General features: G+C 45.4%; 5 protein-coding genes across 5 annotated transcripts; 1 reads left to right on the top strand and 4 right to left on the bottom strand.

Moving 5' to 3' along the window:
• Positions 1-577: 577 nt before the first annotated feature.
• AKIP1 (A-kinase interacting protein 1) lies at positions 578-5,255 on the top strand. Its single transcript, XM_058829543.1, has 5 exons — positions 578-677; positions 874-951; positions 3,673-3,783; positions 4,095-4,145; positions 4,814-5,255. The coding sequence occupies exons 1-5, from the start codon at positions 618-620 to the stop codon at positions 4,955-4,957; spliced, it is 444 nt and encodes a 147-aa protein (XP_058685526.1). The 5' UTR covers positions 578-617; the 3' UTR covers positions 4,958-5,255.
• Positions 958-12,436, bottom strand: C1H11orf16 (chromosome 1 C11orf16 homolog). The gene is given in 8 exon segments (XM_058829542.1): positions 958-2,208; positions 6,328-6,531; positions 8,189-8,376; positions 8,803-8,850; positions 8,852-9,468; positions 10,217-10,445; positions 11,324-11,474; positions 12,270-12,436. Coding segments are annotated over 6 exon segments (1,359 nt in total). The 3' UTR covers positions 958-2,208; positions 6,328-6,531; positions 8,189-8,229.
• Positions 12,437-15,138: 2,702 nt separating this feature from the next.
• ASCL3 (achaete-scute family bHLH transcription factor 3) lies at positions 15,139-19,881 on the bottom strand. The gene is made up of 4 exons (XM_058853437.1): positions 19,166-19,881; positions 18,280-18,475; positions 18,010-18,082; positions 15,139-16,021 (listed from the first exon to the last, which is right to left on the bottom strand). Exon 4 carries the CDS (start codon positions 16,014-16,016, stop codon positions 15,477-15,479), a length of 540 nt encoding a protein of 179 aa, XP_058709420.1. The 5' UTR covers positions 16,017-16,021; positions 18,010-18,082; positions 18,280-18,475; positions 19,166-19,881; the 3' UTR covers positions 15,139-15,476.
• A 134-nt stretch (positions 19,882-20,015) lies between these two features.
• On the bottom strand, positions 20,016-28,541 carry TMEM9B (TMEM9 domain family member B). The gene is made up of 5 exons (XM_058853423.1): positions 28,352-28,541; positions 26,676-26,767; positions 24,851-24,959; positions 23,825-23,959; positions 20,016-21,176 (listed from the first exon to the last, which is right to left on the bottom strand). Exons 1-5 carry the CDS (start codon positions 28,424-28,426, stop codon positions 21,021-21,023), a joined length of 567 nt encoding a protein of 188 aa, XP_058709406.1. The 5' UTR covers positions 28,427-28,541; the 3' UTR covers positions 20,016-21,020.
• A 14,040-nt stretch (positions 28,542-42,581) lies between these two features.
• NRIP3 (nuclear receptor interacting protein 3) lies at positions 42,582-56,444 on the bottom strand. The gene is made up of 7 exons (XM_058851206.1): positions 56,240-56,444; positions 49,754-49,933; positions 49,049-49,131; positions 46,399-46,538; positions 45,975-46,027; positions 45,772-45,869; positions 42,582-44,434 (listed from the first exon to the last, which is right to left on the bottom strand). Exons 1-7 carry the CDS (start codon positions 56,411-56,413, stop codon positions 44,419-44,421), a joined length of 744 nt encoding a protein of 247 aa, XP_058707189.1. The 5' UTR covers positions 56,414-56,444; the 3' UTR covers positions 42,582-44,418.
• Positions 56,445-60,948: the final 4,504 nt, after the last annotated feature.

Below are 60,948 nucleotides of genomic sequence, written 5' to 3'. Positions count from 1 at the left end.
CCCGGGACAGTCCCAGCTCCCACGGACAGAACCGGTTTGTTTGGCGAACGCTGCTGGCAGGGGCCCGAGCGCTGCGTGGTTCTGCCACCGCCCCAGGGCTTTCCCTGGCGGAGCGGGTGCCGCAGCAGCTCTGCCCCCTGACCCGCACCCTCGCCGCTCGGCCGGACATCGCCACCTGCTGTCGCTGCCAGCTCGTACCGCAAAACTTTAACGAAAAGGGAGCGGGGAGCAGCTTCCCACTAGGGACCAAGGGGCACGGCGGGGCTCGGCACCTCCGGCTTCTATGGGTTCATCCCCGCTGTAGCGCAGAGGCGACATCCGGGGAGCAGCATCCGGGGGCACCTCACTGACCCTGTCAGGGAAGGCCTCTCCGGACGCGTGTTTCCCGCGCTATGACAGGGCAGGGCGAGGGTGTAAGGGACGAACAAAGCCCCCGGAGCCCTCGGCGGGGCCGCATCCCGGCGGGAGCTGCACCGGTGCCCCGGGCCGGGCCGGGCCGGGGCGGGCGGGGCCGGGGCGGGCTGAGGGTGGGGCGGGGCCGGGGCGGGCGGGAGCGGCCCCCGGCGGGGCGGGGCAGGGCGCATGCGCAGTGCGGCGGCAGCGGTGGCAAAGGCGGGATGGAGGCGGCTCGCGACGTGCTGGAGCGGGCGCGGCGGCGCGCGGCGGGCGCGGCCCCGGTCAGTGGCGCGCACGCAGCCGCGGGCACACGCACAGACAGAGATACAGACACACGGAGATACACATCCATGGATACACAGAGATACGAACGGCCCGAGCTCGGCTGCCCGCCCCGCCCCGGTGCCCCCGGGACAGCCCCGAGGGCTCTGAGCGACGGGTGGCACGCTCCGTGACCAGGAACGTCTCTCGTTGCAGGACGAAGAGCGGGAGCGCCTGAATGCAGCGTTCGCTTCGACTGTGAAGCTGATGAGAGGAGTCTCAAAGGAATGCCAGGTGAGGGGCTACCCCCGGGCCCGTCCAGAGGGGAATGGTCGTGATGTGCCCAGTACAGATTTTAGCAGGAGGTTTCTCCATTTCTCGGTGGAAGGGCAGTATGGTTAGAGGGACAGAAATGTCGGGTGATATCACAAAATACATTGTGTCACGAGGTATGGAACGTTTCCAGTGCACCAAAGTATCTCTGCTGGGAGGCGGCCTGAACACATGGTAACCTTTTGTTGTCCTCAGGGGAACGTGAGCCACTCATGCCGGCTGCTGTCCTGTTCCAGGTGGTGGAAGTAAGGGAGAGTTTGAATCTTGACTGAAGAGATGCTTTGTGTCCTGAGTTTGTTTTGAATTTAAACCCTCCTCCCCCCAGCAGTGTTGCTGTTGTGATTTAATCCCACCAGCAACTAAGTACCATACAGCTCACTGCCTCCGTGCCCACCTCCCCTGGCAGGATGGGGAGGAGAGTCTGGAGAAAATAAAACTCGTGGGTTGAGACAAGAGCAGTTTATTAATTGAAACAAAGTAAAATAAGACAATACCAATGATAATAACAGTAATAATTGTGGTGGAAAAGGGAGAGAGAAATAAAACCCAAGAAGAATAAGTAATGCACGCTACAGTTGCTCAGCACCCACTGACCAGTGCCCAGCCAGTCCCCAAACAGCACTCAGCCCCTCAGACAACTCTCCCTGTTTATATCCATGACATTCTATGGTATGGAATTTCCTTCTGGCTAGTTTGGGTCAGTTGTCACAGCCCTGCTCACTCACAGCTTTTTGTGCACCTCCCCACTGGCAGAGCATGAGAAAAGTCCTTGACTTAGAGTGAGCACTACTCCACAATAACCAAAACATCAGTTTGTTATCAACACTATACTCGTACTAAATCCAAAACACAGCACTGTGCCAGTTACTAGGAGGAAAACTTCCTTGATCCCAGACAAAACCAGGTCAAACTGGATTTGGGAAGTTGCTACTGGGTAGGGAGCATGGGTTCAGTTCTTTGTTTGGGATGAGCAGAAATGGAGAGGTTCGGTGCCCAGATGCACAGGTCAGTGTTCTCGTGCTGGCTCTGGCAGGTGTCACTGCTCTGCTGCTCAGACTGGGAGCCAGCCTCTGCCAGCCCATCCTTGTGAGCACAGCCCTGCAGCTCAGCTACTGAACTGATGTCTGAGAATTCCATAGCACTTTGTGCCCCTCTGGGATCTGTTATCCTAACACAGCAGGGAGCTCACTGCCTGCAGGGCCAATACAGAGCCTAAGTCTGCAATTAAATTAGAGAAAACAGTACTTCAGCACACCAAGCGATTAGCTCCTAAGCAACTCCTTTGTAATTTCAAAGTAACCAGTTAATCCTAAAACAACTGGGGCAGAATAGAGTTTTACACAAAATGAAACAAAGGAGACTCATCCTTATCAGTGACTTGGCAGTGCTAAGTTTACAGTTGGACTCTGATCTAAGGGTATTTTCCAACCTAAATTATTCTTTGGGTCTATCTTGTGCCCTGTTAAGAGTATTAAAGTTGGAACAAGCAGTGGATGACTTCCACATTTATGCATCGGCCAAGACAGTACTGCTTCAGTCATTTCTGTAGAGAAGAGTCATAAAAGGGGGGAACTGTCAGACCCATAAGTTCATGGGTAAAGTTTACAAAGTGCAAATAAAAATCCACAGCTGGACACAACAATTTAGGCACTTGAATGCAAATAATTAATCTTGTTGTTTAAGATGAGATGTTTGGGGCTACTAAGGCACCAAGATTTACCCATTACTCACCAAAAGTTGTATTTCATATCTTTGCTCTGTGCCATCATGTAAAAGAGATGCTCTGTGAAGCATTATGCACCAGGTCAGAGCATTTGATATATTTTGTAGCTTCACAAAAACTGCAATATGAGCAACCAGATCTGTTGATTTGTGCATAAGCTCAAGAAATAAAGCACAGCAGCAGATTTGGAAATAATAATTGCTATTTGCCTTATTTTTGTTACATTTAGTCTCGACAGTCAGGGACAAGAAAAACATCAGTAAAATAAGAGATATTTTGGATGTTTTTGGTCCCTGTGATTAAAAAGGTAACCTTTTGAGGAGTTCTGTGGTGACAACAGATGGCAGCAGAACTGTACTCAAGAGCTGAATTTGCGGTGAGGAAGATGCCAGTATGTCTGCAGCAGGACCAGAAGGGGGCTGCTGTGTGCTTAAATACACTTCCCAAATCTGCTGTGAAAACCAGCCTTGAAGACACTTCAGCTTCTTTACTGACTCATTTTCAGTATTAACATATTCTGCTTTTAGAGCACTGCTGCTGTACATGCCCTGCAGAACCCATCTTCACTGCACCTGCCTTGCATACATATCCTCCTAAGGACTCATACACAATGCCTTCTTCCACCAGGGCTTCTCTTGACCTGCCTGGTCAGGCAGGCATTTCCAGAGTATTCCTTCTGACATTTTCACTAATTCAGTTCTAAGGTGTTGGAGTCCCTGCCCTACATATTGTGTCAGGAAACAGGCAGCTCAAATCAGGCCTGTCTGATAGAGTCCTGTATCAGAAGGCAGGTGGCCTCTGGAGATACAGGCACTGTTTTCACCCTCACAGAGAACAAACCAGCCAACTCATACACAGCATCAGTATCTGTGTAGTTCTAATTTCAATGGTCAATCTGCAGCAGCTGCAAGTGTGGTTTGATACCTCCCACATGATATTTTCTGTTTCTTTCTGTCCAGAAGTACTATGGTGCTGTGGCAGCCAACAAGTGCAAAGAGCATGAAATCAAACACTTCTGCAAATACCATGGCAAGTCAGCAGAAAGAAAGACAGACTCTACAGAAGAAGAGGTAAGTAGGAACTTCTGGTTTTGATGAAAGGTTATTCCTCTCCCTTGCTGTGGGGCACGGGTTATCCCCCTGATGTCTATGACACTCACACTCATGTACGTAGGTTGACCTTATGGACATAAAAACACCTGGATGGATCCAAGCCTGTGCTGGGCTGGGGGAAGGCAGAGTCACTTCTTGTGGCACCAATCAGTGTCCTATCCATCCTTTTGTGGAGGGGGAAATTTCATGCACCTAAAGCATCCCCTCTCTTGGCCTGGATTTGCCTTGTGTGCTGGATCATTAGAAAATAATTATATTTTTCTTTCCAGAGGACTGAAGGTTCCGTAGAACCCCGCCAAGCTCAAACTTGCTGTCAAAGAGTAAGTGTTCAGAATACTTTGGTTTTAAGTGGAAGTATTTACTAGCATTTCTTTTATCATTTTGAATCCAGCTGGTTAAAAATTGTGACAGATCTGGAGACCTTGATGGCACAGAATATTAATCAACGGTGCATTCACAATCATAATATGTGTATAGGCAGTCAAATGGGCATACAGAGACTTGCACAGTTAGTTAGGAACCAGATTGTGGTATTCTTGCACTTGGCCCTCCCACAGGCTCTCTGAAGACTCCTGTTCCTCAAGGAGAAGAAAACTGTTTATTTTTCAAAGCCTAACACCTCAGCAAATCAATTTCAGGAACTTCTAAGCCACAAAAGATGAGAAACACTGAATCTGTACCACAGTATAAATTAGTGAGAGCACCCTTGATATAGGGAACGGGAATTCCCAGGTTTATGTTCAGAACTGTCTAGGTTGGCAAATTTCAGTTTTATAAGACATAAATTACAGTACAGTGATTACTTCCACTGATCAAAACATTAACTGAAATACTTTGAGTATGGCATTTGCTAATTTTTGTACTGACAAAAACATTTTGAAGTTTTGTTTGCACTGCCTTCTATATATTTAGAAAAATCTTAGTACATTTATACAGCAGCTGAAATATAAATTTTTTACCCAAACACAATATTTTTTTTATCTTAAAGCCCAGAAGACCTTCCAAAGACTTCTACATTGAAGTTTCTCCTGGTGTCTATTCTGTCACAGCAATCTCAGAAGACATGGTGGAACAAACCCACGTAGTAGATGTCAATGCAGGACAAAGTATTGATTTAACTTTTGTTCTGTGATATTTGTTGTCTCCTGGCAATAGCAGGAATAAAACACGAGACTCATTTTAATGCATGAAATGAACTGTAAATATCTTTTTCTTGTTAGCACTTTAATAGTAGCTTCCTCTTTGGGACTCCATTTTTATGGCCTGTATATTTGTTTTCTACTTAATGCAATTATATGCAGCCCACTTTGTACATTGATTTTTATAAATATTTGTACATTGTGTGCCTTTTAAATCTAATTATGTGACTGTAATTCCAGATTCTTCTGCTCTAAACAATTAAAGATGCAATCAGTGGAATAAAAAATGGATCAAGCATTTGTGATGACAGCTTCTTTTGTATTATCCTCAGAGAGAACCCCCATGTCACAGTGTTGACCAGAGAAAGAATGACCCATGTGGTATGAATATGGGTGCACATTAGCTTCTGCAGGCTAGCGCTGATTTACGAGAAGCTGGCTCACCAGCCACTCTCCTATCTGTACTTTTGCTAGTCTGCTAAAGTGAAATACAAATGAAATTCACTACCCTAGAACCCCAGCTCAGAAATGTGCTGAAATGTGTCAGGTGTTCAGTCTAGGCATGTGAGTTATTGATCCAAGTTCTGTCTCTGCAGGCTTTGCAGACCATGCTAAACCCCTTTTCTGATGGCTCTGGGGTACCCTAAATTTTCCAATTTAGTGCTGAGCAACTGCACACTGCAGCTTGGGGCCGAGTTCATATGCTTTAAACATGAGCTAACACTATCAGAACTTCCTGGATGCTTAACTTTCCCAAAGGACCAGATTCCATGTTTAGAATTAATGACGTGATCTACATAGATCTGTCATGTTTTTGTGGCTGATAGTACTAAGGTTTCAGTTCATTTTCATCAGAAATAAAAATCAGTGGCTTGAATGCTAATCATTTTGTTGTTTGTATCTACAGTAGCAGGTCCTTTAGCCTCTGGCTACTTTTGCTTGTGCTTTAATCCTGAAAAAAATTCTTTCAGCTGCCAGCTTGTATTGTTTCTCCGTTCTTCCTGGCTTTCTACAAACAGAAACTGCTTTGCTGAATTTTTGTGCCTCACTCCAGAGAGCTGTAGACAAGTGGGGGGGTCTCTTGCTTTATTGGCCTCTTGCTGTGCATCTGTTCAGGTTTTAGTGCTCATACTAGTTCATCTGATCTCTCCAGAATTGTAAAGCCAATTCCAAATAATTAGGAATTTATAGTAGCACTTTGGAATAAAGAATGAGGATGCTTAAGTTTGATGTGAGTGAAAGAAGAGTTTCTCACTTATTAAAATTATATAGTCATCCATTAATATATTCTACTGAAACAGTACCTAAATCAGAACTCGGTTAATTTAAAAGATATAACACTGATATAGTAGAAGCAGTTTACCTGAAATTTCAGCCCCTGAACTTGATCAGTTGTACATGTACTGAATTCTGGCTGACCAGACAAAACTGACTCTCAATTTTGTTGCAAGTGAGGTCTGACAGGGTCTGTAACATCAGGTTTGTCATCTCCAACACAAGTCACTTTACATTTATCATCTGATGCTGCTTTATATCTTTGTTTTTCTGATGCTGCAAAGCCTTCTTCCTGGAGGACAGAAAACAAATCCCTCAGAAGTCTGGTCTAAAAAAAGCATCAGTGTCTTTGTTAACTGCTGCTTTGCTGGCTGTACCTCTACCTCACATAGCTTTTTTAGTCTATTTTCTGTGCTAGTACAGAAAACAAGACTTTAAAACTTTACTGTTGAAACACACAATTTCACAAAACAAAAGGATTTTCAGAAGCTGTCAGGGCTTGATTAAAAATTTTCCTACTTCAGAAGTCAGGAGGATTTTGTTGACTGCAGTGAGGGGACATCAGCCCCCCAGAGAGTACCTCTGGGAAGCCTGTCCTCTAACTCCACTTGTTTGCTGCAAGCCAATTCTGATGCAGCCTGTATCATGTGATAAAACTGCTTCAGCTATCTCAGAGTAGCAATGGATCTTCTGGGTTTAAAATCACCAAGGGCTATTTTACAGGAATGAAATTCTGTCATTATGCCCTGTATTACCACGTTGCATCCACTTCTGTGATTCATGCTGCTGCTTTGGGGCTCCAATGAAACAATTTTGTTTTCTTATTAGTTTTACCGAAAGGCAACTCATGTCACTTCAGTGCACAGCTCTGACACTGCTGACACAGAGCATGCCTGCCTGGAGCTCCATACTGGCCTGAAAAATCCTAAGAAATCAATTACAAAGGTGTGTAGTTATGTAACTATGATTATTTTAGCAATAAAGTAGAATAGAAATAGAAAGCAGGAACCATACAGTTGAAAAGCTGGCATCTGCTTAAAATGAATGAGTACAATTGTGAGAATACAAGATGTATTCCTATATTCTCCATTCACTGAGACATGTTATTAATGGATTCATCTCTAAACATGCAAGTTTAGAACATTTCAAGTTTTACTTTGAAGTCAGCTCACAGTAGCAAGAGCATGAAGGTACAGAGAAGCTAATATTTGATTTCACGTATATAATTTACTAATTGTACCCTGATGCTCTTGTGCAGAGCACTGTTTCTGTTGATCCTGACATTCTCTTTCATCTTCCCCTTCTTCCTGTAAGTTGTTTTCCTCCTCATTTCTGTGTTTGCTTCTTTTAGCATTCATGTTCTGATTTTATTTTTTTTTTTCAAGTATGAGAGAAACCAGGCCTACAAACCAGGGTAGCGGTGGTTTTCCTAGCTGTGACACAGTTTATTTACTCTGTATCCCCCAGCTTCACAGTAGGAATCTGCTGTTTAAACTGGCTGTCTCTAGTGGAGAAGAAACTCAGCAAAGACTCTTTACTAAAGAATCTGCTTTTATCTCTCAGAGGCAGAGATTGTGGCTATCACAGTTTGATTGGCAGAGCACAGCACTTTTCCATGGATTTAACATAGGGCTTCATTGGGTAGATGTCAATGGGCATTTGGCAGGTTTCTGAACTGAAATCTGAATTATTGAATGCTCACATGGCTACTGACAATTGCTTCCAATTTACCAAGTAGCTTCAGCCCTTCCTTAAGGCTTAGGGATTTTTGGTTTCATTAGTGGAGAACTTTCCTACCTGTCACAAAACTGGTGGATGGCCTTAGGAAGCAGTTAATTTACAAAAAATGTTGTTTTCTTGCCAGGTTCCAAACAGTTTACAGGAATATTTTTTTCACTCATACAAGCCTTCTGCTTACATAACTGCAGTATTAATACAGATTACCTTACCCTCAATGATGGCTTGAAATCTTGGTCTCTTAGGATTTCTTTCAGTGTGAGTTGCCCTCTGGGGGTCTGCTCAATGCTTTCAAACATTGCACTCTGCTGAGCTGGGGCCACACTGGATGTGCCCCCAGGGGATGTGGCTTTGGATTCCAGCTGGCCCTTTGTACATGTGCTGCTACAACTTCCAGGTCCTGGGAAGGAGCAAAATTGTATCTAAGAGTGAAACCAGAACTGAAATGGAGACACGTTCATTTCAGAAGAGAGAAAAATGCACTTTAAGCCTAAAAGGAATATTTTTGGGTTATTCTGAATGGGAGCTATGCAGGTTAATGAAGATGTTAGCATCATAAAAGGCGTAGGAAAATGACAGGAAACAGAGAGGGATATCTGTGCTTCCAAATTAAATTAATTGTTCTGGTAGTTTTCCACGGCAGGAATTGCCAAAGGAGGAGGCAGATGAGGCAGCAGAAACATTGGGAAGAGGAAGAATTGTATCAGTCTGATATGCAAATTCACAGTATTAATTCAAATAACCTGCAGGCAAAGTGACTGCCCTGCCCAGAAGACTTTTTTGTTCCCTCTGACAACTGCTTCTCTGTGGGGTTGTTTGAAGGTACCTGAATTACTGGAATGGGACTTTTGGTGGCTTCTTTTCCAGTACTTCCCCACAGGTCTTGCAGAATCCTTTAGCCTGGGCTTTTCAAGACAGCTGGAGCCTGTGTTAACAGCACTGTCCCCCACAGTACTCTTAGTGAGGGATGGCTTCAGATCCCACTCTGAATCAGAAGAGGGAGAAGATGTTGCCACAGCTGCAGCTTCTCCTTGTTTTGTGCCTTTCAGTTCTAGAAGGCCTGGAGAGAGCTCACTGCTGGACTCTGCCTCTTCAGCTTTGTCCTGAAAGACCAGAGACCTGGAGGGAAGAGGCCACCAGGCACCAGCACAGGGATGGCAGCAGCAGATTCTCCTTACCCAAGCTGATGAACAGCAGATCCCACCAGCACAGTGCTGGTGGAAATGTGGCCAGCAGGGAGAGCAGAGCAAGCAGTGCTTGGCAAGGCTACATACAGCACAAGCAGGAATCAGGGCTGGCTTAGGACTGCAGGGGAAAATACAAGAGTTAGTGTCCTGGCTTGGTCTGGGCTTCACCCTGCTGGTAAAGGGCATGTGGATCATCTCCACAATCCTCTCCCACAGGCTAGGAGGGATCCACAGAGCCACACCACAGGGGAGTTTCACTTGCTTGTCATTCCAGAACTGGACAACAATTTCTTCATCTTCTGAGGCTGTTAAGAGAAAAAGTATGCAGCCTTAAGCAGCTGGCCTGCCTGGGCCGTGCACACTGGCAGATCAGGCTCTGCAGCTTTATGCACTTTCTATTCCTGTCAAGAGGCAGGATCAGCTCTTGCCCCACTCCAACACCTCACCACAGGGTCACAGAGGTGAGTGGGCAGCCTGGGCACCATCACTAAAACAACAGGCCTGGAAGCATCTTTCCTCCCAGTCTGTCATCAGATGAACAAGAAAACGATGACAGTAATTTTTGTTGTTGCTGCCAAAGTTAGCAGTGGTGCTCTGAGAATAGTATTTTTTAAGTCAGTGGAGCTTGACTGTCAGACACAGCAAAAATGAATGAGCTGTTGAAATCTCCTACGTCTGGGTGATAAAATCACCCCCAGATGTACCATTTGGTACAAATGTGAGCATTTAAGCTCTGATGAATGCTTCCTGGAAGCTGTCTCACTTGTATCTGTCATGAAAAGGCCACAGTCCTGGACATGGCAAACACAGCCTTGCCCCAGGAACACCCACGGACACAGATGACTTCATTTTTATGGGTCACAACTTCCTTAGGGTCACACTGGTGAGGTTACACACAGATATCCATCAGCTCCTGCAGGCTTGGAGCAGCACTAAGCTGTAGGCTGTGCTCTGTTATTTCTCTGGCAGCAGCACCCTGACAAGAGTTTATCCTGACAGCCTCCCTGGTGTGCCAGAGGAACAAGAGGAGGAACAGAGCAGTTCTTTTCTTACCTCGTAAGGGATCCCTTGTCTCAATGCCCCTGAGGACAGTTCCTGGGCCATACCTGGCCCTGTCTGGCTCCCAGGGTGCCAGCACTCTGTCTCCAGGGAGCAAGGAGTGCTTCATCCCATTCACATATTCCAGGATGTCATCCTGTGCTGTTTTTTGCACACTCACTGGATGCCTTCCATGTGACACAAGTGGTTTGCCAAACTCTACCAGGAACATGCCTCGTTCACCCTGTTACCAGGAAGAAAATAACAATTCCGCTGAAGAACAGTCCATAATGTGCCAGGTAATGCAACTTTTGTTAGAAGGCCATCCTGTGCCTATATGAGTAGGGCAAAACAAGCCTGAACAGCAGCTAGTGTGTGGCATTACTTCAGCATTTGAGACAGCCCAAAAAACCTCCATGAGCCTCACCTGAAAGCAAGATGAGTGAAGCATATGTTCAGATTCACTGCTATCTGGATTTCCTTTCCCAAGAGAAAAAGCTACAGACAAGTGTATTTCACAAACCATGTTGTGTGTGCCAAAGAACAAGGGACACTGACACCATTCAGACCTGCTCTTCAGTCGTGCCCAATTCCTTCCTCGTTACATACAACACTAGCTCTGCTTCTTGGGAGGGGATTGTTGGGAGTTTTTATTTTCTTTTATATTAAGGCCTGTCAAGAGACTTTCCATCAACAATGAGACATGGTACTTCCCTGTTCTTGAGAAAGAACAGGCTCTTTTTTGTGTTCAGTTTGAAGTGCCAACAAACCAATGAATTAAAGCTCTCACTAACCGTTCTGGAAAGACCCTGAGCCATTGGTCTGTGGCTGACTCAAGCTGGACGTGTGTACATAAAACACAAATCCTTTTCCTGTGCTGTTCATGGTTCTGTGTCTACACACAACAGCAGCCCCTACACTGCTGGCAGCAGCACTTGAGCTGGCTGAGCCTGGCTCAGTGCCCAGCACCAGCACAAGGCTGCTCAAGCACCTGCTGTCCTGGTGGTCTGTTCTCTCATCTCCTCAGCTGAACCAGAAAGTGCTACACTGAACTCAGGTGGTGTGTGAGGACTGCTCCCTATTCCACATCCCCCCAACAACCACACAGCAACCATCACTCACCTCTATCTCCTCTTTTACTGTGCCACGGTAATAAAACCCATCTTGCTCCCCTCTAGCCAGCACAGGCACGTTGCTGTCTGTGCCTCCTGATTGTCCCAGTCTCTTCCATGCTGGGCCAGGGGAGGGGACGCAGTGGCTGATCCACGGGCACCTCCAAGAAAAGAAAATGGGTCAGCCCTGGAAGAAATAGATTCTGTAGGTCATGAAAAAAAACAGCCTTGTAAGATTTAAGAACTGGAACACTCCACCTCATTCTGTAGCACTCCCACAGGCCAAATAGTGTAGGAAGAACCAGAAAACTTGCTTGTGCTGGGATAGTTCCTTGATCTTGGGAAAAATGCATCAGTGCCTGCTTTTACTCAGATTTCTTTGGGGTTTACAGGAAGCGAGCCAGGAGCATGATGGAATCCTGGGCCAGCATTACTTGCCCCAGCCCCTTTGCTGTTTACCTAGCAAGACAATGCAACCCTTGGGATCAGGAGAAAAGATCCTGATCTGCAGCACAGAGCACAGCATAGGTGCACTCCAGAGTCCTGAGCTGGTGGCTCACACTGGAGCATTCAGGGAACAGCAAAGGAGAGAAGTAAACAACAAAGCTGTTGCTTGATGACACGTTCTAGCTCAAAACTGGGAAAATAATCCCCTGTCACAAAGCATTAGAAACATTTCATGGAAGATGACTGTTAATGCAAGATGCTTTTATTTATCCCAATAATATTAAAGGAATGTTTCTTTGATAGGAGGCTTACTCAGGCTTTGCTCTTCATAATCGCCAAGGTAGCAAATAACTCTAGTTAATACATCTCAAAAACAGCCAGTGCAGGCATGGGAAAGCTCAAATGATGTTCAAGCTGTTAATTATTAATCTGACACACCAGCCTGGTTTATCCTATTAGATATCATGGAAAAAAACAAACCACAGACCTAAACAGTAACTTGATTTTACCTCTGGGGGGCGAGGGGCTCAGCAATCCAGGCAGGATACACAAGAAAAGAGCTCCTGCAGCAGGGGTGAACTGTGGATATGACAGTGGAACATGAAAATTTGTTCAAAGCTGGCCTCACACTGCAATACCTGGGACTCCCAGGCAGGCACCCTTCCAAAGCAGCCATGCTTGGAAAAGCTGCTGCCTGCAGGACTGTCGTGATCTGTGGGAAGAAAAGAGGCAACATACTGGCATTTCTAATACAAGCAAGTGCAGCCTCAAGAATCCAGTAATTTTGATTAACTGTTTGTTTTTGTTTAAAAACACTGAATTAAAAATATTCAGACTGGCATTTGGCCAGATGAGCCTACATCACTGACTTCAGTGATCTTCACTCACCCAAATCCTAACCTGGAAAAAGGATAGAAACACCCAAGGAAACTCTAAATGCTGTGAAAATCCCCAGGAAAATAATAACTTTTATCTCCCTCCAATATTTGTTTCCTTCTGTAACACCCAGCTCTCTTTTTTTGTACCTACATTCTTCCTTTAAAGCTTTCTTGTACACAAACCCAGCCAAACCTTCCCTGTTTTACAAGTTGAGACAGAAATTAGAGCTGAAGTTGACAAGCTGAGTAAATGTGACAGGTTTTGAACTTGATGTTAGATTATATTTCCCTGTTATTTATTTATAGTGATGTATTAAGAGGAAATATTTTGATCTTTCAGCTGTCCTGTCATGTTTTATTAACAGCAGGATTATGGCTTGCAATGAGAAAGAATGAGATGCTCAGATGTGACAAGTGATAACTATTCAGAGGCTGTCACAGTAAGATCAATGATATGATGCTATCTCTGGTAATTTCAAAAGATGTAGTAGGCAAGCTTCCATTAATTTTTTTCTTTTTAAATATTGCTTAGAAACACTCAGAAAAAAATTTGCATGGAAATTCAACAACCTATAAAATTTAAGTGCTTAATTTATTTTACAAAATGCAGTATAAGCATTCATGTATAGGTGATATTTTGTCTCTTATCTAAGAAATATGATCTGAAGGTCTTTTTTTGTGGAGACTCCCAGACAGATACATAACTTCAGAAAACCAGCACAGCAAACCCAGTAAGAAGAGTGGATTAAATGCTGCAAAATTCGTATTTAAGTCAGAAAATCAGCACAATATATCCACTTATTTCACAACTGCACAAACTCCTGTTATAAACCAAAACAAGATGGAATCAGTAATACTTTGGAAAGAAAGGCAACTATCACTTCTACATCAAAGCACATCAGCTCAGAGTAGGGACCCCTGTTTTCACAAAAAACAGTGCATTGACAAAGGCAATTATGCTGCTTTTCTTGGATACTTTCCAAGTACATTAGCACAGCAGTATTTTAGACTTACCAGCTATTGGTAACAATACACCCAGTCCAATTGGATTTAGTCTGAATGCAGAAATCTCCTCCTTTTGCCTGTTGGACACAGGGAGCCCTTTGCTGCCAGTGTTTCCCAGTTGCTATGGAGGCTGCCAGAGCTGTTTCTCCCAGGATTGGACATCCTGACCTCACTGGTTAAAACCCAGCAGAACCTGACTTTGAATGCCACACATCTGCTCTATTTTCCACTCCCCATGGATCTACTGCACTGCAGGACTGCAGGGGCAGGAAAGGCATTTTAAGAGAGCTCAGTGTCCTCTAGGCTTCTGCCTATGATTGCAGGGCAAAAAACAGCACCAGTTACAGTTCAGATTAAGGAAAATTTTAAAAAGCTTACCACCACAAGGTGTGACAAATAAATAGGTTTGAAACGTGCACAGAAAGGTTAAAGCTGAGACAAACCAAGGTCAAATCACTTTACAACTTTCTCCTTTCACAGTAAGGGGGAAGGATTAATGAATTCTACCCCTTTCTTACAAAGTGCCTATCAAAAATATGCCGTAGTATAATGCAGAAATCTACTGTTAATCTCTGCTGAGATCCCTAATTTTCACATCCACTTTAAAAGAAAGACAAAGAGTTGACATTTGTTGATGGTTTGCTTGTTTGGATTGGTTTGTGATTTTTGGGGAGGGAGGAGGTGCTTGGAACACCTAATTGCCTTTTTTAAGGCATGTTTCAATTCACTGCTATAAAAACAATGTAACAGAGTGGGATGACTGCAGTTAGGAAGAAGGATACACCGCTTCTCCCTAGTCTGTAACCATTTTTTTGTACATTCTGCAGCACAGCCAGCCTACAAGCCCTCATCCTGTCAGCAGAATTATTTAGTATCAGTGATTCCCTTACACAGAATAAACGTTCAGACATTCTACTGGTTATGAGCTAAACTCTCTTCATCATCTTCACACAGTGCAATCTTATAACACTTAAATAAAACCACCAGCATTACAGAGGAACAGACTGGGAGGTTGGGCAAGACCACTCCAGACCTCAGCCATTATCAGTCAAAGTCCCAAAAAATTTCTATTGCAGAATTATTTTTACGCCAAAAATGGCCAAAACCTTGTCAGCCCTCTTTACACTGTGTATTATGTAAGCAGTCCTAGCAATTTTTAAGGGCACTGATATTTGTATAAGAATCCAATTTTCAAGAGAAATGATGCAATGTCAAAAGTTTTTAATGTGCTTAAAATATTCACTAATAAGAAAATTATGGAAGAGAGCTTGCAAAACTTTATGGTCTTTCTATGTTCAGTAACTATGCTTCAGAGAGCTCCTACCCTACTCTATTTTTCTCCATTTTAAACTAAATTATCCTCCCTTTTCGCATCTAACAACGCTCCTTGGAAGCTTTAAAAAGGTATTTTAAAAGGAACACTGGCAATTAAATGGAATATTTTAAGAAAGTGCATGTGAGAGTAAACCAGTAACATTACAGAAAATGAGAAGAATCTCAGTCCCATAAGTAAAGATTTTATTTTAAAGCATGCAGGTTGGGATGATACATACAGTTACTTCACACATATAGGTGTTACATTTTTAGCTTGGTGACAAATTTAGAAATGCGTTCTGATTTTCATGAATTAACTTAGGTCATTCAACTGAGATTTCCCCAGCTGCCTTTCTCATACCTAAGTGTAGTTACTATCTGCAACGTTACAGCTCTGGTGTGGGCTGACAGTGACGTGTGCCACGATCTGCTCCAAAGAAGTGCCAGGAACACACACGTCATTAACACAGTGGCTACTACATTCCCAGACAGGACACCTTTGGCTGCCTCTGGAACACTTTAGATCGCCTTCAAAAACTGGGTTTGTTTGTTAGTGGCTTTAGGTGCTTGGTTTGGCTCCGTGACACCTTTTCCTGCCACCACAGAGTCAGTGCACAGCACAGACTGTAGGTACCTGATGTATTTTATAGCAGCACGGAGCGTCTCCACTTTGCTGAGCCGTTTCGCCAAGTATTCCTTGGGCAGGTGGTGCCTCAGCTTGGCGTAGCCTTCATTGACACACTTAACACGCTGCCTTTCCCTCTCATTCCTCTTCCTGATGAAAGCTGACCCATAGGAGAACTCACTTTTGTGGAGACTGGAATGGGGCATTTGGTAGGGAAAGGGGCAGGGCTCACTGTAGAAGGTCTCTGTGATGAGATGCTCCGACATGAAAGGAAGGAATGACAACTCTTCAGACAAAGGGACCTGGTTTGGTGCTTCTGGGTACATGTGAAACGTGACCAGGGGGTCTGCACAGAAAGGCCTTGCCAGCTGCATGTGCTGAGCCTCAGCACAGACGAGGTTACAGTAGCTTTTGCCATCCATCAGGTTCTGCATTTAGCCTGGAAAAACATAATTACAGAATACTTTAAACAACTCACACTGAACAGTATAAAAAAAACTCACCTGAACTTATCAACACTTGGCCTTGCTGACATTTTCCAGAAGACATCTTTTAAATGCATTTGTGACATTTCAGAATGATGTTGGAAGACAACATATCATTTGATTAGGACAAGAAAGTGCAAGTCAGTCACACTGATTAAATTAGTGTACAACAGATATTAATAAAGACACTAAAGTTTCCTAAAGGAAAGAGCAAGCAGTCTTCCTTCACCTCAGCTTTAGAAATTAAGAGACTCTACCTATATGTATTCCACATAGGTCTAGTTTGTCTAGCTTGCTCCAAATCCACCAAAACTTACATGTATAAAGACAAGAAATAAACCAGTCCAACATCTGAGGCATTCTCCCCACCCCTTCCCCTCCCTGAAAAAAACAAAATCTACAATTCCAGTAAAAGACTCCCTATTCCTACCAAAGAGCCTTCAAAGACAATTTTTCTCTCTATTCACTTGATGTCACATTCAGTATATCATCTCAACAAAATTGAAAACTTATGCAGAGAATGGATCTCAATTCCACCTCTGTCAGGTATTATGTCCACTCATACAAAGATTTACAAGAAGTTTAGAGAGACGAGACAATTTCCACTAAATCTAACATCTCCTTGGGTCCTCACATTCCTTCTACACTTACCTGCAGATTAATCACAGACATGAAATACTAAAAACAATCCTACTGCCAGAGGGTTATGAAATAAACAATTCATTAAAGGAAAAACACATGTTCTAGTAATAAATACAAAGAAAGGATGGCACACAGTTCTTGGGGCCCTGCTGGAAACTTGCAAGTTAGACTGGCCTATCTTCATACCCTCTCCTCAGAGCAGCATTACTGCAGGTGTAACCACTCAAATCACCCTGATAAGTTTATTACAGATACCCTTGCAGTGTTTTATAAGAAACTGCATTATAGTGCCTTCCCAATATCATTATTCAAACAGCTACACATCAGCCTAAATGCTGAGAATGTAATGATTGTTACCTAACAGCTGCTTTAAATACATTTGAAATAACCAGTTAATTTTTAAAGAATCACTGTGAGCCACCCGCACAGACTGGAACCAATACCTGCCTGCACAGAATTGATCCAAAAATGCTCTTACTCACCATCCACTTGTACATCCATCCATTGCTGTCTAAAGCACTTAGGTTCTATTGCATCCTCTAAAATGGAAACCACACCTGAACATTCAGGTTAGGTTACTAGAAACTGCTGGATTCCACACTCAGAAATCTGGCAAAGCTTCAAATGTTCCAATCAGAGTTCCATGACACAAATCCTTCACGAGGATATGGGGATAATGGAATGTTTTCTAATGATTTCATACCTACCACATTTATACAGAGAGTATTTACGTGGTGTGGACTCGTTCTCACAACATATTCTATGAAAATGCCTCTGTATGCAGAGTTGTCTCTTTTTCTAATGGACGTAGATTGCACAACAGAAATCCTATTAATTCATTTATATAAAGAATTCATTTATAGCTGCTAGGCATGAGTGGGAGTCCCATGCATCTTAAACAGGTACTTCTGTAGGTAGGCTAAAAGCATGAAGATACATCCACTTCATACTAATATGCATGCAAAACATTCAGAGGTGAATATACACTCCTCCTAAAATTAAAATAGTAGTCAACTTTCCCTTTTCTACTTACACAGGTTGGGCTGTTGACTAAAAACTTTCAGCTGCTAACAACTTAAAAACACTGAGGAAGAAAAGTCTGCTACATAGCAAAAAATGATGGCATCACCCCAGAGCAAGAAACCAAAATCCCCCAAGAAGAGATACTTGCAGTATTTGTTGCTGTGTACTGACACTTCAGCTGAGTTACGTTATATAAAAGTTACCTGCTGCCTCAACACCCGCACAAAGTGCAAAATGCAAGTGTTAGGAACATTTTCCTGTTAGACTAGAGACTCACCAATCTCCAGATCAAAGTAAAATCCAAGGAAACAAGACTTGCTGTCTTAAGAGTGATGAATACCTGAAAATATCTGAAGGATATTAAAAAGAAAAAAAAAAGAAGTTAATGTTCTATTTTTCTTACACCTTATTAAATAAGAGATCACAATAAACAGGATTCATTAAAAAGCTATGAAAACATGTTAGTAAATAGCTGGTAGAAGTGATTTACAACATTGATATTCAGTGAAGATCTGTGGCTAGATACAGCAACATGCAAGTCTCTTACCTGAATTATGTAGCTTGTTCCACTGAGTCAATGACTGCTGCAATTTATAGTCAATTGACAACATGCAAAGTAGCTTACAGTTAGATCTGCTCTTTTCTGGTTGGGCTTTTCCACCCACACCACAGCTATGATGGCAACAAAACTTGGCATTAAGGGCTAGAAATTTTGAAACTGCTATTGAACACATCCAGATTACCTGAAAAAGTAATCAGGAATGTGGTTTTTTCACTTCCTGTTTGCCTTCTGTTGCAGACTACAGTACAGTAATGAAAATACAAAGCAGTATTTTCATTTATTGGTATTTTGTACTCTTAATGTCTACATATAACAGTCGGCTGGAATTTAGGTAAATATTCTCCATCAAGGCTAATTTCCAAACAAACTAATTTCCACAGCTTCATTTTAAACACAGAAAAACAGCATTTATTTAGAAATTTGTGATGGATTTCTCTCCACTACAGGTGAGGGCATATATTATTAGTCAGCTTAATGCCTTTAAATTTAATCATTATACCTGTAATTTTGGGAAATTCTTTTAGTGTTGAGTGTAACATCATATAAAAGGTGAATGAGCCAACAGTAGCAACACAGGTTTTGCTTAAAAAGATAAACAGCATGGAGTCTATAATGCAATGTATACATGTACGTAGATGCTGCATACATCAGTATATAGCTGTCCATTTGTACAGGTGCAAGAAAATAGGACACCTATCTTCAAAATTCCCACATTTTATAAGATTGACACTTAAGACTATCTCATGGCTTGGCCCTTCTACCAGTCAAAGTATAACCAAATCCAAAAGAATCCAAACCTAAAACAGTTTAGCTTAAAACTCTAAGACACTGTAAGATCAGAAATACTTTTTCTTGCAAAAGATGTACATACATTCAGTCCTGCTTCTTGTGACTGTCATCCATCCAGGAAAGGAAGCTTCACTTTCTGCTGCCCCTGTGTGGGGCCACAGTGCTGTATCAAACTTCCCCCTTCCCAAACCAGCCTCAGGCCTCACAGGGAAGGCAGCCACAACACAGAACATCTCCCAGGACTGGCAGACAGGGATTCAACAGGTGATTCAACAATCAAGGCATGTATTTCACATATAGGTTGCATTCTTTTTCTTTAGTGGACCCCAAGTACGTCAGTGTCACAACCAGAAACCAAACACCTCCAACTGAACAACTTCCCATTCATTGGGGTGATGCTGAACACAAAAACTGAACCCAAGCCTGAATTTATTTTTCTTAACCTGTCAATCCTTGTGCAATTTCCTTTTTTTTTTTCTTTTTTTTTTTTAATTTAGAACAAGAATTCTATGAATCCACCAATTCACCACCTGCTTTAAATCACTCTGGGTTAGCCCAGTTTTGGAAGTCTACAGGATTGACATGAAAATGAAGCTCTGTATTTGTCTGTCCTCCAGGCATGGACTTGGCAAGCCAATACTGTCCCCTGAAACAGGGGGACATGTCTTCCATGTACCACCTCTACCATCTCCTTCCACACCAGGAGGAACTGAAGACTGTCACACAATAATGCAGCTACATATGCACAGCTACATCTGAGTCAGGGATTAAAAACTTCTTTCAATTAACAATTTGATGAGCCTTTCTTTACCTCATCACTGAACAAGTGCATATTTCTGCTCTGAAACATTTTCAGAGAAGTACTTTTATAGATGGAATTTACATGCAGCATAATGAGGGAGAAAAATGATGACAAACTGATAATGCAGATCCATTTTTCAAAAATCAGTTTTATCTTTGTTACATTCCAAAGGGGATATATGAAAGTTAGTCATCTAGCAACTGTATAACCTCTGCAGAGAGATGAGTACAGAGTCACAGATAAAAAAATACACCTAACTCCCAAGATGACAGGTGCCAGAGAAAGGATGTGCCTTACACCATCAATCCAGACAAATGCAGAAAGATTTTTATAATAAATATTTCATCATATACTAACTCCTGAGACTTTACCCATGAAAAGAAAGGGAAAGATTTTATAAGAGCTATCATACACCTACAATATATTAAGCTATTAAAGCAAAATAGAACAAAATGTCAACACTGTCTTGAATGTGCACTGCATTTGAATTTATCTACATCACAGTACTTGAAATATGCAGCTCCAGGAGTCAGTGTCCACTTATGTTTTGCCTTAAATCTGCAGACATCACTTGCCATACAAGCATCTTGAAAGTACGAGTGCAAGAAACCAAATGATGATCACAGCCAGCAGGGTTTCATTCTCTGAGACCAAAACTACACTGCAAGACTTCCATTTCCAATACCTAGCATCAATCAGCAGAAAATCCAAGTATATTTACAAAAGATCTTTACATAAAGTGATTAGTGAGTTGTAAGTAATTACGGTGTTCCCAGGTACTTTTTAACCACATAAATAGTAGAGAGAAATATATAGTTAAAAACCACCATAAAGTCACAACTGTAAATAATGTACCACAGTGGCAACCCCAGGTATCTTAGGGTTAGTTTTCTTTTCAGTTTTGTTAGTAAAAGCCATTTGAAAACTCAAAGATTTAAGCTTTTGGTTAACTAATCTGTTTAAACTGTTTCCACTCTAGTACATTCCTTCAAAGTTCAAATACTTTTATAATTTGCTTTTTTTAAATCAATAACAAATCGTTCAAGAAAGCTCTTCTGAATTGGCAGGATCAGGAAGACTTCTGTCAGCTCTTTCCACCAGTCCACACGCCTGGAGTTCCTTCCCTGAGCCCCACTTAGCTGAGCACAACGTGTCGGTCGAAGACAGACTTGCGCTGCTCCTGGACCTGGAGCTTCCAGCGCTGCTGGGCGTATTCCACTTTGTTCAGCACGTTGGCGCGGCTCCGTGAACGGGCCAGCACGTCGTGGGCGTTTGCAAAAGGCTGGTGGTCCTGGAATGGCAAAAATCCACGGTTACTCCTCAGAAGTTCCAGCTGCAAGTCTTTCGTGTTGTTACATTCCACAGGATGTGGGGGGTGGCTTGGTTTTGGTTACCTTTTTTTTAAGGTAAATGAGATGTTCCAACAAGCTGGTCAGTAACAATGACCAAGCAAGTTTTTGAATTGTTGGAACTGTACTTCAATTTCTCATTCACAGGAACTTTCAGAGATTTCCCAAACAGACCACACTTCATTGAACTGTCAATTACTCGCTGCCATGAGAGACACCACAGAGAGCTGCAGGATCAGACCCACAGTCTTGCATCCATTTGCAGCCCAGAGCAGACCCAGGCACCTCCTTCACTCTGGTGAATCCGCTTCACAACTGAATTAGGGTCAGTTCCCTGCCAGCTCCTGGCCATTTCCTGCCAGGCACTTCAGGATGTTCACACAGCTCCTATATCAAACCAACACACTCTGATGTTTACCAAACTAAGCCTATTGTGCAGAGCTGTCTGAAAGCACAGTGTCAATACAGCTGTTTAAGTGACAGAGCTCAACAAGAACCGAGTGCTTGTTTAACTTTTACTCTCTCTGTTTTCTAACAGTACCTGCAAGGCTTTATCTTCTGCTAGCAAATATAGCCAAGTTATAAACAGTGAGAGTTGGAACTGAACTTGTTATTTGGCTATTAAAGTGTTTGGACAGAGTCATGCTGCTAAAGCTACTCTAGAAAGCATCACATGTGCAGTGCATAATGAAAAATAACGTAACTATGTCCTATTTATCCTTTTTATCCCTACATTTCATATTCTTTTTTTTTTTCCAGAACACTTTTGAAGACATTTATATTAATGGATACTTTATTTGTGATATGACTGTGCAGAGCAGCTCAATGACAACTGTCAGCTGTACATAGATTATCATTAATGATACCTATTGAAATGATTGCTCTAAGTTCCAAAGCCACTATGAGAATTAAAAAAAATATGCTCATAGAGAACAAGAGAAAATCCCTGATCAAAAGAGCTATCATCTCACCATAAAAAGTTATACAACTGGATATACCTAGAATGGGCATTTAACAGGAGACAGGTCACTTCATTCACAGGGGGGAAAAAGTCATAATAGCAACACATGGTTTGCTACTGTAAAACACATGGTGGGAGACAGGACAGTCTAGATGGGACTGGCCTTCCTGACTAACAAGATTCTCAGCTCCAAGGTCAGATACTCTCAATTTCTATGTAGACAATAAAGGGAAAAAAGAATTTAAGAAAGAGGACTAAGGAAGTGGCTTTCATTCATCAGTGGCCACTGTCACCAATGAGCAACAAGAAAGAGTGAAGACACTGCCTTGAAATTCAGCCACAAAATCCATGGACATGGTATTTTTGAAGTGTGACAAGAATGTCTCAAAAATTTGCAAGAGGGAAGGCACAAAAGGAGACAATTCATAAGGGATCTTAAATGATGTTATGTTCACAGAATAGCTACAGCAAAACATAACATTGGTTAAGATGGATCCAGACTTTGAGGTAAATTCATTCTGCAGTTAACCCAAACTGCCATGGAACTTAATGCACTTCTTCCTTCCACCTACAACCAAAAGACTATCTCATATTTGGAGACATTAAGATAATTTATCTAAGTTATATATCTGTCTGAGATATAGCATACAGCACAAGCTCACTTAATTCAAGTAGGAGCTGCCCAATTTGCTATAAGAATGCACACAGAGGAAGAGTCATTCAAATACTTCCATTGAAAAAAAAAAGTATAAAACAAAAAACCCTCAATCCAAAATCCTCCTAGAGGTGACTGGGAAAATCTTACATTGCAATACAAAGACAGTTGAAACATGTCTACATGTAATACACAGGGAAGTTCAGAAACAGTGGGACAATCATCAGCCATCTTCACTTAAAAAGGTGTTTCTGTTTGCTAAGGGGATAATTAGCATTCAAAATTAAGCTTTTTTCTAGATAATAGTTTTTATCAGCTATGCTCTATGTACCTTGATTTCATAAAAAAAATATGTGCCAGAGACTGGAAAGGCCAGTAATGACAGGAAATCGTGTCACTACTCCCTTTCTTGCCCCCCAAAAAAGCTCCTCTGACCTGTTGGAATATACTGCCACATTTTGATTTCTGGCTGTTATACCAATAAATTCTTTCGGTATCCATTACTATTCTGCTTCATTATAGCTATTTCTTATTGAAGTTTTAGTATCAAGAAACTCAAACTGGAACATTAGAAGATGCAACCTCCATACTTTCTTTTTGTAGAGAGCAATCTAAGCAGTAAGGACTTTCCATAACAATGATCACTGGCAAGACTGGATCATTAACTCTTAAAAAGTTGTACTCCTGTATATTCTTAGTTGTATTCCTGGACTGTTTCTTCTCTGTGAAAACAAATCTGTGCCTTGAGCTGGTATAACTGAAGCAGTTCTCACCTTACTACTTTCCAGCCCAGTGAAAAATGAAAGAGTGGCTTCACAGAAGTCATTACACACCTTTGTTTTCCTCTCCTAACAGGAAAAGCATTTACTGCCTGGCAAAAAAAAAAAAAAGCTGCTCACCCCAAATAATTATTTATCAACCAACCATCCCAGTCTTCATGCTAACCAAGTGCACAAAGACTCTGGTGAACTCACCCCAATGTCTTCATCACTTTGTATGAGCTGTGAATGTCCAAGGAGACGCCTCTTCAGGATGGGTTCCACCAGGGTAAGGTACACCATGTACAGAAGAAGCAGGCCCAAAATGGACAGGTATATGATGATTGTCACCTACATAATACAAGCACAGTTTATGCCAAGATTGTGACATTTCCCCCCCAGTCTCACAACAGGCAGCAAGGACCAAAAGATGAGTACAGGCAAAGTTTGATCTTTGGTAGAGTCACCAGATGACTTAAAACCCAGAAAGAAAGGAAAATTAACAAACTACAACATGGTACTAAAAGGGTTTAAGGCAGCTTGAAACAGTAAGACCTTGCAAAGAATCTTAGGCTATGCCTCTTAAAATAATTCAGTGTTATAACTCTCACTTCCACCAAGTCAACTGTTCAGCCTGGCCATTAAACAGGTGACAAATTTGGGGCATCACCCAGTGATCTCCCATTGTCTAGCACAGACCTGCATTTAGTCATCAAGCAAAACAAAACAAAACAAAACACCAAACTTCTAAAATCCCAAAATACAGTAGTCTGTGGTGTCAAAAACCAAAAGACATACTGCAGTCTACTCAACAGCAGTCTTAATGGCTCCAATGAAACAAGAATGTGAAGAGCACAGAAAACAACTGGTAGAACAGATGGATAAAGAAAATTTATAGCAAGAAAGGCAGCTGTGTAACGAGAGGCCCTCTGCAATAATAAGGAAAACAAAGCCCAAAGCTTGACAAAATGTCTTAGAACACTCAGAATTTTAGCAAGGTGTAAAGTCTGATCTCAAAAGTGGAGATCTTCAATAGAGGGTCTCGGGTTCACTTCTTCAGCTAAAGTTTGATGCTATTGTTACTGCTTAAGATTGTGAACAAGTGCTACCAGAGAAAAGGTTAATTTTAGGCTACCTTAGAACAGTTTTCTTTTTAAAAACAGCATTTCTCTAAAAGACAATAGACATATTTACTAAACAGCTGAAGTCTTTAATATATGCCAACAGAATCACACTGCTTACCTTAATTGTGACTGAGCTTCTCTCCTCATACTTGCACTCACAACGTAAACAATAAGCTTCTACATCAGGTCCAGGGACAGGCATAGGCTCCACCACATGGAGACAGTCACTGAGGAAACACAAAAACTGCCCAGTCAGTTTTGAGCTGGCTTTAGCTGGGCTGTTCCACTCTGCTGCAAGAGCTGAGATGCTCAGCTTGCTTAAGTTCAGTTGTTCTAAACTGCAGGTACAAATAAATTGCTATGCCACAGTTATGTCACTTAAACAAGAAATTCTGCTACTGACAAGCTGCTAAACAAGTATTAAGATCTTTCTAACTCAATACAGTGTCTTCATTTTTCAGTGGAACAATTAAAGCTGTTGGCAGAACAAGTCTGAGGATATGAATCCAGCACAAATGCATCATTTGACACTGACATCATGGATAAAACTAAATTTCATCTACTAATTCCACTTCTTCCTTCACCATACTCATAAGAGCCTTATTCCATCCTTTCACTGTCTGGGGAATTAGCTTCTCTTTGACGTTCATGAACTGAGTTTCTTTTTTCTTTTTTTTGTTCTTGTCATAACAAGGTACAGACATTGGAAAAAAAAGAAAAAAGGAAATCAGATGTTAGATGGGTTGTTTCTGTAAGCAGCAAGACAGTGAATAAAGAGCTTTGAGCAAAAGCATTTGACTTAAAATATTACCAGATGCAAGTCAGTCCCCTGTGGAAAAGTGTGGTTGACAATATTATGGGCACTCTATAGCACAGCATTAAAATCCAGCTACCATGAGACAACTGCTCCCAACAACAACTCACATAATGTTGGTCTTCCTGCTGACTCAGGCTGTTATTCAGAGTTCAGACCCCCAGGGTCCATGCAGAGCACTGACAGAACCAGAATCCTGTTCCACCTTTCTCTGGGTTACCTCAACGTTGGCACAGTCAGCAGCAGGTAGTAAAACAAAAGACCTGAAGTGACAGCAGCTGCCTGGGACTCAACACTTTACTGGGCTAAATTACAGTGCTGCAATCACTCAGCTGGGCACCAGCTCATCTCTTCTGTCTTCTTTGTACTTCTTCTTCATAGCTGCACCTATGCTAAGTGCTATGTGAGGTGCTGAGTGCCACCTCACAGCCTCTGGAGGATTTATCTTTCTCATTTATGTGAAAGCAGAACTACATTTTTCTCTGTGGAAGAATGCAGCACTCAAGCTACAAAAATCAAAAATACATTGCCAGGTACAATCTGTGCTATTGCTGTTCCTACAACTGAGAGTTTGTATCAAGGTACTGTCCAAGTACTGTAGAAATCTTGTATCTTGGTTAAGTACAGTAGTAAGTTTGTTACTGAGAATGTAAGAAATATTAATATCAGCATTTTTTCTTCTCCAAGTTGCTAGAAGGTGCAAAATCTACTGGAACCTCACAAAACTCCAGAAAAAACAGTTCCTAAATGATGGGATGGTTTTCAAGAGTACAGCAAGCAAAGACAACACTCCCAAATCACAGTTCCAGGTTTGTGCTCCCTTGCCTTTACACCATTCCAAGTCACTGGATTCAAAATATACCACTTCCTTACCTTTTACTACTCCCAAGTCTAAATAAACAATTAAAAATGCAAGCAAGCAAGCCAAAACAGAAGACAGGGCAAAAACTACAGGGTCTAAGCCTTGCCCCTTGCTAGAGCTGAATTCTGGAGTACTTCTGTAAGAAAAGCTCCAGTAAGTTATGGAAATGCTCTGCTTTGTCCTGGCACCACCATAGGAGAGTAATCACTACAGAAGCCTTTAGCCAGTAAGATTTATTATCATTTTGTATGTGCCACACACACTCACCAGTCTTTCTGTGAAACATTTTTGTTGTAAATATGGCCTGAATGGTCCTTGTAAGGAGGGCAGATGCATTTACACCGGACATCCTCAGAATTCTAAAAGTGAAGTAAACAACATGCTTAGAACAAATTATCCTAAGTTACCATATAATTAATATTTTCAGGGGTACAGAAGGTATTCTTCACACAAGACTTGAAACATTTAACACATTACTTGCAAGTATCTTTGAACAGTCTTACTCAGGACTTCCTACAAGTTTAAGAACAACACTTCAGAATTACTGAGTAGAGCAATCTGTTAAATAACACTACTATTTGAGATAGAAACACATTCTTGAGGGGGGAAATACTGGAGTTTAAGTTCATTCCCCTTTCTAAGAAAAGCCACACATACAGAAATTGCTAACATTGATTACTCAACTATTCAGCTTACAAGGACAGCGGTTTAACAGATACAGTGATGAGCTTAAAAGGAATGAGAGAATACTAAGCTTACTTTAGCAAATAGTAAGAGACAAAGGATAAACGTGGCTTATCTAAAGTTCAAGGCAATTTCTAGTGGCATTCCAAAACAATGTGTGAACAAGTATTGGTAATGAACTTCTACACTGAACAGCCAAGTCAGAATAACACTAAGTGGGCACAGGTCAGCTGGAAAACCCTGACTGCACTAGCACAGAATCAAATAAAGGGTTGGGCTGGAAGGGACCTTAAAGATCACCCAGTTCCAACTCCATTGCTACAGGCAGGGACAGCTTCCACTATCCAGGTTGCTCAAAGCCCCATCCAAGCTGGCCTGGAACACTGCCAACATCAGGGTATCCACAACTTCTCTGGGCAACCTGTGCCTCACCACCCTCACAGAGAAGACTTTCTTCCTGATATCTAATCTAAACCTACCCTCTTTGTCCTGACACTACATGCCCATGTAACCAGCTCTTCTCCATCTCTCTTAGGGACTTCAGGTACAGCAAATTAGGTCACCCCGGTGCCTCCTCCAGACCAAACAATCCCAGTTCTCTCCGCCTTTCCTCACAGGAGAGGTGCTCCAGCCCTGTCATCACTTTCATGGCCTCCTCTGGATTTGCTCCAACAGCTCCAAGTCCTTGCTGTGCTGGGGACCCCAGAGCTGGGCGCAGCACTGCAGGGGGGTCTCAGGAGAGCAGCGTAAAAACACCCCAGCTACCACACACTCTACACCAAACCGCTGCTGCTCTCACCACAGAGAGATCAAACCGCTGATTACCATTAAAAAGGAGAAAAGTCAGACGTATTTGGAGGAAATTCAAACGCGGCTACTCTGACTGTAGAAGACAGGGTGTTCCCTGCCCGCCGCAGAGAACCACGGCAGCAGTCCCAGGTACGAGCCCAGCAGGGCCAAGAGCAGAGCGGGGCACCCAGCGCGGGTGGGGCCGCCCAGCGAGCACCGCTGGAGCTGCCCAGCCCCGGGAACAGCAGCTCCATCTCCACTCGCGGTTTTGTGTCACGGTGTCCCCGGGCACCACGGCTACGGGGAGCTTACGGGGAGCGCAGGAACCGGGGCCGCGCCGGTGGGGCCGGGGAGGCGGAACGACCCGCGGGAGCCGAGCGCCCGGCGGGGGAGGCGGACAGAGGGGGGGAGGGAGGGAGGGCCCGGGCCCGGGAGCACCACCGTCAACCGTCCCGCCCCGCTCCGCTCACCTTGGCCTCGGCGCCCAGCCCCGCCAGTGCGGCCAGCAGCAACAGCGAGCAGAGGCGCGCCCCGCCGGCCGCCATGTCGGGCCCCGCCGCTCTGTGGCCGCTCTACCGCCGCTTGTCGCCGCCGGGCCGCCGCCGGGCCCCTGCCGCCATCACTTCCGCCTGCCGCCGCCCTCACGTGAGGCGCCGTCCGCCGCGGCGCCGGCCCTGCGGGAACAGCGGCGCCGCGCCATGGTTCCGGGGGGCGGGCAGGCCGGCACAAAAATATTCCTGGAATAGTCCAGGGTTGGAAGAGACTTCCAAGATCATCCAGTCTAACCACTAATCCAGCACTGTAACCACTAAACCGTATCACCGAGCGCCAGATCCAGAAACCCTCTGAACATCTCTAGGGATGGTGACTCCACCACCTCCTTGTGCAAAATGTTCCAATGCCTGACCGCGCTGACCGTGAAAACATTTTTTCTGGTATCTAATCTGAGTATCCCCTGTCTCAGCTTAAGGCCATTTCATCGAATCCTCTCACGGCAGGCACCGCAGAAGAGACAGTCCCCACCTCAGTGCAGCCTCCTTTCAGGCAGGGATGAGGTCTCTCCTGAGCCTCCTCTTCTCCAGGCTAAACAAACCCATCTCCCTCAGTCACTCCTCATAAGACATCTTTTCATAAGACATATTTTTTCATGAGCCTTGTTACCCTTTTCTGGACACAATTTAGTACCAACATGTCCTTTTTTAAAGAGAGGTAGGGCTGGCTGGCCTGTAGTTCCCCCACCCTTGGCCCTGTTGGAATGGGTTAGAAGTGATTATTAGTAGCATTCTAAATGAGGTGTGTGAGCAGCATATAATCCAGTTTTTACACGTCTGAACACACAGTTATAGAAATCTTCATGCATTTTATAGACAGCTGTTTCTCTGAGAAGACATCACTAAAATCCAGCAATGTTCCTCATTTGTCAAGTGATTAATTATTTCCACCCAAGAGCTGTGTTCACCTTCTTGCAGAGGACAGCCAGCCTTGGTGAGAAGCAGCATTTCCAGCTGTGGCCCCTGTCAGGAAAATTAACCCAGAAACACCAGAGGTTTATGTCCAAAAAGGAGACAGAGGAGTCCTTTTGCTTTATTCAAATAAAGGGAGAGGCCATGGGGCATTCCCCTGGGGTCTCTCCAATTTTTGGAGGGCGCAGCCTCCTTTTTATCCTGATTTCCCAGCCACATGTCCCTCTCTCTTTCCCCATTGTCTGAGGTACTTGAGAGATACAGACTTCCAGGAATGCCTGATACTTAAAATTCCCCTCTAATATATAACCTCCCACTCTTAATTCTTAAGTCTTGTGGAATTTATGGTGTTTCCCATAAAGTGTCCCCTTCATCTTCCACTCAATCAGTGGAATCCATCCCATTGTTTCTTTTATCTCTCAGTGATAGTTTCATTTTAGCAGCAGACCCACAGCTTGTTTGTAAAAACAAAGCCGTCATTCCTCTCATTCCTAAGACCCGAGTCTCCTCTACTTGTGTAGGGACCCCAAACCCACCTGACCCTGCCAGGGCTGGACCCAGCCTGTCCCTGGCACAGCAGCTGCTGCTGAATAAGGGTTTGAGCCCAGCCTGAGAAACAGCTCGGGCTCATCTCAGCTCCTCTGACACCTCCACAGAGGAGCAGCAGGTGGTGTGACTCAGCCCGTTTATTCCTTCTCCTTTCCATACCCTCTGTCATTCCTGTAGCCATTCCTATACCAGAAGGGACCCCACGTGAAAAGTGGAGAGGGACAAGAGCAGGTATGACAGGACAAGGGGAATAGTTTCAGACTGAGAGTAGGTTTAGATGAGGTATTAGGAAGAAATTCTTTACTGTGAAGGCATTGAGAGACTGGCACAGGTTGTTAAGACAAGCTGTGGATCCCTATCCTTGATAGTGTTCAAGGCCAGGTTGGATGGAGCTCTGAGTAGCCTGGTCTAGTAGAAGTTGCCTCTTCCCATGGCAGTGGCATTGGAACTAGGAGGATCTTTAATGTCCCTTCCAACCAAAACCATTCTAGCATTCCATGGCTCTCTGTCTGAACTCCCAAGGAACAAAGCTGTACATGGCCAGAAGCTGCTCTGTTTTCCCTTCTCCCTCCCCAGCCCCAGCTCAGTGCCTGTAATTTCATAATCCTTTAGATTCAGTAGACTTTTCAACGGTGCTCTTCACCCCTTCCTAATACAATAGGTTGTGCAACGCTAGCAGTGCATCAGACATCTCGGGAAAGGAGCTCGAGTTACTATGGAAACACAAAACACCTTTACTTCAAATTCAGGGAAAATTGCCTGACTGTAATGAGTGTGCACCAGGTTTCAGCCTTAGCCAAACAATTTGTCTATTTAATGGCTGTATCTGCAATGGAAGTGTTTTGAAGCATGAAGGTGGCTCTGTGTCTTCCCCACCACCCACAGCCATAGTCTACGATGGGCAGATTGACTGCTGAGTTGAAAAACATGCTGAATCTTTAGAAAAACCCAGATCACATTTTGAGCTGAAGTAAACAATACACAGTTTCAGAGGCATCACTGCCTTTGGAAGAATTTGGTGTAGGAAAAGAGAGCCTGATAAACTAACTTTTTTAACCCATTCAGACAGTTCTGATAGACAGGTAATAAATGTGCTTTTATTTAGGTGGCTGGAGCAGCCTTTGGAACCTTCAAGCCCAGTCCTGGAGCTTCCTCAAAGCCAGGAACACCAGAAAAAATAACCCGGAAGTTGTGAGCCACAGGCTCTTGGTGCTGCAGGAGGTAAAGGTTACTCCTTCCAGAAGATGAGTCCGTTCTTCCCCTAGAAAACAGTAAGTGATTAGGTAAGCAAAGCTCCTGGATTAATTATTAAGAAAAGAACACTGGCAGTTTCAGTCTGCAGTCAGAAACTGGCAGTTTAGATTTTTTTCAGTTTTGTTTCAATTCATTTTTTTCAATGTATTTATCAGCACACCAGTATCAGAAGCAATACTGTTAAACTACAGTTTAAAAAAAAAGGGGAAAGACAGCTAAAAATGTATATAAATTTGATTTTGAGGAAATTATTAAATGACTGTCATGACTATAATTGCTTTCTAGCTTGCTAATCTTCCAGAAGGGCTGAAGATGTGTTTCATCTTCAAGAGAGCTCTCCCTGGATTATCATCAGAGTCTGAGCTCTTGTGGCAGCAGGCTGCTCCCTGCACTGCTAACTCTGTCCTTGCTGGACCAATCCTCTTCCAGTTAATGGAGCTGAGCTCTCTCATCAAGTTTGCTTTTTAAAAACAACATACACCCTGCTTTAATAGCAAGATCTGTTTGAGGGTTGTAACTATACACTAGCCTCTCTAAGCTAAGCCTTGCACTTTCCTATCAGTGTGCTGTGTCGAATTATGGGTTTTACAGTTTAGTAGCTGCTCTCATGTTTGTCTCTGTTATCAACACTCATACACCAAGTGCCCCCAAGAGCTGCTGGCAGTGTCTTTGATCATTCAAAGGCTGTGGGGAGGGGGCAGCCCTGGTTCCCCCTGGAGAGGTGAGCAGGGGGTACATCCCCCTGAGCTACTGGGGCACAGCCTGAGCCAGGCTTTTGGGAACAAGAACCACGGCTGTGCAACACAGACACAGCACAGACTGTGCATCTCTAGGCATTGGGCAGGGCAGCTGCTCCAGAGTCACATCTCTCCTGCTCAGTCATCTTACAAAAATAGCTTATTTTTCCATATAGCTTTATATTTCCAGGCACTGTATGTGCAAAGCGAGCTCCTGCATTTCCTTTCCTGTGGCAGGAGCCTTCCCAAAGCCACATGGTCTCTGTAGCCAACAGTGGACTAAGTTGTGCCTCTGCTCCTCCTTACTCTGCTGCACTGATCCACATGTGAATATGGGTATTTTAAAAGCTTTTTTCTGCAAAGTACCTTTATACTCTGTGGTAATTACAATGGACCCTGCTGTGCTGTGTCAAACAGGTGTAGGGCAGCTTCACATGCTGCAGCTGAGCTGCCACAGGGTAGATGTTCCTCAGGGCAGGTAGGGATAGAAGCTATTTACCATCATTTAAATAATACACATTATGATTATTTTTACTAATGCAAATTGCCATTTTTTTATGTCACTTCAGCCTATTCACATTCAGAACTTGCCTGCTTCCCTTTGTTTTCCCAGCTGAGAAAATCTTTTCATTATCAACAATGATAGAAAAGAAAAATCTGAGGGGATTATGTAAATAAGTGATTGAATCAGCACTTCTGCACTTATTGCCAACATGAAAGTGGTGTGACATTTGCACAGAAGAAAAACAAAGTAAATGCAGATTCTTTTTTTGTCTATTCCCTACGTTCAGTTAAAAAAAAAAAATAGAATGATGGCAGGACTTGTTGTCACAGCAGCTTTTACTTAGCAAAGAAACATAGGAAGAGACAATTAAAATGTCACTTGCTCTAGGCTAATGAGAAATTCACCTTTCAGTAGATTGGTCATCAGCATCCATCTGAATAAGTTCTGTCACTGGTATTGCATCCCTTTGAACAAGCAGCACAGTTTTGTCTCAGTAATTTCTGTTTGGGGCCAAAACCCCAGTGGCTCAGTTCCGGTCTAGCTGCTGCTCTGGCCTCGTGGTCCTTGACCTCTGGAGAATACAAAGAGAAATCAATACCAGCGGGCTGGATGGGGTTCAAGGTTTACAATAAAAACAAGCTCTCCAAATCTGGTTCATCTCAGGGACCCATTACATTACAGTAATGCAATGTAATGGCTCGTGGCTTCCTTCCATAACCGAGGCATTATTTTGCAATCTGCTGTCAGGAGTTACATAAAGCCTTTCACAGCAGAAATGCATGCATATGGAAAGGGCAAGCTGGGAAAACTGTTTACCTCTGTATTTCTATATCTGTATTGATATTTATGATATGAAGCAAATGGAGGCAAGTGCTGAAAGAGCTGTGCATTTATTTTATCTTTCTGTCTCAGTGAATCCACTCCTGACTTTTCTGCAGGCTGTGAGAGTTCAAGGTCCCTCTCTGCTAATGCAAGGTCAGTCAGGGCCCTCACACACTGCAGCAGCTGAGTCCCCACATCACATACATGGGGAACATGCCCTGCCCTGTGTATGGTTTCCATTTGTGACATGTGTCATGCTCTTATCAATGCAATCCCTGCTGCATGTCCCTTCCTTCAGCAAAGGACACGTGCTGCAAATACGAGGAACAGCAGCTTGTAGGTGGGACAGGGACTTCAGCTCTTTAACCACAATCTCTAAGTCCTCAGCTCTGGCTTCATCCCTTGCAGCATGAAGAACAGCTTCTGCATTTGTTTGTTTAATCCAAAATTTATAAATAGCCACTGCCAGCCCTGACCCAGCAAGACCTCAGATGCCCTGCATGTATTGCTCATGGGAGAGACAAGGTCAGTGCTGCTCCACACACTTTGCTGCTCCTTGTTCTAAGCCAGAGAGTTTTTGCTAGAGGCACAGAGGCAAACATGCCCAAAAAAAGGAACCACAGTTTCTTCCTCATACAGAGTAATCCACAAGGATTACTCTGATACATTCATTTTTCCTGTTTTTTATTCAAAGGGATCAGCACTAGAAGTAAAGTCACTATGAATCCAGAATGTGCTCTATCCAGTGCCAGCCATTTCGTTCCAATCTTTGCTGCAGCCTGCATGGAAACACCATAGCCAGGGAGAGAGAGGTTAAAGGCAAGGTAAGATTATGTTTATGATACAACTCCAAGCATTTTTGTGGCAAAGTTTATCATTACTTGCCTCAAGCTTGTTGCTAAGCAGAGGGGCTTTCAACGACCTCAGCAAGCAAACTGGGAACCCCTCCATGCACTGGCTCCATTTTCTTCCCTTGCCTGCTATTTTGGTCACTTTTCCAAAGCACATATCAAGCAAGCCCTGGATGGCTGTGGGCCCCTCATTCACACTTCAGCATGGATAGGAAATGAGGAGTGTTCACTCAGCACCTTGCTGGCCTGGGTCAGTAGCAGCAATGCAGTTCCTCTGCAGATGCCTGCTTTAATTAGGAGATCTTTACTTTGCCTGCAGACTGGGGCAAAGCAAAATGAAAGCTTGGAGGCAATGAATTGCATTTTGCTCTTCTTTTCTGTTAGCATTTTCAACCTTTATCAGATCTTTTTTTACCTATTGCATTTAGTTCTACTTCCACTGGTCTCTGTGGTGCAAACCAAGTATTCTTTTCCTTTTAGATACATATTCCTAATAATTGAAAGAGCAGAAATCTCTGTATTTTTCTTTATCCAGGAAACCATTCACTACCATTGTTTTTCCCTAGCAACCAAAGTATCACACAAAATATTTCTTATAAAGAAAATTCCAACAATTCCACATGCATAGACCTGCACAGAGAAAATAAGCTGCATTCAAAGGCAGCATTGTGCAAGGTGAGTCTGATACTTCAGATGACCACAAATATTGATACTATGGCAACATTTTATATTCTGAGCTTGCCCACCATGGTGATGTACTTGCTGACCAAGATTAACCCTTTGGACCATTTGTCTGCTGCTGTTAACCACTGTGGATGCCAGATTCGCTGGCACAAACGCGGCATAAAGTCCTGCACTCAAATCAGGAGTGACACCACTTCCACACAAAGGGAGATTCTGGCCTTTGCCTTTCATTCAGGTTCAATCTCTGCTCTGAGAGCTGGCTCTGCCAGTGCTGCAAACAGCATCGATTTTGTGGCACCGCGCTGCCAGCGTTTGTGCGGAGGATGCGGAGCAGCGAATGCCCTACTTGCTCTGTTCCCATGACAACACCCTGCAAAGCAGCTCCTGCGAGCTTCCCCCTGACTGCCTCATCGCACCTGACAGCGTGCCCAGGCTCCGACTTTCAACCCAGACAAAGCCTCTTCCTTTAATTACCAAAAAGCCTTTCCCAGGGAAGAAAGATCTGTTTGAAATAGCGGTGTTTTGATCATCAGAGCAGAGGTATTAAGCTCTCCACCACCCAGACACGAGGAGAATGGCTGAGTCTGGTTTGCCATTCATGCTGCATGTTGGTAATGTAATCAGGAATGACTTGAGGGTAGGCTCCAGGACTGTATTCTTTTCTTCATTGTATGCTGAAGTGAATTAATACCTAACAGCACTTCAAGTAACTCCTGATTTCATGTAGAAGATGGCAAATAATTGCTTGGAGTAATGTTCTAGAGAAAACAATCTGCTTTTCTTGGCGGTGTGCCTTGTCCTGCCAGTCCTCCAAAAGCTGTACTTCCATGAGCAAAGCCTTGAGACTGATCAAGCCAGCAGTTCTTCAGGCAAAATGAGCAGGAGCAGATGAGAAATATGGAGCATAAAGATGAGTTCAGGGCATTGAAGCTGAATGGCAGCAGAGGAAAGCAGGATAAGTTTTCCTGCCTGCCAGTCCAGTGTAATGCTAGAGTGAGGTAGAGGATGATTTTTTAATTTTTTTTTAACTTTTTTCCTGTACAGATTCTTAGTTTTTAATATGTAGACTGAGAGTTCAGTCTGTGGTTTTGGCTGTACCACTCCCAATTGCTCAGTATTTCCTCAATGGGTGCATGTTGTAATCTGGCTAGAAGGGAATCAAAATTAGGCTTGGTAACCAAAAAATGGCAGAAATCCTTACCAGGACTTGTCAAAGGACCCACAAAAGGACTCCTCAAGGACCAAGAGGAGCTTGCAGCTGAATGCTGATATGGTTCTCTCATTTCTGAGACATGAACAGCTCTGTGGCTGGGAAGTTCTCTGTCCTGGCATGGTCATGGCCTTACCCAGGATAGGTTTTGGGAGGTGTGAGTGACAGGGGCTCCCTGCACTGCACTTGAGAATGGTAACAGGCCCATAGGTGACAGCACATAACCCATCCTGGGCACTTGCAGCACCTGAACCCATTGGCCCCTAACTGAAGAGTTCTGCAGCACAGCAAAGACTCAGAATAAAATCCACTGCAAAAGCCAGTTGCCCTGGTAGGCAGAAAGCATTCTGTGGGTTATTGAACTCAGGATGTCCGCTGGAAGGCTGTTCATCCTGCTGCTGGGTGACCACAACATGCGTATTTTGATTTGTTCCATTGTCAGTGCGGTTCAGCCCAAGCACTTCTGTGACCCCAGCATCAGCCTGCACAGTACCTTCCACTTAACTCAATTACTGGCTCATTTGCTATTCCATTTTGTTTGAGCTGGGCCTTAAAACCAAATCACGTGTACTGCAAATTACACAATGTCCATCCTTAACTTGGACGGCTTCAAGCAGGTGCTAAGGAGCAATTAGATCGCTGTCTGTAGAAGCTGCTATTTAACTAAGAAAGAAAAGACAACTCTAAATAAGACAGATGCAGAGAGAGCTCAAAGCTTGCTCACACTGATAATGAAAATTAATCAAACATCATTAGCAGTCTCCAGAGAGTTCAGTACATCATGTGCTTCTGAGATGTGCTTCTGGTTGTTCTCTGCCTGACAAGAGTACCCACTTCTCTCAGCTCAAGGGCAGAAAAGAGATTTTCTGCATCAATTAAAAGATTAAAATTTGGGGCCTTTTACAGAGAGACTTGGGAAGCTTTCTTAAAAACCATTTGGGCCAGCCTGTGGCTTAGCAGTGCTGAGCAGCCAGGATCAGAGGGGAGGCCAATAAATGCATTCAGGTGGTTCCACTAAATACACAGCCTTGCTTTTCCTCCCATGGAGTGGGACTTACCTGGAGACACTCCATTCTGAGCAGTGCTCCCTGGGAGGCTGCTTCTACACCTAAATGCAGCTGTGATGGGTAAGCAGCATATTCCCTGCAAAGGAGTTGTCAGGAGAGTTGGTTACTAATACCAGTCTCCTAAGGATTATTTTAGCACACAGTTAATTCTACTAAAACCTCATGTCCTTCCTTTTGCCATCCCACCTTTCTTTTTCGTTGTCCAAGTTGCCCTAATTTTAATTCGTCAGCCTCAAAAGCTGGACAGCAAGTCCGTTCAATTTGTATTGTGTTTAACACACTGGACCCCTGGTTAGAGCTTCTGAGCTTTACAACAATTGAGTTTTGTTTGGGATTTGTGTTTGTGTCCTTTGGATCTGGTTGTTTACCCACCACCACCACTTATGTTTATAGTTCCGTATTGTGGGAATTATGGGGAAGATGAATAACTGACCTTGATAGTCAAAGATCTGTCAGTTCAGGCTTAAAAATCAAGAGAAAAGAATCTAAAAGAGTGAAAGAAACTCAGGGTTTGTGTTTGCACATGGGCACATGGTGATGTAGACAGCAGCCATCCCACAAACCAGTCTTCAGGCTGATGCACATTATCCCTTCATCCTGTCAGTCCTGAGAGCTTCTCTCCTGAAGCTGGGCCTTGGGAACTGACCTTTGGGATTGACCCGGTGACCTCCCTGCAGATGTGGCAGTTTGCAGTGCCAGGGATGGGGCTGTGCCTTCACTGAGCCTGCCCTCTGCTGCATTACTTACCTGAGACCCCCAGGAACAAACAAGACACATTTTTCTCCTGAAGCAATAAGAGGTGCATCTAGATCACCTTAACTTGATTTGGGATGGCAGAGAGTGGAAGTGCAGGGAGAGCAACTGCTGTGGGTTCATTGTCATCAGTGTCTTCTAATACAATTTTTGAACAAGAACATCCTATTAACTCTCTTTGTACAGACTACAGTGATTCATTGTGCTAGAGCTTTCTCTAGGTGGCTTTTTTGCAGCTACCACTGTGCTCAGATGCTCTCTGGATAGGTACAGGTTAACCCAGTAGGCACTCTCTAGGATTTAGAACATTGACCAGGACCAGGAGAGATATGTCCCCACTGAGATATGTCTCAGCCCTCACAGCTAAGCCTGAGATCTTCACTCTACTCACTACTTCATTGCAAGTCACTGGACAGGACATTGGAAGGTGGCTCGTGACCTCAATGGCCACAGCATAGGAAGCAGCAGGAGGAAGGAAGGAAATGCCAGGCAGAAGCTTTCTTGCAACAAAACGTGGTCTCAATTGGAGCAAATTTAACCAGGAGAATGCTAAGCTGTAAATGCCAAGTTAATTAGTCCTCATGCATAATTTGTGTTTAAAAATACACTGATGTCTCCTGAAGGAACCAGAGCCCATTTCCCCTTCTGTTAGCCTTAAAAGTCAATCTGAAAAAATGCCACTGAAGTCTAAACCAAGAAGTATCACGATGCTTTCAGTAGAGAAGCTCTCTGTGAGTAGGAGCTTAAAATCCACAGATTTCCTCTCTAAGCCTGCCAAACCAGAAGGCTGAACAGCCTTCCCAGGGCACCTCTCACAGCACAGCCACTTCACTGGATTCTCATATGACTGCCCTGTTGAGGCCCAGTTTCTTTGTTACACCAGCTCCAAGCTACATTTTGCCCAGTTATGGGTTTTCTACTTCCCCACCAGCAATCAAAAAGGCTAGTGGCAAAGTCCTGATCATTTTTCATGTGTCCTGATCTCTACTGGCCTGAATAAAACCAGGTCACTGGGCTGCAACTCACTCATCCCAGCCTTTGTCTTCCACCCAGGGATTTTGAAATGTTTTTTTGATTTGTGATCTAGGAAAGACCCAATAATTAACTCCGAATTACATTTTTATTTTCAAATTAATTGCCAGTGCCGTCTGGTGTTGCACAGTTTCTCTTTGCCCCTGTTCTCCATGACTCAGTATGTTTTGCATCTGTCAAGAGGCTGATCCCTCTCCTGATCACTCCATGTGATCTTGTTTGTGGAAGAACAGAGGACTGAGATTTATAGCAACACTTTAAAATATATTGGTTTTCTCACTGAGGTCACAGATCTCAATATTGCTCCGTCCCTTATGCAGTATTTTTCAATGCTGCCTTTGCCAGCATTGCCATTGAGATGCTTCCCAGCTGCCAACACCTGGAAAATTCCATGGCCAGCTGTGCATCCCTGTGTTGCAGGTAACAGAGGTACTTGACCATGCCTACCTCCTTCTTAGAGCAGAGAGTTTTTAGGTGGCTGGGTCCTGGTCTCCCTCCCCAGTCTTCCTGTCAGTCCTCTCTTAGTGCTTCATCCCTTGCTAGGAGCATCTGGCACCGAGGCAGGGCAGGGGCTTTCTCCCGGTGGGGCTGCTGCCAGCCCGAGCCCGGGGACAGCGCAGCCCGCGGTCCCTGCGCGGTCCCTGCGCTCCTCCCGAGCCAAGCTCCAGCGGCTGGGTATCACAGCACAGGGTCTGGCAGCTCCACAGGCCATGCAAGCCCAGCGGCAGTTCAGAGCGCCAGGTAGGGGTTTCCTCACCTGCAGTAGCTCCACTGGAGGGAGGAGGTTGTTTCTCTCCGAGAAAGAGAGGTGCGAGGTGGTGAGCAGTGAGTCAGTGCTGGCCCTGGCACTGCCGGGGGGAACACAAGCGGCTGGAGCAGCATTAAGAGCTCCCCACCTTCTGCAGATCCCCCACCTGTTTCTGGGTACTGGGCGGGTTGATGTTTCATAAGCACCTAACTTTACACCACTATTCCTTGTGCGAGCCGAGGCGCTTTTCTGGAGGATCCAACCGCGTCTCCCTGCGGGGGCAGCCACGAGCCCCGGGCATCCATCCGACCGCAGCCAAAAAGCCGAGAGAAAGTCCCCGCAGCTTCCCCCCCAGCTAATTCTCCTGCTGCCGTGGCTTCCTGTTATTCCTAAACTCCTATTTTTAGGTTGTCGACTGTCTTCATACCCATTTTGGGAGTGATGAAATCTCATCCTGGGGAAGTGGTTGCAGCACCACTCTAGTAACAAAATCATTAAATCAATCACCTTTGCAGCAAAGCCATCTCTGGTGAAATGTCACTGATACCTGCAGTGTCATCTCCAGAGCCTGCAGCCTTTCGTCAGCTGTGTGCTTGTTAACAGAGGAGAAGGAGACCAGCACATGGCTGAGCTACTGCCAACAGGGTAGAGCTCATGGAAAAGAGAAAAAAAAAGAGGAATCTCAGCTTAGGAAAAGGAGCACACTTTCAGTTAATAGAAACCTGATACTTCACCTCCATCTATTAAGCAGCAGGTGATAAAGCAATACAGACCTCAGCTGATGTTTGTCCCATAAAATAAACCCAGCAATATACAGCCCCAAGACATATGTTTATATAGAAATAAGTCATCAAGTTATTGGCTTCTGAGACATAAGAATTAGATTTGTTTTCACAACATGTTGAGCATCACTTCATCATCAGTAATAGAAAAGCCTGTAAAAAGGACCTCCCTGGAGAGCTATTAGATAACAGATTACCCTGGAGATAACTGTGAAGAGACACCCCAGCAGGTCTCATCTAATCAGCTGCTCTGTTGGTAGAAGTGATGAACAAATGTTGGTGGATCTCAGCAGGACCCAAAATGCATGTGAGTGATGGCTGTAGGGCTGCTCCTGACAAAGGCCTCTGACTTTCCACTGCAGAGTGGCCGGCCCAGAAGAACTTAAGCAGCAAATGTGGTGGAAGGAGGTGGGGTTGTGGGGTGAACCCTACTCTGCAGCCCCAGGGTGCTCTCAGAGGGTCTTCTCTGCTGCTGCCTGCCCACATGCCCTCAGGTGCATCACTTACAGTAAGTACAGGCATGAATTGGGAGCCTGACAGCCTCTCTCTACCAGATCTTCAGGTCTCTGAAATTTTCACTGAGTGTTGATGCCTTGCCCACATGGGCCATCTTAATTGCAAGGCCCCAAGCATCAAGATCCTGAAGGTCTGCAGTGGGTTCACCAGGGTTCTGTTTAATGTCTTCTTCTTTGAGTGCTTTGTCTTGGCTTTAGACATGACCAAAAAGACGTGGTCTTGGAGGGACCAAAGGCATTTCATCCCACCATGCTCTGCTGGCCACATGAGCACAAGGGACAGTGCTTTGGCCAAGGAGCAGCTGGCTCACTTTCCTTGAGGCTGCTTGGGTAGGGGGTTGTGCTTGCCCTCAGCCTGTGAGATGTTTGTGTGCAGCATGATGGCATTAACCAGCTGAATAAAATATTCAACAAAACCCTCTCCCACCCCAGAGGCTTCTCACAATATCCTCTCACAGCTTTATCTCCTGAGTTCTCCTCATCCCACATGGCTGCAGGCATTGCCCTCTTCTCTGCTCCCAGCACCTGCAAAGAGGCAGCAGGTCCCTCGGTTACCAGGCCTTCCTGCAAACCCCTGTCAGGGAGAGGTTGCCAAAGGGGCACAGGCACACGCCTGTGCTGGAGAGGAGCACCCAGGGCTTGTGGAGCTGCTCTGCAGCACTCAGCTGCTGTACCCTTTACCCCTGTGACCATGCAAGTGCTTGACACAAAGATCTGATATTATTTCCCCTATTCTGTAATCCCTCTGGACTGAGGTCAGTTCCTGGCCCCTATAGCAGCTGTCCTGTCTTATCCTGCTCACAGGAGCCACCTCTGAAGGGCCACCAGCTCCAGGGCTAGCCCCAGCATGCAGAAGGGATGGAATTTTGCCCATTGATTTTCTATTTGTGTGTGCTGGCACTCTGCTCTCTAGCATCACAAATACAATCTAGAAACCTGTAGCGGCTCCAGGAAGCACAAGATGTTATTTTTGCCTGTACATTGATTCTTCTAATTTTTTTCTCCATTTTATTGCTGGAGCCTGGTTTCTTTCCATGCTCAGAGAAAATGCCAGCCCAGCATTGATGAGAGCCAATTTCACTGGGTGTGGAGTATTGCTGCTCCACCAAACGTTGTTGCTGGGGGCTTGGAGTGGGTGAAAGGATAATTCCTCATCGGTGAGACAGAGCTCAACTACTGCTGAAGCATCCTAAAGCCCATCCAGGCGGAGACAGGAACTCCCTAAATTCAGATTCAAAGCTTTGGGGAAGACCTTGACCTCTGCCTGTGGTCCCACAGCTGTGGCACTCATTCCTCTCGTGTTCTGGCTGCTTTCTTCTCCCAGCTTTCCAGAGTTTGCAAAGGACTCTCACACCCACCTGCACTGGCATTGCCCCAGCAAGATAACACCAAAACAGCTTTCCAAAGGGTAAACCTGGAAACAGCAGGATCTCATAGATCCCATACCTCCCTCGGGAGGGAGAGCCATGGCAACAGAAGGTTGGGATTTCAAGTGGTCACCTTTTAGCCCAAGTGCTGTGTGCCATTTAGCCTGCCCTGGTTAATGCATCCCAACTGCTGCTCTCTCTCAGTTCCCAACAGCATTTCCAAAAGCACTGTAGAGCCCCAACAGGCTTAAGAGTGAAACAAAACCCTTTTCCTAACAGAGACATGCACTGAAAAAAAAAAAAAAAATCGTATCTAGCATACAAGCAAATAAACAGCAATAATAGTGTAACTTTATTTAGATTTAATTTGACATTTAACACAGTAATAGGCACAGAAAGAAAAAAGTACCAAAATACCAAACTCATAGGATATAAAATAATCAAATATATTTCATATTTAGTGAAATATTTCTACAACACATCAGTGGGACTACCCTGGGCAGCCCAACCCTGTAAATATATATATATATATATTTATAACTGTGTTATATAAAATACTGTATGTAGAGAAAGCACTGAAGCTTATCACCAAAATAGAAAATAGCTCAAAATACAGATAGTTCAGGTTTGCTGGATGTACTCAATATTGAAAAGAAGTCCAAACCCACTGCAGGAGATAAAGCTCCAGCTGAGATGCTGTGACAGGCATGGGATGGCAGGGGTGGGCACACACACTGGATCAGCTGCCAGGGGCCTGGCTGCCAATGGCCATGGGGTGACCAAACTTTCTGATTCTCACCCAGAACCACCCAAGAGGCTTCTGAAGCAGGAATGACGCTGGTGCTTGTAGCTGATGCCGGGGCCAAAGCGCTTTTGCTAAGTCAGAGCTGCCTGACTCCTGCAGCACAACCTGACCCCTTAAGGATCCAGCTGCAGCAGGACTGGCCATCAGCAGATGCACAACACCACAAGGACATTATTCTGAATTTTAAAGATGCCTCTTCAAGCAGATGCCAGCAATTAATTCCCGTTAGGTTTTGAAAACATGAAAATCTGAGTTTGTGTGAGGCCAGGCTCCCCCAGGCAATATTGTGTGGCACGGGAAGCAGCAGCCCTGCTGCTCCAGGACAGTGAAACCAAACAGAAAGCTTGTCCTGGCAAAAACTCCCACCTCCCCTGAGGGTCATCAAGGGTTGTACTTAAGAACCCAAGCAATCTGTAGACAGGTATAAAAAATATGGCATTTCTGGCAGCAGCACTGAAGTGCAGCTGGAGTCAGTAACCTGCACCAGGCGTGGCCTGGGTGCTGCAGGGGATTCAGGCTGGGTGCTGGGTGGGCAGGGGTGGGCACAGGTCCTGGTGGCAGGGGCAACCCCGGGCACTGCATCTGCTGCTTTCCACACAACACACTTCCGTGCTTTTTGTTACTTTTTGGGCCGGTGTAATGGTTGATTTACTTGACTACCCCCATAGGAAGGCAGCCAAGACTTGCCTAGAGGATCCTTCCTCGGAAGGTTTTGAGTCCCTGTGCTGGTGCCAACCCCACACTGGGAGATCACTCTGGGAGCCTTCCCAAACCCTGTTCCTGTGCTTCTGCCACGCCACTGCAGAGAAGCCTGTAACCCATTAATAATTCTGCAATTGCTCTTTCTCATCAGGCCAGCAGCTGCATCCCTAATTACATGGCAACAATACTATGCTAACAGGATGAGCTATAATTCCTAGGTGGTATTAACATTGTTATTTCACTCGGAGTAACTTCCTGGTAATGGCCATTTGAATGTGGCAATATCAATTAAGTGAATATAAATCTTAGCCCCTGGAAAAATCATTAATAAAAATCTCATTCTGATAGCCTCTAATCACAGCTAAGTACAATTACTCATACGAGCCCACTATAAAAAGTAGTTTTATCATCAGAAGAAATTCATAAGGTTTTCCCAACTGTTTGTAATAAAGAGGACACTATATAGAAAAGTCCAGAAAATAAGCACAATAAGTTTGTTTCTCAAAACCCATAGATAAACATGACAATATCTCTAAATTACTGGCTACAAACAGGATTTCATTTAGCTCTACTCAAGCTGTAGCCTAGTATAAATGTTTTCAAAGCAGCGCATTGCTGTTTCATCTGGAACAGCTGCACAGGATTTCTTTGATATCAAGCTCTTGTGTGGGGATGGCGTTTCAACTTCTCTTTATGCCTCCAAACTGCTGAAAGTGGAAGGAAAAGACATTTAGTAAAACAGGCATTCCTCATGGCGAGGGGAGGAAAGAAAAGCGGCATAACTTGGTCTTGAAAGCAGTACTAAGAAATAATTTATCACTGCAGCGGCGACAGAACCATGCTGCGTCTCTCGCATCTCTATTTCAAAGGAGACAGGGAAACCAGCCAGGGGTCTTATGTCCCCCACAGTGCTGTCCCTGGGCTCACACACTGCACCCAGGGCCATCAGGTGTCCCAGACACTGGGCAGGCAGGTGAGCTGGGCACGGAGCAGGGGCACCTGCGCTCCCATCCTCACTGCCTGCTAGCCCATCCATCCCCCCTGCATCCCCCCATGCCCATGGATAGAGCCAGCTGAGGGAGGTGCGCTCCTTCCCCTGCTTCCCTGCTCCCTCCCAGGCTCCTGGAGCTCAGCAGTTCCCAGCACGGCAGGTTTGAGCTGCAGGGGGCTGCGGGACACCCCAAACCCCCAGGGCTGGTCGGAATGTGCAGCTGAAGAAGATGCTGACCTACATCAGCCACCAGACACGCTTTCTTGAGCGGTGAGCAAACGTTTTTTAGGTTGCTCATCGCTGAGCAACCACAAGCGCTGCCTGCGAAGGCACAGAAGTGCAAACCCCCGTCAGGCACTCGGTGCCCGCCAGTTTCGTGAGTCAGAGGCAGAATCAGTGATACATCTCTTATTCACAGCACTCAGCAAGAAAGAGCCCCATGCAGTGCCTGGGAGGAGGGGGTTTGCCCTGCCTGCCTGCCTGCAGAGCCAGCCACCACAGCTACACACATTTGAAAGGTACAGCACATATTTATCTTTCTTTAGGGAGATAAGGCTGGAAAAATCTGGGACACCAGGAAGAGCTGGCAGGAGGGCTGCTGGGGTAATGCAGGGAGAAGTGGCAACACCATTATCTCCAGACAGGGTCTCTCTCTCTCAAACATTCATGTGGGTTTGTTGGCCTTGCTTCATAAATATTTTCCAGACAAAGGTTTGTTTGCAAACACTGTCAAAGCAGGCCTCAAGGAGTCTTCTTAGTGACCTCCAAAAAGTACATTTCCTAAGGCATTCCCCTGTGCATGTCTTGTCAGACACCCACTTTGATGTACGTTTACTAGGGAAAAAAAAGCAGTAAAAGCTGACAAAGACTGCCAAAAAGTCCAGGGACTCCGTTTCAAAATTTGATGAGCTGATGAAAACAATTTCTGCCGGGGCCATTGACCTCTCACTCTCCTCCAGCAAAGGGACCTGGCAGCTCCTGTGTTGCCCTGCCAGGGGGCACTGCCAGCAGGCTGAGGGATGCACATGCAGCTCACCTCCCCAGACTACTTACTGCTCTCCTGCCTCAGCACTGTCAATGCCCACAAACGGGATTTCTTCCCTGTCCATCTGCCCCAGAACGAGGTGGTGCTTCTCCATATTTATGACACACTGCAGAGAATAAATGTCTTTAGGTAAGAGGGAAATCTGTAAATGAGAGTGGTCCCAGCTCCTCTGTCAGCACAGGTAAGCATCCTGCTGCTGGAAAACTCCTACCTTTAGAGACTTCAGTGTCTGCAGCCCAAAGGAAAAGGGTTGCTCGTTGTCTTCTGAAAAAACAGGACAATTCAGATTTATACATTTAAAATTCCCTCCTGGGCTTTTTGTCAGTGACTCCATCCTTCCTCCCTTTGTGGTTGTTCTGCTAAACCAAGCCCTGTTTATAAAGGGACTGGCTCCAGAGGAGAACAGGAGGGCACAGGAGGGCAGGCAGATGTGCCTGCAGGGAGATGCAGCGGTTGCTCCATCAGCATGGCAATGCCAAGCTTGCTGAACACATCCTCCCCCTTCCCTCTGGGGAGCCAAACAAGAACTTACCCTGTTTTAATTTTAACATCTTCCTAGAGCTTTGTTTTTCCTGCTGGGGTAAGAGGAAGTAGACCCCAGCCCACAGCAGAGGACCAGAGGGTTCTACACTCACCCACGACGAGGGCAGCACACTCCACGGGGACCGCTCCCACCATGAGGGACAGACACTCGATCTGGCCAATGGCTTTCACCTTGTTTGGCAGCGAAACCATCTCATCTTCAACAGGGAGTGCTTTGAGATGCTCCTTTAACCTGTGGGCATTGAAAACTCTCCTAACATCAAATGGCCATGGCTTGGCTGTTCCAGCAAGGAGCAAAAGGTGTTTGGAGGGTGCTTACACCTGGGGCACTCTTAGCTTGCTCATTTACTATGCTGCTGCTGGCAAGCTGCTTCCCTGGCAGGTTCTCTGTGGGTGCTCTGCAGGGAGCCAGCAGCCCACACCCACATCAGACCACAGCATGACCCACAACGCAGCCCAGGGGCTGCCCCAAGCACAGCTCTGTACTGCCTTTTGGGCTTTACCCCAGGAATCTTTTTCCTAATTTTCTCGAGGCTTGGGGAACACAAAATTGCTTATAATGCAGAGTGGGGAAGGGTTATGCAGTGTAAGGAGGGGTTAGTTCACTCCGGCTTCCACGAGTGGAGCTGACACTGTGTCCCCATGGAATCACAGAAATGTTGAGGTTGGAACAGACCTCTAAGGTCACCGAGTACAACTGTTGACCCAGCTCTGCCAAGGTCACCACTAACCTGTGTCCCCAGATGCCACACCCACACCCATTGGGAACATTTCTATGCCACCACTTCACTAAGCAGCTTGTTCCCAGGCCTGACCATCCTTATGGTGAAGAAATTTTTCCTGTTACCCAAACCTCACGTGGCACAACCTGAGGCCATTTCCTCTGGTCCTGTTGCTCTTCACCTCACTCGAGCCTCCTTCCAGGTGGTTGTAGAGAGCAAAAAGGTACCCCCTAAGTCCCCTTTTCTCCATGCTAAACATGGCTTACATCTGGGGCAGCCCAATCTGTGTTTGTCAGTTTGTTAGGTGCTGCTGCTGCTGCTGCTGGGTTTGTTCAGAGGAAATGAGGACAGATCAATCACATTCAGCCCAAAGAAAAGAAAAAAGGATGTCAGAGATACCTCAAGTACAGCTTCTATCTACACCCTTTGAACCAGCCTGGCAATACTAATTAATTATTTAGCTTCAGTTTCTCTTTTAAACTGAACAAGAATCTAATGGAAAGGCTTTTTGAGGCACTGATCTCTCCCTTGGATAAAAGCCATATCAATTTTCAGCTCTTTGAGGCACCTTTCTGCTGAGCCGCATTGCAGCAGTGCATATGTGTGTGTGTCTGTCTGTCCATCTGTCCTGGGAGAGCCCTCAGAGGTTTCAGGACTGAGGTGGGCATTGCTGGGAGGGGTAACAGGGGAAAAGGAGCTGGATCCCTTCTGCTGCCTCCTTGGAGTCTGGCCTTAAAAATCAGTAGGAACCTGTCAATCAGAAGTTTATGAATTCCTTGGCCACCTCCGGCACCTCCTACAGCTCCACAGGGGATTTCTCATACTGGCAACCTGTGAGCCTTCTCCACTGCTTTCCTCGGTGTGAGGGGGAGGGAGTGACTGGCATCATGACAAGACACAAAAAGTTTTTGAAAAAGAATGGAGGAATTGAGCCTGAGCATCAGACACACAAGTGCTGCTTTGTGGCACTGAATCCACTGAGACCTGGGCAGCAGAAACAGGCTCTGGCCTCTTTCTTCAGTGCTTTGTGAAGGACAGGGCTGCTGCAGCAGGGCAGCCCTGCAAGAACTGCACCAGACACCTGTGAGAAACACAGGGAGCAGAAGAGCTGTCCCAGAGCATGAAATCCCTCCAAATGCCATCGTGTGGCCATCCTAAGCTTGGCTGAGCTGCTCCACAGATTGTGACAAGGTTGTAGTAAGCACAGCCACCTTCCAGCCACTAAGCACTATTGTGCAAAGAAGTAATTAATGTTAGCACAGCAACAGGCACCATTCATTCAGGGCCGTGCAGTAGTGCTCAGTGAGCAGGTGCAAATTTTCTTTTTTTCTTTTGTAATTACTGCAGGATAGCTGCAAAAAGCAATGATTCCATGGGAATAACGTGCCAAAACCTCCTTGATATCCTGTGAGCTGATGCTCACAGGAGAGATGAGAGAGAGTTTTGCTGCAAATGGCTGTCAGTCACCTCTCTAATAATCCATAAATACATTTTCTTTCCCTTTAACCAGGAGAAATTTGTAATTGGGAGCAGCATCAGGCACACAGTTCTGAGAACATTCATGCACACAGCTTCTTTACACTGGGTCCTGGGCCAGCAGAGCTGCAGCCACTGGCTGGGGGCATGTGGAGCAGCCCGGTCCCTGCCCAGCCACGGGAGCCTGCAGAGCTGGGCTGGGCTGCAGCCCCACGCCTGCCCTGGGGACACAAAATTCTGGGGAAAGTTCAGCTGTTTCATGAGGCACTGAATGACAAGCAGGCAGTGAAAAAATTCTGTCTGAAGGGATTCCCTCAGGTGAATAGGATGGTACCAGTGGCTTTCTATTCCATCTCCCTGCCTCTTAACATTGGGACAGGATTTGGTTGTAACAGGAGGGTCAGGGGCTTGCCCAGTCACAGCCCAAAGCACTCCCTTCTTCAGAACAACCATCACTGACACGAGCAAAGGCCCAGCCCCAGGACACTGTCTGTGCTGCTGGGTTCCATGCTCCTGCAGAACAGAAATCCAGCTGGATATTTACCCCAGCCTGTCCAGGCAGGCGGATGACATGAGGTTATGCTGTGAGCCGGTGTCCACCACGGCCTTCAGCTCCTTCCCCGCACACTGCAAGAGCAAGAAGGGATGGGAAATGATGTGTGGGATGCAGGATGAGCAGCAGAGTGTCCAGGAGCTCTGGTGCCCATGAACTCTTCTCATGCCAGCTCATCCCTGCTCCCCTGCACACTCCGATGTGTGTAGGGTCCTGAGCCCTTCCTGGCTCATCTGCCCCTGCAGAGAGCAGATGGAGCAGCCCCAGGCTGGAATACACTGTGGAGAGTGGGAAATACAAATGAGCATGGGGCTAAGGAAGAGAAATGTGAAATTACCCTTGGGCAAAGAGAATAGGGGTGGCACTAGAGGAAAACAAGCAGGCTGTGAGCAAAAGGACTTGCCATGGATAATTACATGCCAGCATTTCAGCGTGCTGCCCCAGCCTAGCTATCCCCTCCACCCTGATGTGTAAGGGAAGACACCCATCAGACCAGTTTTCTCTACGATTCCCAGGTAGGCATCTCTGCCACAGCAGCCTGGAGCTGCAGAGGGAGTGTATCCCCAAGGCTGTGGCAGTCCTGTGGGAGCACAAACCTGACTGGGAAACATGGAGAACAAGAGCACAGCCTGAGACTGTTGGAAATAAAATCTACAGCAAAAAAAATCCCACAAAAGGCTGTGAAGGGACTATTACCTGGCAGCTCACCACTATGAGCTCTTCATCCTCTGTTTTGCCCGAGCTGCCCAGTTTGGTTTGGTTCAGCTTGTTGGTCTGTGATGAGAGATCGCCCTTCGGAGTCCAGCTGCCTCGGCTGCCTCGGAACTTGGATAAATTTGTCTCCATCAGGCGCTTCTGCAGGATGTTATGTGGTTGCTTTAAGAAGGAACACACACAGGAGAGCACAGTAAAGTCAGAGAAAAGACACACAGTGGCCTGTGTCACCAGACTGCCTGTGGTGCTCTCACAGGAGGGAGGCCCTAAAGTCTTACTCTCCCTAATTCCCAGACTACAGGTAGCTAGTTCTGGTTTACCTGTCTTTGACTAAAAAAAATTTTGTTTTGCAAAGGGAATAATACTTTCAAACTATTAACCTTTGAGACCTTGGAGGGATGCCTTTCTTTTACCAAACTCAAATTCAAGGTGGGAATCCAGATGAGTCCAGCCTTTTCAAGCTGGTGTTTCATCCATAACTGCCTTCATCTCTAGATGAAGGGAATTCTGTAGTGATGTGAAAAATTAGGATGTAATAAATCACTTTTCCAATTATATTCACCACTTAAGTATAAAAAATGTCTTAAACTGCCCTCTGTCCTCTTTCCCCTGTACTTTTTTTTACCTGCTAAGGGTGGCCAAATGGCACAAATCCTGAGTGCCATACCACAAGAAGAAAGGGAGAGGAAGGAAAGAGGTAAGCTTATCCTAGAATTCCCAACACCTCTCTCTTTCTCTGTCATTTCCATTTGCTCCAGGAGAAACATGTTGCCTCTCAAGACCTCCTCCAACCTCTTTCCCAAAAGCCTTTTTATGTTTAATGTTCATCGCAGATGGATGCACACACTCTGCTGGAGGTGAAATGACTCTGCCTGATTATCTGCTCATTTCTCTGCCCAGCTAATCTGCCCTCCCCATTAATTCCTTTCCTTCTGATTTTAATTTGTCCATGGTGACACATTTTTACTGGCTTATTCCCGGATTTTTTCCTTCATGTTAAACATGCCTGTGTGTCTGCAGAGACATCTGAACCAGCAAACCTCCTCATCCCAAGGGAATATCAGGGTCAGGACAACTTTGAAAACCTCGGGCCACGGGTTGCCAGGTTGGCCAGCGCCCACCCTTGTGCACAGCATGTTAAATAACACCACTTACAGAAGTGCACTTACACAATGCAAGCTGGCATCATCCTGAAATAACCACAGCCACGCTGGCGCTTCAGATCCCACTGTGGGCGCAATGTGGGCGGTGGAGCTGGACCTGACTGATGGGATGGGGCAGCTGCAGCCAGCACCAGTGGTCACTGGGACACGTCAGCTCCTTGCATCCCCACTTCCCACTGCTCTGATTTCTTCTACTTGAAATAAAATCCCATGGCCATTTTGGGTTACAGGCGCTGTGTCTGACCAACCCACTACAGAGCATGTCCTGTGCGCAGGCAGCAACTCCTGCTGATGGGGAGGAATCAGATCTGACGTTGTGTTGCCTTTCCAGTGAGGCCAAACAGCAGAAACCAGTATTACTGAACTGGATTAAAGGCAGGCAGAGTGGCTGCACTGGTACTGGGCCCTGCTTGGAGGGACAAGCAGATCAGTTTGGAAGCGAGGGCTCCTTGTATGAGGCAGAAGCTGTAGGTGCACAGTCAGCACTGTGATCCCCTCCAGTGCTCCTCACCAGAGCAAAAATGCAAGCCAGGGTTTTCTGACAGTGGGTGAGATGTCCTTTTCACCCTTTATGTTTGACTGCAGCTCAGGAACACAGCCAGAACACTAATTCTTCCCATCATTTAAAAACGACAAAAGAAAGGGGAGTGTAGAAGTGAATGGATGGAGTTCACCCAGCTGGCCAGAAGACAGCCTGCCACACGGTGGTCACCTCCTTGTGCCCAGCCCCACTCGAGCAGGACCAAGAGAAATTTCTGAATGGCATCATGCAGGACAGTCTGGGTGTTCTTCTGAACTGCCTGGCCTCAATCTCCAGCACACTCCTCATTGCTATTTTAACTGTCATCTACCATTGAATTCAACCTAATTTTTTTGAAGTGCAAGTTCTCCTATAGGTTGTTAATCAGTAGCGTACATGGGTTTTCTCAAGCCCTGGTTTTCATGAATCTTATATGGGATCCATCACCATAAGGAAAAAATCCATCACTCAGCGGACACAAGTTACCAGCACAAATGGGGTTGTCTTTTGTTGACACTTGCCCTTCTGAAAACCACAGCAAATCCTGCCTCAGGGGGGACAAATATTCCTTATGTTGTGCTCCAATACAGAAATAATCTGGCAAGAGGGGGCTGGAAAGGTTCCCTGCAGCACCATCCTGTCTCAGGCTATTAATTAGTTTTCTTTAACTTGGATTTCCCTTGACTCTTGTGTTCAACAGAGTGAGGGATGTTAGTCACGGAGATGACTCAAGTGATGGATACGTACTTGGTAAATGGATAATGTGCCAGGGAATGCTTGCAAATGCACATTTTGCTGGCAAACTGCAAGCAGACCGTGTCTGGGAGGGAAGGAGAGAAGAGGAAAACCTCCTCCTGACAGCAGTGGGCAAGGCAGCTGTGTTCTCCCTCCAGCATGGGCCTGGCAGTGTTTGAAGGAACCCAGATTACCTGGTACAATATTCCTTTGCATTGCAAAAAACTGTTGAATGTTTTATAAAAATATAGAATGTTACATTTCATTGTATCAGCAAAAAAAATAAGTTTTCCTTATTATATATACAAATACAAATAAATACAAATCAGGATTTTTTTTCATAAGTTATGTCCATTTCCAACCCTGAGATTTGCCAAAACCTGTGACCCCCTAAAAATGTCACAGTGAAAAACCTAAAAAAATGAGTGGAGACATCATTTATTGCTGACCTTATTTATCACTGTCTGTCAAAAGCACAAATAATTCTTCCCAGCTTTGTTTCCCTCTGATTTATAAGCAAGTGCATTGCTGCAGCTTGCAGTATTCATTTCTCTGGCAGGTTTCCCTCTATTTGGCTTCTAGATCTGGGGATAAAAAGACCCATCAACAATTTCAGTTGGGAGATGAAAGTCAGGGAAGACACCAGCTCCCCTCCTCCACAAACCCATCTCAGGAGGTTTGTCCTCTCTTCTGTACCTAGACAGTAGGGGCGAAAAAAAAAGGACTTTTAATGCATCAACAGAGCTAGTCCCAAGAAATAATCAATTTCTCTCTCTTCTTCCCATCCTTCGTCCAAATTCACATGTTCTACCAGCATCCTGTGCTGTCAGCCCCTCTCTTAGAGTGATGAGGTGGGACAGAGCTGCCCCCTGCACCCTGTGCCCAGACAGCACTGGGCACAGCAGTGCACACAACATCAGAGTTTTTTGCATTTCAGAGAAGACACACCAAGCTCTGGGGAATGCACAGCAGGGAAGTGGGGACACCTGAACACACTGCAGCTCATCCAGTGCTGCACCAGCCACGGGAAGCTGTGGCCAGGACCACCACAGGACACCCAGGGTTGTGCTGAGGGTGCCCAGGGGAGGTCTGAGGGCATGATGGAAATGGGAAATGCTTTTGTTGCTGTTGCTGCTTTTGGTACTATTTATAACTCTGTTTCCCAGGTTGTCAAATGATGTGGAACTGTTCCAGACAAAGCTGCTCCAAACTGAGGGCAAGGGACAAGGGTCAGAGCACCAGGATGAGCTGCAAGAGCCAGCATGCCCTGTCCAGGTTGGGAAGGGAGCCATGTTCCTGTCAGGAAGCCACATCACAGCTAAAGACCACCTTGTGCCAATTTTTTGGACCAGAAAAGAGGATAATAGAGGGAAGAGGCATCAAAATGAAGCTATTTCTGTTCTCTACATCCAGCCCAACAGTTGCCAAATTCAGGGTATACTTTGCTATAGCTTGGTCTCACACTGGACAGAGTGGAGTACATAAAGGGAGCGAGGAGCTAGAGCTCAGTCTGAGCCAGAGCAATCCACTGGAAATTACGAGAGCATTGTAATGGATGATTACAAGTATTTATCAGACCTGCCTGTGCACAGCATCACCAGGAGAGCTGCTCCAGGAGCTGAGCAATGGCACACAGACCGGGGGACCCCAGCACACCCACCCTGGTGACCTGCTGCTGCTTCACTGTGCACAGTACCCCCCGCACCATGGCCAAAAGGAAGGGGATTTCTCCCCAGAACTGGAATACTTGTTGCCAGCTGCCACAGTGACAGACAGGATCTGTTCTCACCACCTGTCGCCATCTCTGAGGAGCTGTTCCCTCGTCTCTGCTCCTGCCAAGGCTGTTGGAAAACCCCCACAGGAAACCCTGCGTTAATAACGCCGGTCACGTCAGAAGCCCCTCCACACACGTCACTACAGCTGCCACGTGGCTCTGGGCACAAAAATGTGCTGCTTTGTGAGGAGATGCACAATTATTCACAAGGAGGCCATGCAAACACCTTGGGCCAAGACCTCTGATGCCCTGGGCATCCTGATCATGCAGCTCAGTCCCTCTGGGCATGTGACTCTCTATTTGGAGCCACGTGAAAGTGAAGTCCCATATTTTGGAGGGTCTCCAGTCTCAGGGATGCACAATCTCCCACTCCTCCTGGGAACAACCCTTGTGACATCCAGGCAGCCAGGGCAGTGGGGACACACAGTGTGTCCTCTCACAGCAATTCCCTTTCCCACCCTGGCTGTGTGAAGGCTGAGTGTGGCAGTGTTTTTTCACTGCAACACAACCCATGGACACATCTCTGAAATCCATGGAATCTTCTCTGGGGATGTGGAAATGGCCTGAGCACGTGCCAGTTCTCTCACTCTGGGGACTCCCAGCACACCCCATGGGGTAGGAGGTTGAAGCCAAGGGAGCCCTGGCCACATGTGCCCACTGTGCCATCAGCCTCACCGTGGTGCGGGGACAAGGGGGATTTTGCAGTGGGGTGGCCCACAGCAGCTGGGTTCTACCCCCATCCCCAGCCAGAGACCCACTCAGCCACAATAGCCAGATGGACATCTCATCTTTGCCACATTACACCTTTTTTTGGTTCTTGGAAGACATTTGGGAGCTGTGGCCCTCCCCAGGGCTTTGGCACTTCCCTGGAGAGAGCCCCCCATGCAGATCCTCCCTGCAGGGACTGTGGGTGCAGCAAGGATGATGCTGCAGCCATGGTGCAGGAGCAGGGAGAACAACTCTAGTGACATTTCTGTGTCCAAAGTGGTATCAAGGAGCCCCATGCTCTGCCCCTGGTGCTGGTACAAAACCTGGTCCTCACTGTGCAGGGCAAAGGACCTCAGTGCTCAGTGCCCCTGGCTCCTGCTACCTGTTGATTCTAATCCGGGCAGAGCAAAACCCACATCATGGATTCAGTCCTGCTCGCTGGGGGTCACAGAGCCACAAAATGTCATTTACACTCTGCTGATAGTAGTAATAATGCCATCCCTCCCTGAAAAGCACTTCAGCTCCCTGCTGGAGAGCTGCAATTCAGTGGTGACCAGGAAAGCCCCTTTTGAGCCTTACCCTGGGCAGGAGCTTCACTTCCTACAATTGCAAAACACTTGGGATATCAAAAATAAATCACCTCCATGTACACTGCAGAGAACAGCCAACTCACTCCACTTGTCTCAGGCAGGCAGAGCCAAGGCTAACCCTGCTGAGCAGGAAGGCTCTAACAGAACAAAACACTAAAAATAAAATGATCGACTTTGGTTTTCAATAAAACCCATATCAAGCATTGGAAAAAAAACAGTATTGTTTTACAAGGTGCAAGATTTTTTTCACCACTTGGGCAAAAAAAAAACTAAAGGAGCTTCCCCTGGTAGATATGTTTTCTAAATTTTACCCCTTATGTCAGAACTTTGGATGTCACATTGAAGTATCCTTTCCCAGTAGAGAAAGCTGAAACATTTCTACAGTATTTAGAAATGCTCTGCAGCCCCCAGACTTGGTGAATAACACCAAGTACAGGATCACATGGATCACTGTATACATAAACATTTTAAACCTAAAATTATGTCTCTTTGGTTTAAAAACCCCATACATGCATTAGCCTTTATTGAAGAATGATCTTGACACTTTTACATTTTGAAATACCAGTGACTATACCAAATCTTTATGATTGTATGTTGTGTGCATATATAGATCACAGGCCAACATGTGTGTGTACCTATGCATTGTATGAAGCCATTTTGACTTACTCTGACCCAGAGAGGAAATTTGTGCTGCAATCAGAATGCCATTTTCATGCAAAAATAAAATAAAATAAATAAATAAATAAATAAAAATGCTATGAGCTCTGAGTGCCAGGTATCTAAAAGTACTTACTAGTAGGAAACAACTGTGGTTATAACCAGCATCTTATTTCTACTCCCTTCCTTTTACATTAAAAAGTCACATTTTTTACAATCAGTTTCCACACACAAACAACTTCCCCTAAAAAACAGCGTGAAGAAAGACACTGCCCTACGAGCTTCTTAAGTCTCCTTCCAATAAACACAATAGAGCCTTACAGTATCTTTCGAAGTGCCCAGCTTCTTCAGCCCGTCCAGAGGGAGGAGATCTGCAGAATCCTTGTGAATAAACTGAACCGCCTGCTTCATCCTCCTCTGCTGGCGGAGAGACGCCGCTTCCCTGATCTCCACTTCTTTCCTACTCGGCTCTGTCAGGATCCCCGAATAAAACATCTCTCCTCCCGAGAGTGTATCTCCTTGAAGATGCGCGTCTCGGGGAGCTGCGCTGGGGATGCTCTGTCGCCTGCGCTTTATATCCGGAGCCTGGTGACGTGAGGAGGCCGGCAGGTGCCTCGGCCGGAGGGGCTGGGCACATCGGCAGCGCCGGGGGAGCTCGGGCTGCTCCCAGGGGACAGCACATCGCTGCCCCTCCCGACAGCCAGCCTAGCACAGGCGCTCCGGGGCTCTCAAAGCCCTGCCGGGGGACAGAGACAGCACCGCAGCACCGGCACGGCGCTGCCCAGCAGGCTCCCGGCCAGCCCCGGGACTGCCCTGCGTGGGGAACTGAGGTGTCACGACAGGTGACACTGCCCAGCACCCTGGGGGTGCTCCTGGGGGCTGTTCCCCCGGCCCCGCCTGGACTGTGCCGCTGGGCATGGGGAGTGTCGGTACCTTGTGCCCGGGGCGGGCTCGGGGTGCCCCTGGTCTCATCACAGCATCGCCAGCAGCAGCCTGGATCATCACTGTCCACTCGAGTGCCCAGGAAAACTGTCACAAAAGGTGTCCCAGCCAAACTGGGGCACTTTAAATGCGGTTTTGCACAGGGTTTCTGTACCCATCAAATGTCCGTGTACAGCACAATTTGACTAATCACCAACACCCACACAACTGATTGTTAATCAGAGCAAAACTTGGCAAAGCAGCTACAGTTTTGCAGCTTTTGTGCTGCGTGCCTAATGACCCAGATGTTGCTGGAGTCAGCCTTGCTGTAGTTACTTACCTCTGATCCCAGACAAAGCTGAGAGATGTGTTAGAGGATGCTGGCATTACCTTGGCTGCCTAGAGGTATCCTGTATTCTTCATGGGCATTCTAGGCTTCCTTTAACTTATTTAAAATAAAAGTCCTTTAACTTATTTTATTTAAGCATGAACAAAGTCTCCAGTAAAATTCCTACACCTCTTTCCATTACAGTTTTCAATATGAACTAATACACATTAACAAACATAATAGAGCTTCATAGTATAAAAACTGATTAATGTAATAGTTATAGAAGGTCATTTTCTTAGCAGGACTCACAGGACACTTGGGTTTCTCTCACTGCAACAGCGAGTGAGGGCAGCAGGTGCTTCCCTAAACTTTCTGCTTTCCAAGTAATTTGTTGCATGGAATAGGTGCAGAAAAAATGCAGCTCTGCCTCAGTGAGACAATACAGATCTGTAAACACTCCACATGGGTTTGGCTCTTGTTAAACCGAGAGAGACCTTTTTCACGCTAGACAAAGCACAAGAAAAGCAGAGCTTAGCCCAGGATTTATGCCAAGCCAGACTTATAGGACACTTTCTGCCTTCCAGAGCTGGGACACTGATTCTCCTTTGCTCTCCCCCAGAAGCAGAGCCTGGGCTCACATTTTCTGCTCACCAAGACACCACAGGCACCCTGCAGCTCCTGCTCCTGGCCTGGGGAGTGGGGCTGGTACAGAGCAGGGCTGATGCCAGAGCAGCAACACTCTGTGGGTAAACTTACACATCTGAGCTCTGCAGCCACAGACAGACCATGTATGTTCAGCCCCTTCTCATGTGACCTGGGAGAGAGGAGGGAAAAAAATCAGGTGATGAGTCAGAATGCCATAAAACCCGAGCACATTATTTCACAGCCTCACATAAAGGCCACAACACAGGAGCTAGCCCAGCTCAGTGAATGTGTCAGCCTGCAGAAGGATAACAGGGCTGACAGTCTGAAGGGGGATATAATTTTTATTCCCTATGCTGACTCAGCTCATTACATGACAGGACCATCATTCCACTCCAGCACACATGGCCAGGAGGATAAAAGCACCTTATTTTTCACCTTGGGAGCTATTTGGCACTTTTCCAGCTGATTAAATCAAGATATACGATGTCATCCACACTCTCGTGAAGGCAAGAAGGAAGCAAACGGGCTGACACTGAAACCAGGAGACAATTTTTAGTATAAAAGCTTCATGGAGTAGCAGCATTCTGCCCAACGTATTAACAAATGCCCAGTCAGCTCTGGCTTATTCCAAGAAGAGTAAGCACAGGTGGAGCATGAGAAGCCCCCTCACACTGCAGCTCCGAGGCTGCAGCCTGTGTTTCCATTCAGCACACAAGCATTTTGCCTGAGCCCTGCAATTTCACTTCAGCTGTATGTTATAAATGCACTTTGTGCCAACAGCTCTGAGGAAAATCTGCTCAATGCTCAAGAGTAACAAATGAGATAAAAGATTAATTTCTCTCTTGATTTTTAATCCTGAGAAAAAGGGAAGAAGCAGTAAGCCATCTCCTCAAATTATGCAGGATCTGCATTTGAAGGAGGGGCTGGGTTTGGACAGCTCAAACCCAGGAGTTAAGCTGGTTAAATGGTTAAATCATTTGTTTGCAACAGATTAGCCGCTGGTATTTCTCACACTTCCCATCCAAAGTATCTAAATAGGGGCACATTTCAGAAAAATTCCCATCCACTCACCGGAGACAAGACTGTGCATGACCACTGTCCCTTACCCAATAAAAGCTTCGAGTGACAAAACCACTTTTCTTGCTCTTTCCTGCCTCCAGAGCAGCACGGAATGTTCCTCAGCACCTCCATATAAAATCAATTCGTGTCAAAAAGAGGTTTCACAGGGCTGTGATGGAAAAATCCCCTCCAGCCTTGTTCTGGCCCTGCCCTCCAGGACAGGCTGGCTGTTCCACAAAGGTGTCAGCATGGACAGGCACAGGCTGCAGGGGGCTGGTGGCTCTGGCAGGTGCCAGCAGAGCCGCCGCAGCTTTGGAATGGGCTCTGTCCCGTGCCCGGGGCATCTTCCCCAGAGCTTTTTTGCCAGCAAATTCCTCGGTGTCCAAACCCATCGCAAAGAGCAAACAGAGGGACACGGTGCTTTCCCTGGCCTTTCCAACTTGCCCTTTGCCATCCCAGCTGGGGACAGGGAAGGCAGCCCCTTGGAGGAGGAAGAGAGGATGCGCAACTTTGATAAGCTTATCAGCCGCTCTCCAGGGCAGACAATGCCACAGCGGCCCTGCCTTTCAAAAGCAATTTGCTTTACCTGTGATGGTTATACCCCTGCTTACAGCCGGCTTGTACTGGCTCAGCCCCAGTCACGCCTGCAGCTTGATCAGCGGGAGGGAAGAAGAGCTGCAGCCTCTGGTTCACACCCCCATTCCATCTCCTCTCCCGGTGAAAAGGAAAGCAGCAGCAGGCAACGCAGGAAGTGGGTCGGTCCTTTTTTATTTTTTTTTTCCACTCCTTTTCTTTGATTTCTCATCTTTCCCTAAAAAGAAGTGATTTGTTAGTGGTTGATGGCAGCCATATCCTGAAGAACTGCAGAGATGCCCCAGAAAACTCTGAAGAAAGGACAGAGTGGTATAATTTAACAGAAACAGAAGCAGGCAGTAGGTCCAAAAGGAATAATTTACTCAGCACAAAGAGAAAATTTTAGAGAATCCATTTCCAGAGAAAAGACCGCAAAGAACTTAAGAAAATTAAATCACAATAATTGATGTATTAAAATAAGCTTTCTGTCCATCAGTGCATTAGTAAGGGTCAGTTCTAGCGTATCAGGAATATCAGGAATCAGGAAAATAACTGGAATAATTTGCAGACTACAAACCAGTCTTTTCTAAAAATGTCGGATACAAAAATCCAGAAGGATTTACTGAGCTACTTAATTATCATTTGTAGCAAGACAAAGTCTATGGATAGAGCTGGAGAAATCCTCTAACATACAAAGGTAGAGTCAAGTTGAGATTCCTGAGAAATGTAGCCCATTTTACCCAGTAACTCCACACTCACCTTCTGTGTTTCCAGTGCTGACCAAGGGAAAGGACTTCCTGGGCTGGGATCTGGGCCCCATCACAGGCATTTCATGGAGAAAACTATTCCCAGGGCACCTCTCTGTATTTATCCCAGTGCAACTCCAGCCTCCTTCCCCTGTGCATGTTGTGTGCAGTGCCTGAGCTGGTGGCATCAAGCACGAAGCAGAGGCACAGATGATGCTGGGAGAGGAATGAGACATTGCATGGCTTCCCCCAGGAGACTAAACTGAATTTATCTGTCTGGTTCTCTTCATACACAGAGGCAACAGGTGAATGAGAGTTTCAGCAACACAAAAGCTGCACATGTCAAAACAAGAGATTAAAATGGCAAGTCTTGCAAGAGCTCCCATTTATTCTCCCTTCTTTAAAGAGGCTGAAACATGAGAAAGGCTGGTTTTCTTCAGAGCAGGAGGAAATGGTATGCATATGGACCCATCAGAGAGGGCAGGTGATTTTTCTCCCCAATATGTACCCACACCAACCTCTGTTTATTATGTGCAACAGCAAAAGTATTTCAGTGTAAAATTTTCAAAATTATTAATTTGAAGAAACATTAATTTATGCTAGTTCTCACCCTCCCAGATGTATGTTAGAGTTGAACTGCAAATATTTATTTTGAAGTAGTCTACACATATGTTCAAAGTGCCAACCATAACTACATCACTCAGACTTCCCAAACCTCAGGGGATTTCACTTCTCCTGTCCTGCAAAAAGCAGCTTGT

The sequence above is a fragment of the Poecile atricapillus genome, chromosome 1 (assembly GCF_030490865.1).
Source record: "Poecile atricapillus isolate bPoeAtr1 chromosome 1, bPoeAtr1.hap1, whole genome shotgun sequence".
Lineage (NCBI taxonomy): Eukaryota > Metazoa > Chordata > Aves > Passeriformes > Paridae > Poecile > Poecile atricapillus.
The sequence above is the reverse complement of the archived record's forward strand: the minus strand, read 5'-3'. Positions and strand labels throughout refer to the sequence as shown.

Excerpts from the sequence above, each read along its gene's own strand:
- AKIP1 (XM_058829543.1), top strand. The coding sequence starts at position 618 with ATGGAGGCGGCTCGCGACGTGCTGGAGCGGGCGCGGCGGCGCGCGGCG. Across the intron at positions 952-3,672 it reads GAGTCTCAAAGGAATGCCAG|AAGTACTATGGTGCTGTGGC; the intron begins GTGAGGGGCTAC and ends CTTTCTGTCCAG. Across the intron at positions 3,784-4,094 it reads CAGACTCTACAGAAGAAGAG|AGGACTGAAGGTTCCGTAGA; the intron begins GTAAGTAGGAAC and ends TTTTCTTTCCAG.
- ASCL3 (XM_058853437.1), bottom strand. The coding sequence starts at position 16,016 with ATGCAGAACCTGATGGATGGCAAAAGCTACTGTAACCTCGTCTGTGCT.
- TMEM9B (XM_058853423.1), bottom strand. The coding sequence starts at position 28,426 with ATGGCGGCCGGCGGGGCGCGCCTCTGCTCGCTGTTGCTGCTGGCCGCA. Across the intron at positions 26,768-28,351 it reads GGCTGGGCGCCGAGGCCAAG|AATTCTGAGGATGTCCGGTG; the intron begins GTGAGCGGAGCG and ends CTTCACTTTTAG. Across the intron at positions 24,960-26,675 it reads AATGTTTCACAGAAAGACTG|TGACTGTCTCCATGTGGTGG; the intron begins GTGAGTGTGTGT and ends GTGTTTCCTCAG.
- NRIP3 (XM_058851206.1), bottom strand. The coding sequence starts at position 56,413 with ATGTTTTATTCGGGGATCCTGACAGAGCCGAGTAGGAAAGAAGTGGAG. Across the intron at positions 49,934-56,239 it reads TGGGCACTTCGAAAGATACT|CAACCACATAACATCCTGCA; the intron begins GTAAGGCTCTAT and ends TCCTTCTTAAAG. Across the intron at positions 45,870-45,974 it reads AGACACTGAAGTCTCTAAAG|TGTGTCATAAATATGGAGAA; the intron begins GTAGGAGTTTTC and ends TATTCTCTGCAG.